Genomic DNA, 63,935 nt, shown 5'->3' with positions numbered 1-63,935 from the left:
ATTGAGTCCACAAAACTTGAACTGAAGAAGTAATCAATGAAGTGGTAGAAGGAATGAGGCAAGCCAAATGATGTAGAGCCTTGGAATGGCTTGATGAACTCTGAGGACTGCAAAAGTTCATTCATCAGTCCAAAATGCCAGGATAAGACCTAGTCACCAGAGCTCAGATCGAGACACTTACATCCTGATCAACTCATGCAGTAACTATACTGATCAACAGCAGCTGCACTGGAAGCTTGATCAACCAAGCTTTCATTGACAAGCACTGACTTTCCACTCAGGCAACCATAGCCCCAATACCCATCTATAATGCCAATGGAACCAAAAACCAGGCTGGCTCAATTACTGAATTTATTGAGCTTAGACTCATGATTGGTAATCATTCCAAACAAATTGATCTGGCCATGACTGATTTAGACACCAAAGAAATCTTCTTTGGCCATGACTAGTTAATACATCATAACCCATTAATCAACTGGAAGACCAAAAAGATCACCTTTGCAAGATGCTGATGCCAGAAAATCCCCTTTGAGCTACCAGATGAAGATTCCAAAGACCACTGGAACAAGAAGATGGAGGACAGGGAAACCATTCTCACCATCGATCTACAGCAGGAGATACATATCCAAGCCATACATCACACCAATAATCTTGCAGCTAAAGCCAATGAAGGGAAAGGAGAGAGGACATTTGAGGAAATAGTCTCTAAATGGGCCAGAGACTACAAAGATCTCTTTGAGAAGGAGAGTTTTGACAAGTTGCCACAACCAAAACTCTGAGACCATGCAATTGAGTTGATTCCCAATGCTAATGCCAATCTTGACTGTAAAACCTATCTCCTCAGAAATAATGAACAACAGAAACTTGACAAATTCCTTGATGAAAACCTGTCCAGCAGAAGAATTTGCCTGTCCAAGTCTCTGATGACATCACTATTCTTCTTTGTTAAAAAGAAAGATGGCAAACTCCAACCAGTCCAAGATTACCAGAAGCTGAATGAGATGACCATCAAGAATTGATACCTCCTACTGCTGATCTCAGAGTTAATAGACAAGCTCTGGGGTGCAAAATGTTACATGAAGCTTGATGTCCACTGGAGGTATAACAACATCCATATCAAAGAAGAGGATGAATGGAAAGTAGCATTCAGGATGAATCAGAGGTTGTTCAAGCTCACAGTTATGTTCTTCAGACTCACCAACTCCCCAGCAACTTTCCAGTGGATGATGAATGACATATTCAAGGACCTCATCTCTATTGGAAAGGTCACCATCTATCTTGACAACATCTTGATCATGTCTAAGATGAAGGAAGAGCATCAGTGAAGAGGATCTGAGCATATGCAAGGTGAAAATGGATACAGCAGAGCATTATCCACTGACCACACTCACACCAACACACACACAAAACTCTTAGTTTGTGAGGGGATTATAATGCAATAAAAGTAGCAATCAACAAATATAATTGTCTTCTTCAATGAGATCACAGTGTGCGAATAGCAATAGCACACTTACAACAGTCCAAGGTCTCTCTAAGTCTCAAAGCTTTTTGTTTTATCAAAACAAGAGGTGGCAACTGGTGTTGCTGTGCCTCAAGGCAAAGGGTACTGCAGCTCAATACAATACATTGAAACACTCTCACAAAACTCTCCAAATTGTCATAAGCACAGCTCAGATCAACTCAAAATCCTTAACACACACAATACATGACTCAAAGCTTCATGCTCTAAGCAAAAACCAAGCACAAACATGTCCACAAGTGCCAAAGAGCATAGATATCTGTTCACAAGCTTCCAAACCAATCATAGATCCACAGGATTCAAACCTATGCGATTCAGAAACACAAAACACAATAAAACCCCATCTGACAGACCAAAGGGTTTGAACCTCTGCCACCTGTAGTGCTGTGCATCATGAATACCTCAAAAACTCAAGATGATGCCCTTCAGACACTGCTCTCTTATTCTCAGGTTAGAGTGCAATCCAAAACCTCTTATCAAACTGGGCTTAAGTCCTTTGTGAGCTTCAATGCCTTGCTTAGTTCTCACAGCTCTCTCAAGGATATTCAATAATAAATTTATTCTCTTGCCCAAAGTTACTAACACAAACCCAGAGCTAGAGTGCAAGGCTTTCTGTGCCCAATACACTACAACTGTGGGGGTTGAAAACTTGTCCTCTACTCATACAATACCATATTTAAATACTCTACTAGGATACTTACTAATACAATCCTACTATGGTATCTTCAAAGTGCAGGACTCCATGCTGGATCCTGTAGTTATTATGCATGCACATATTGCAGTCACCATGCTTATTCTCTTCCAGATGAGGACTGTGCTCACTGTTTCTTTGCTAGCTGACATTGGCTAACTGGCCTCACCAGGTCTGCTCACTTTCTTATTTTCCTGGTGACATCTTTGACAGCAGTAAACTGTTCCAGACCCCTGGAGTTATCTCTTGGGCCAGGAGTCAGCCACAATGGCTATGTTCTGCTTCTCTGTATCCAGCCAGTCATTCTATCTGACTCACTAAAGGTGCCATTTCTCAGTATAATGCAGAGTCCCTCACTGTGTTATGCATGCTAAGGCACTGTAAGTATGTGCACAAGGCTCAGGATGGTATGTGCACTATTCATTCCTGAGGTAATATTCCTCTACTTATTACTTTGTTATCATCATTCTATTTCTCTGTTCAATACCCATTTACTCAGATACCTTTCTTTGGTTCTCAGTTCTCTGTTCTAAAGCATGTCCCATCAGTGCATCAATGGCTGTGCATCTTTGATCAATGTGATCAGAATTGCCAATCATATTTCGATTGTAATCTTTTTATTTTTAGCATGTTCTTTCATAATAGTATTGGCACATTTAGGGCCAAGTGCTGGGATCTCACATGCAGTCTAACCTCTCTGGTATTAGTCTGTTACTAGGTCATGCACTCTGCTTATTGTTACTTCAGTTTAGCATTATGATAGCTAGGTTTCTGTGTGCTCTAGTCCTATTTTCTGTTACATGCTTACTGGACTGGAATGCAGTCCATGTATTCGCAATTTTCAAAATTTTACATGCCTGAACATGGAGAGGACATGTCACTGAAGGCTAGTGTGATAAGTACTAACCCTAATAAAAAAATATAAACTTTTCCTCAAGGCTGAAAAATGTGAATGTGAGGTGCTAGTGTTACGATTTTATTTCTTTTCTTCTTCTTTAACCCCTATTTATGCTTAGTCAAGGTGTCTAGACCTGGTGCTTAAAGACCATGGGACAAGACTTAGTCAGCACAACAGGACCAAGCAACCATTTGTCTTTCATCAAACAACAACTGACAATGCACAAAAACCCTTTTATGTACAGTAACAATGCTCAAAGGTGAAAGGACAAAGAGCAGAGAAAGCTACAATAGATACACAGTAATAATAGCACCTCATGTACAGTATTTAAGAAGCTCGCTCTCACTGGCCTAAAACCCAGCTTTGAGCTAAAGTTTATAATCACCATTCTACCTTGAGTCTATATCTGACCTTAAGTCACCCAGAGCAAAAGAGCACATTCAGTGAACTTAGCTGATCCCTCAAAGTGTGAAGGGATAGCTGTTTATCATGTGGTCTTGCTCATATGATGCTTGGGCCTAACAATTAGCTCAAAGCTTCTACTTTCCTTTCTCAAGCCCAATTATGCTGAGAAACTGAATGCCCTCCACAACCTCTACTGACCTGAATTTTGACCACAAGTTCTTTGAACTCCTCTCATCCATCATCAGAACATTGATAGGATTATTGGTGATCATCCAGCTGTGCCGAGGACACCATTCAATCACTGCCTGGACCCTCAGACATTACAATGAGTTTCTACATATTCAAGAAATCTTATGCAACATAACCTCTGACCTTCTGCTTCATGACATCCCTGAATCCTGACAAATAACCTATCAGCTCTCAGAAGCTGGGCCTAGTGGCTCGCATCTGGGGAATGGTGAAGAAGAAGAGGGAGGACAGCTCTACCCTCAATCCAGAAATCCAGATGCTAGCATCCCAAGATGACAAGGGATCCTTGTTCAAGAACCCCCTCCCAACCATGAAGATGAAGACATCCCAGAGGACTTCTTCCACCAGTCCCCCTCCCCCTCTACCACCTCCCGAACCTATGGGATTGCTGACCATGCCAGAGACTCTCTTGATGCCCCTCGGATGGCTCAGTGATCCAGCAGCAGACCTCCTTGAAGCCAGTCTACTAGCCCCCACCCCCCCACCAGAGCCAGCCTGAGGGTGGGCAGGTTCCCTCTCACTGACAAAGAACAATGACAACAAGTATGGGAAGAAACCATCCACCGGTACTTCCCAACCTGAGACTTTGCCATCCCCTTTAACTATGATGACACTATTCGACAGGAGGAGTGAAGGCAGTGGAATGAGCCACAGCCAATACGTCCAGAGCCAGAGGATCAGCATGAGCAGCAGAGAAGAGAGGCCACACAGTATGATGAGTGCCACAGGGAAAGGCAGTGAGAGGTGGAAAGGGCCCGATTGGAGAGGACCAACATCAGCAACTGGTACAGACTCCACTCTGAGGTTGCCAGTGTCCTTGCACCCATACAAGCTGACCCCTCAGCCCCCACCTCTATCTTCAGAGAGCTCAGTACCCTGAGTAGTGGAATCCCAGAGCACTGGGCTGATGGAACCTGAACTCAACAAACCAGAGACCCTCCAACTCCCCAGTATTCCCCTCCCTCATGGACCCCTAGTGCAGACTCTGCTTTTGGAAGTGATGAGTCCGTCCTCAGGCATTATGGACTATGAACCCCTGGCACTGCCCACATCTCCACTCATGCTCTCTGAGGTTTTCTCAGAAGTCGAGTCATCAGGCAGCTTATCGATGATAACTACAGAAACAATGTCCACCTCTATCACAAGTGAGTGGAGGCAGCAAGAGCTACAGAGTGAAACCAATATGACCCCAGCATTGGAAGCCAATCTGCTTCCACCTACGAGAATATCTCAGTATCCTCCATCACTGGCCTGAGTACCCAGCCAGAGGAGTGAGGCAACGATACAGCAAGGGGTCACAGAGAGCATTTATGACCAGCCCACTGGTTCCCCTCTCGAGGAGGATGATAAGAATGAGGGAGAAGAAACAGAGAGTAGTGACCCTTCCCAAGGGCCACCATATGATTCACAGGAAGAAACTGACCAGAAAGAAGTTGAAAGGTTAACACAGGAAGGGAGGATGCGGGAGTATCAGGAGTACTACCTGTGTGGGATAAACTTTTTATGGTGCGATGCTGCCTGGGCAGCATCACAAATGGGACAATTATATTTGTATTCTATGCTGCCTAGCAATACAATCAATAGCATCCAGAATACCCAATCTGCTGACCCCTGGCATATCAGACAACAATGTCCATATGACCAATGCTACAGACTCCCCCTCCCCCCCCTCTGTAACTCTGAAACGAGCCATATACTGGGCCCCATCAACCTGGAGCCAGCTTTCAAGCACCGACCAACAAACTCAAGCCACAGCAACTCAGCTAGCTAGGCAATGATCATAGCCTAAATTTGGATTCCAGAACCCATGGATCAGAAAAGGGAGCTGACTCCTAGGAGGGCAACCACCCCCTGACCAAGTGGAGACCAGCAGGATGGGGAAGGAACCCATACAAGATGACCCCAAAGCCACCTGACTTGGGTTCATGATCTGAGACAGGATTATTGTTTGAATTGAGGATACCAAAGGAAGCCTGATAGTGGATGACAGCTCACTCCACTCATTTCTAGGGCCCCCAGCAGAGTGGCAGCAACTGCCCTTCACAGGATGGCCCAATCCAATGGGTCTGCTGCCCGAGAATGCCAATGTCCTCCAGTGCCACCCCAATGTCCTTCAGAAACTCTGTCTCTTCAAAGGAGCATCTGACGACATTGATAGATTCCTGATAGACTGCAAACAATATTTCAAAGTCTACATCAGATACTTAGGGACCGATATGAATAAAGTCACCTTCACCATCTCCTACTTAGAGGAAAAAGCCAAGATGTGGTGGATCTTGATTTCTCCAAACTTCTGATCAAACACATAAAACTATTACCGATACCCCTCTTGGCTGGTGTTCAAACATATGCTGAATGACAAATTCATTGATCCAGCAGTACAGGAGGTGCACAAGCAGAAGATCAAGGAGTATAAGATGGGAGATAAAGCAGCCACAGACTACTTCAATGAGCTAGAAAGGCTTGCCAAACTGGCAGAAATATGTGACAACACAGTAAACAATGGATGAATGGTCGAGGCCCTCAAGAGAGGAGTTCCCCCTTCATACCTCATGATGATATCTGCCATGGGCATTAAAATCCTAATGCCTGTCAGTTATGATGAGTGGAAGGAACGTATCATTGAGATGTACAAGGAATGACAAAGGCAGAAAGCAGAATTGTCAACCCTGCAGGAGAACACAAAGAAGCCAACCCTGCCAACTCTGAACAAAGCAGGGCAAACTGCTGGAAAATCATTGGGATCCTTGACAGCCCCAATCTATGAAAGTCAGAAGACAGGAACTGAAACCACTTACACTGGAACGGGAAAGCTGATGGACATAGATTGGATGAAGAAAGAGGGAAAATGCTTCAACTGCAGGCAGAAAGGACACATGGCCAAAGACTGCTCAAAGAAGAAACGCACCAGAGAAGACATTTGTGTGCAGATTGCTGAATTACAGAAGGAAGAAGAAGAACTTGGCACAGAAACAAAGGTTGAGGAAGTAAAAGACCAGACCAGTCAGTGAGTGATTCCACTGAACTGGCCAAAGAATTAACAGGTGTGCCTCTTGCAGCCGCTAGTCGAACTCATAGTACTTTTGTAGTTATAACTATGTCACCAATATGTATGCATTCGAATATACCCTGACCAGTTATCACACACACTGATGAATCACAAGAAAAAACTCAAATGCCTACAGGCTGAACAAGGGCAGAGAGCCCCACAACCTGGCTCAAACCATTTGACACCAAATGGATGTGGTGAGCCATCAAAGAAGCAAGAACAGAGATAGTGGCAAAAGCTGTACTCAAAAACTGGATCCATTGAACTCAAACAGAAGAAGTGATCAATGAGGTAGTAGAAGGAGTAAAAGAAGCAAAATGACATCAGGCCCTTGAATGGCTTGATGAGTTGCATGGACCCTGAAAATTCATCTGACGCTCCAAAACTCCTGGCTGAGACCTGATGGCTAAAGCCCAGATTGAGACTCTAACATTGTGAGCCTTACACTCTGTAACCACCCTGATCAACAGCAGTTGCACTGGAAGTTCCATAAATTGAGCTTTCATCAACAAGCACAAACTCCCAACCTAGGCAACTGCAGCCCCTATTCCAGTATACAATGCTGATGGGACAAAGAACCAAGCCAGATCAATCACCGAGTTCATCGAAATCTGACTTACTATCAGAGATCACTCAGAGCAAATTGACTTGGCCATAACAGATCTTGGAACAAAGAAAATCTTCTTGGGCCATGACTGGCTCATACAGCATAATCTGCTGGTAAATTGGAAGACCAGACAAATCACATTCACTTGATGTCGATGCTGAAGAGTCCCATTTGAGCTATCTGATGAAGACCCAGAAGACCAGTGGAATGAGGAGATGGAAGATGGGAAAACCATCCTTGCTATTGATTTGCAAAAGGAAATACACATCCAGACTATCCACCATGCCAATAATCTGACAGCAAAGGCTAACAAAGGGAAGGAAGAGAAGACCTTTGAAGAAATGGTGCCAGAGTGGGCATAGGACTACCAAGACCTCTTCGAAAAAGAGAGCTTTGATGAGCTCCCAGCTCCGAAACCTTGGAACCACACAATCGAACTGATCCTGAACACCAATGCCAATCTGGATTGTAAAACATATCTGCTTGGCAATCTGGAGCAACAGGAGCTCGATAAGTTCCTTGATGAGAACCTATCCAGCAGATGCATTTGACCCTCCAAGTCCCCTATGGCATCACTATTTTTCTTTGTAAAGAAAAAAGATGGCAAGCTTCAGCTGGTCCAGGACTATCAAAAATTAAATGAAATGATGATTAAAAATCGTTATCCCCTTCCTCTCATTTCAGAACTGATAGACAAACTTCAAGGTGCCAAGTACTACACAAAGCTTAATGTTCAATGGGAATATAACAATGTTTGAATCAAAGAGGGGGATGAGTGGAAGGCTGCTTTCAGGATGAACCAAGGATTGTTTGAGCCCACTGTCATGTTCTTTGGACTCACCAACTCCCCTGCAACATTTCAGTGGATGATGAATGATATATTCAAAGATCTCATTGCCACTGGGAAGGTTACCATCTACCTCGATGATATCCTGATTATGTCATGGACAAGGACAGAGCATAGAGAGCTGGTGTGATGGGTATTAGCCCTCATGAGGAAACACTGATTATTCCTCAAAGCAGAGAAGTGGAAATTTGAGGTACTCAAAACAGAATACCTTGGTGTTATCATCAGCAAAGGAAGTATTTGAATGGACCTGATTAAAGTAGCAGGGGTGATCAAATGGCCAGAACCAAGCAAGAAGAAGGAACTACAATCCTTCCTTGGGTTTACCAACTTCTACTGGCGGATTATCCAGGACTACAGCAAAGTGGTATGCCCTATGACACAGCTCACCAGTAACACCCTGTGGACTTGGGGACTCTCCCAACAATTCATGTTCAACGATCTGAAATGATGCATAGCTGAAGATATCATGCTTGCCATTCCAATCTAGGAAGGGAGGTTCTGAGTTGAAGCCGATTCCAGTGAAGGGGTGATTGGTGCAGTACTCTCTCAAGAACAAGGAGGGAGGTGGCATCCAGTGGCATTTCTCTCAAAAGCCCTCACCATCACAGAGAGAAACTATGAGATTTATGACAAGGAACTACTTGCAATAATGCTTTCTCTGGAAGAATGGCGACACTATTTAATTAGTGCCACTGAGGTCTTCAAGATCTAGACCGATCATCAAAATCTCAGGTACTTCTGACAACCCCAGAAACTGAACTGGCAGGCCCAATGGGTCATGGAACTTAGCCAGTATTAATATACCCTCCATCACAAGGCAGGGATGGCTAATAAGAAGGCCGATCTTCTGAGCTGTCATGCAGACTATAACCAGGGAGGAAGCGACAATGAAGGAATCATCCTCCTCACATCCAAACACTTCCAGGCTATGATAATGCCAACAGAGGAAGAAGTGCATGAGTGCATCAAGAGTGTGACCTGAGACAGCCACAAATAGAATCAGCACATCACACCGTTTCTGAACCATGAGTGGGGAATAACTCAGGAAAATGAACTTATTCTCTATGATGGATGAATCTACATCCCATGAGACCAACAGTTATGTGGAGACATCATTGCTACATGCCATGACTATGTGACAGCTGGTCATTTGAGGATCACCAAAACAAAGGAATTAATCCTGTGCAAATACTGATGGCCTAAAATGGGAAATGACATCACCAACTATGTCTGAGCCTGTGAAGTGTGCCAAAGAGGCAAAGTGTCAACAAGACCACATGCAGCCTCCCTTTACCCCAACAAGGTCCTCTTGTCCCCATGGACTCACCTTTCAGTAGATATGATCACAGGATTACCCAACTGCAATGAGTACGATGCCATACTGGTCATCATTGATCAGTTCTCAAAAGCAATTATCTCAATTGCCTGTTCCACAGAACTAAACTCCAAGGAGTGGGCAAAGATACTACATGATGAAGTCTATGCTAAATACAGTATGCCCCAAGTCGTCATCTCAGATCAGGGCCCACAATTCATCTCCAAATTCATCACCAACCTATATCACCTGTTGAACATCAAACAAAATGCATCAACAGCATATCACCCTCAAACCAATGGACAGATGGAATGCACCAACTAAGAGATGGAAAAGTATCTCCACCTTTTTATCAATTATCAACAGGATGACTGGGTCAAATGGCTTGCCCTTGCTGCCTTCTAACATAACAACCAGATACATTCAGCAACCAGGAAAACATCCTTCTTTGTGAACTATGGTTGGCATCCCCCTATCGCCCAGACCAGCCGCTGCCATATATCAACCCCTGCCTTGTCAGATTTTGCCACCACCATGACAAAAATCCATGCTGAGACTAAAGCAGCACTCGAAAAAGCTGCTGTCTTGATGAAAGCCCAATATAATAAACACTGTCACACCATGCATGCATACTCCATCAATGACAGAGTCTGGTTGGACACCACAAATCTATATTTACTGCACCCAAAAAGAAAACTCACTAACAAGTGAATGGGACCATTCCTGATCATTGCCAAGTTCAGACCAAGCACATACAAACTATGCCTGCCAGCATCCTGGAAAATACACAATGTATTTAATAAAACACTTCTTTCCCCATATATCGAACCAGCCTTTCCTTCCCAAGAATGCTCACCACTGCCACCACCAGACTTAGTCAATGATGAAGAACTTTACAAAATCGCCTAAATCCTAAACCATAAATTATGAAAAATCAGAGCTAAAGGTGGTGGGATGATGACAACCATCAATTATCTTGTTAGCTGGAAAGGTTATGGCCCAGAATCAAACCAATGGGTAAATGAAAAGCAGATAGATGCCGATAACATGATACATGAATATGAACTATTTCTTAATTAAGCCATCGGAACAATAGTCTTAAGGCAGGGATAATATTATGATTTCATTCCTTTTCTTCTTCTTTAACCCCTATTTACACTTAGTCAAGGCATCTAGACCTGATGCTTAAAGACCATGGGACAAGACTTAGTCAGCACAACAGGACTGAGCAACTATTTGTCTTTCATCAAACAACAACCGACAACACACAAAAACCCTTTTATGTACAGTAATGACACTCAAAGGTGAAAGGACAAAGAGCAGAGAAAGCTACAATAGATACACAGTAATAATAGCACCTCATGTACAGTATTTAAGAAGCTCACTCTTGCTGGCCTAAAACCCAGCTTCAAGCTAAAGTTTATAACCACCATTCTACCTTGAGTCTATATCTGACCTTGAGTCACCCAGAGTGAAAGAGCACATTCAGTGAACTCAGCTGATCCCTCAAAGTGTGAAGAGACAGCTGTTTATCATGTGGTCTTGCTCACATGATGCTTGGGCCTAACAGCTAGAGACCAAGTACCTCAGAGTCATCATCAGCGAGGAAAGCATCTGGATGGACCCTGTCAAAGTAGCAAGAGTAACAGAATGGCCAGTCCTAGGCAAGAAGAAGGAATTACAATCATTTCTCAGCTTCACAAATTTCTACCAAAGGTTTATATGGGACTACAGCAAAATCATCTGGCCAATGACTCAATTAACCAGCAATGCCCCCTAGACTTAGAGCCCCTCTCAACAGGTGGCTTTTGATGACCTGAAACAGTGACTTGCTGAGGATGTCATTCTTGCAATCCCTACATAGAAAGGGAAATTTCAGGTGGAAGCTAATTCCAGTGAAGGAGCCATCAGCACTGTCTTGTCTCAGGAACAAGATGGGAAATAGTGCCCCATCACATTTTTATCCAAAGCACTCACAGTAACTGAACAGAATTATGAAATCTATGACAAAGAACTGCTTGCCATCATGCTTGCTCTAGAAGAGTGGTGACATTACTTGATCAGAGCTATGGAAATTTTCAAAATCTGAACAGATCATCAAAACCTCCAATATTTCCAACAACCACAGAAACTAAACCATCAGCAGGCCAGATGGGTTACTGAACTCAGCCAATACCAATATACACTCCATCACAAAGCAGGAATGGTAAACAAGAAGACTGACCTTCTCAGTTGATGAGTGGATTATGATCAAGGGGGGCATGACAATGAAGGAGTGATATTACTATGGCCTGAGCACTTCAGGATCATGATAATGCTGACAGAAGAGGAGATCCATGAGCATATCAAAAGCACCACTCATGACAACCACAAATGGAATCAACAGATAGCCTCTTCACTGAATCATGAGCATGGAATGACAAAGGAGAAAGGATTGATCTATTATGACAGGCAGATCTATATTCCTCAGGATCAAGGGCTTCATGGCAAGATCATCACCACTTGCCATGACCATGTGACTGCAGGTCACTCCAGCATTACCAAGACCAAGGAACTGGTACTATGGGAATACTGGTGGCCCAAAATAAGCAGTGACATCACTATATATGTTAAAGCATGCAAAGTTTGCTAATGAGGCAAATTATCGACACAAGTTTGAGCAGCTCCACTCCACCTGAATGAGGTCTCATTATCACTATGGACCCATATCTCTGTAGATATGATCACTGGACTACCAGATTGCAATGGCTATAATGCTATCATTGTTATAATCAACTGCTTCTCAAAGGTGATCATTCCGATTGCCTGCTTGACAGAATTAACCTCTGAGGGGTGGGCAAAAATCTTACAAGATGAAGTCTATGCCAAGTATGGCATACCACAAGTCATCATTTCCAACAGGAGACCTCAATTTGTCTCCAAATTCCTGGACAATCTTTATCATCTTCTAGGAATCAAACAGAATACTTCCACAGTGTATCACCCACAAATGGATGGTCAAACAGAGCAGACCAATCAAGAGGTCAAGAAATACCTTCACCTCTTCATCAATTACCAACAGGATGACTAGATGAAATGACTAGCTCTTGCTGCCTTTCAACATAATAATTGTGTACACTCAGCCACCAGAAAAACATCATTCTTTATCAATTATAAACAACATCTGAATATTTTCCACACAAACCATTGCCATACCATGACATCCACCTCTACAGATTTCACCACAACTATGGTGAAACTACATGACAAAACCAAAGTGGCTCTTGAAAAGGCTGCTTTAGTGATGAAACATCAATATGACAAACATTGCTGCTCTGCACACCACTATCAAGTTAATGACAAAGTTTGGCTCAACACCTCCAATTTTCACCTCCCCAGACCAAAATGCAAACTCAGCAACAAATGTACCAGCCTCTTCACTATCAAGAAACAAATAGGGACATTAGCTTATCAGCTCTCACTTCCATCCATCTGGAAGATGCATGATGTCTTCAATGAAATATTGTTAATACCATATGTCACACCAGCATTCTCAAACCAACAATGTCCACTGCCTCCTCCTCCAGACCTGATCAATGATGAGGAACACTATGAAATTGATCAAGTTCTAAACTATAAACTGTAAAAAATTAAAGCAGGAGAGAGAGGCACAACAATGACTGTCGACTATCTGATTAGTTGGAAGAGCTATAGATCTGAGTCTAATCAGTGGATCAATGAGAAATGAATGGACATGGACAAAGCCATACATGAGTATGAATTATCCCTAAATTAACCCATCGGGATGATGGTCTTAAGGAGAGTGTAATATTATGATTTTTCCATCTTTTTATTCCTTTTCTTTGATTAACCCCTATCTATGCTTAGTCAGAGCACTAAAGACAAGTGCTTAAGACCATGAGACCAGGCTTAGTCATCACAACTAGCCAAGTCTGTTATTGTCTTTTGATGCAATAGCATCACCTGACAATGCACAATCATTCTTTTATGTACAGTATCAATGCTCAAGGACAAGGGGCATAAAAGACCCAGCAACACACAATTAGCAGTAGTATATTTAGACAGAACTTGTACAGTATTTAAAGAGGCTCACTCTCACTGGTAAAATCCAGCTTCAAGCTAAAGTTTATCTTCATACTATTCTACTCTTGAGCTGATTCACTTGGCCTTGTGACACATTGATCAGATTATGCATCAGTGGAAACAGCTGATCTCCCAAAGTGCAAGGAGACTAGGCTGTTTATCATGTGTATCTGTTCATGTGATGCTTGGGTCTAACAATTTAGCTGATGAGATTGCTTCAAGTCATATAGGAGAAAGACTAACAGTTGAAGAAGCTCATGTATTCTTTGATGGCCATTTCTGCACTGTGCCTATAGAAGTAGTGTTTGACTAAGCAAAGCCATATATTGTCCACAATCTCTCAGCTTGTGACTCTAAAGAATTCTCAATGTTTAGCAAAGTAATGCTGTATTGAAGGTTATCCACATCTTGATGTTGAGTTTCTGCCATTCTATATTTTTCCTACTTATTACTTACCTTTTATATACATACTCCTGTCCTTACAATTTTTCATATAAAAGCCTCACTGTAGTTTATATGATACCTCAGTTACTCTACTTTTGCTGCATATGACTGAGTTCTTACAAAGTATCTTTTGTCATTAGGTTATAAGGCCCTGTAGCCTATAACTGATCCAAAAGACTATGTGGCATTATTTTTGACTCAAAAACATTCATCAAAACAACATACTCTCTGGCATCTACCAATTACACAACCAGTAAACACCCTCCATGATGTTGACAACTGTATCTGGAGTTACTATACTTTTTGACATCACTAAACACTTCAATGGAAAGAACTATGCCTCATGGACACTTCAAATATCTGCATTGCTGAAAAGTAAAGGTCTGTGGGGCTACATAGACAGAATGATACTATGCTCTGCTGTCTCTGCTGCTCCCACAAGTGGACCTACACTACTACATCTTTACCACTAGATTCAACCCCCATCTACTCTTCTGCTCCATCTCATGATGAGTGGCTTTTTTGAGACCAGCTTGCACTCTCTCAGATTATCCTCAACATTCTGGACCCCATTGGATTAGAGGTACAGTTGTTTAATGGAGATTTGCTGTTTGAGTCTGAGAGTGATAATGACAAGATGCCTGCTCTTGTCAACATTGAGAGTGATGACAAAGAGGAAGAAAGTGATGACAATGCTGGAAATATAGCCTGTGACATTGAACCTACAGAGAAGGCATATGTTACCACTACTTTTGCTGGCTGAAAACCCAATGTGATGCTCACCTTTATGGACTCAGATGCAAGTGACTACTTTTTTAAAGACTAAGAGGATTTCACAGACTATAAACCTCTTGCCTATCATACAGGCTCATCTGCAATTGAGGGAAAGAGTTTATTCAACATCCTTAGAATGGAAACTGCATCAAAGGTTTTCAACATTGGTGGAAAGAAGGTCAGAATAACTTTCAAAAATACACTGCACTCACTCTCTCTTACTGTGAACCTCATCTCCATCAGCTCTCTTGATAAGGCTGGTCTGTCCATCATCTTTTTTGAAGAGCAAGCCATTGTCAGCAATAAAAACAGCAATGAAATAGTCACTGAAAGAAGGTCAGATGGCATATATGTTCTTGATGCTGCTGTGCAAAAAGCAGTGGTATTCTGCTTGTCACCCATATCTGTTGTAGATTGACACCATCATCTTGCACATATAGACCCATCTAAAATCATGGAGATGGCATCTAAACAGCTCATAGATGGTTTAACAATCATATCCAGTGAACTCACCAGCCATTATGAAGATTATATACTCACTCATCATGCATGTCATCCTTTCAATGAAACTACAGACCCCATGGTGGATATGCTTGAGCTTGTTGCAACTGATTTGTGGGGATCATCAAGGACTGCATCAGTGGGAGAAAAAACCTACTTGATGATCTTTATTGATAGTGAGACTTTATACAAAGCAAGGGAGTTTTTGGCAGATGAATCAATGCTGGCACCCTTTGATAGGTTCTAAAAGATAGCAGAGATCCAAACTGGAAAGAAGATCAAGCAGGTTTGTGCTGATAGAGCATTCATGAGGGCAAAATGAGCCAAATATTATAATGACCATGAGATTATTCTGGAGCTAACTGCTTCACACTCCTCTGCATGAAATAGATTAACAGAATGAGTGATACATATGACAATGAAAGACATATACACTCTGCCCAACAACTCAGGGCTTCCTGACCATTTCTGGGCAGAGACTGCATCTATGTCCATCTTCACTCAGAACTTAGCCCCATCATGTCATCATCTCAAAAAGATCCCTGCAAAGTCATTCACCAGTTGCTGCTAAGACCTCTCCTTTCTGCATGTATTTGGATCCATCTGTTGGGCTAAGAAGCCAATAGCAAATGGCCACCTTGTAGATGGCAGTAGCAAGCTTGCTGATTGATCAGTTAGCTATTTTACATTGCTCAGCCTGTTTAACACATATTACTACTACAGCTGTAGAATCTCAACAATCTGAGCAATGGAAGGCCAATGCTTGCACCCACAGTGATGAATGGGCAACCAATAATAGATGTCCACAAGTTTCCAAGGCTGCATCATCTTCTCCTTGAGACTCTTATATCCCTACAAGCTACAAGGACACTGTGCAAGTTGATAAGGAGCAATGGATGGCTGCTATGGATGTTGAATACAATATAAATATGATAAAGCATATATGGGGCCTTGTTGACTTACCTGAGTGTTATGATTTTTCCTCATTTCTATACCTTTTTCTTATTTTATCAGAGTGCCTATCTTATCTTAAGCACCTTCTCAAAGGGCATGGGAACATTAGGTAATCACAACAGATAGGGCACCATTGTACTTGGTTGCCTCACCTACAGACAATTCTCCATTGTATGTTATGATTTTTCCTTATTTTCTTTCTTTTTCCTCAGAAATGACCCCTATCTTTGCTTAGTCAGGGTGCTTAGGCCAGCACCTAGAACTGTGGGAAGGCTTAGTAAGCAACCCAGTCAGTCATAGTCTTATTGCACTGCTGTGTGCTGTAAAGAGAGAGACAATACTCCTTTTGTCACTAAACAGCAGTGAAGCAGTCACAGCACAACAGCAAGATAACAGCTTTTGTGGAAAGCCTGGTAACAGCAGGGGTAACAGCTCTACAACAGACAATATCTTTTGTGAACATTTATTAATAGCCAGATAACAGAACAGTATTTAAGTAGCATAGCTCTCGCTGTAATACCTCAGCTTCAAGCTAAAGTTTATTCTTCACCATTCTATCTCAAGCAACTTGCAAATGCCTTGATCACACAATACTGATAGTGCATCAGTGAATTCTAACAGTATAACCTGAAGTGCAAGGTTTTGTTAGTCTATCATGTGTTATTAGTCATGTGGAGTTTGGGCTTAACATTGTACTCCTCCCAATGACCAGGCAGGATTAGTATCAAAATGCAGAACAATAGATAGTAGTTATATTTATCACAAGCAGAACAGTATATAAGTAGGATAGCTTTCACTGTAGTAGCCCAGCTTTGAGCTATAAGTTTATCTCATACTATCTTCTCTCAAGCCTTGTTTGTCATCAGCCTTGAAAGCACTTCATCTACTAGAACACATTAAGTAGACTCTAGCATGACTGTATGAATACACAGTGCTAGTTTATCATGTGTTCAGGTCATGTGTCAGTTAGGTCTAACACTGAGAGTGTGAACATCATGGACTGCAGGTGGGTATATGGCATGAAATGGGATGATAATGGTAATTGGTTGAGGAATAAGGCATACCTGGTCAGAAAAGGTTATACCCAGCAATATAGCCTCAACTATAATGACATCTGGGCTGCAGTTACTCATTTTGACTCAGTCAGAATGTCAGCAGTGGTTGCAGCTAAGCTTGGCCTTTATCTGTGGCAGGTTGACTTTATTTTAGCTTATCTGAATAGCAAAACAAAGGAGAATATCTATATGTGCCAGCTATCAGGCTACACAATCAGTGGTCAAGAAGATAAGGTCTGCAAACTCATGCATACAATTTACAAGACAATGCAGAGAGGCCATGACTGGTACAAAACCCTCAGAAAGACTTATGATGACCTCAGATACAAGACTTCTCAAGCTGATCTATGTGTACAAACAATTGATGACTCTGATGGTGACTATACCTTGACAGACACCTATACAGATGACATGTGGGGCACATCATCTAATAAGAAAGAGGCAGAGAGGTGGAAATGGGAGTTGGAGGAGAAGTGGGAGCTCAAGGATATTGGAGAGAATCAATACTTCCTTGTTATGAAGCTCATGCAGGATCTCAATGTGGGAACTATCTCTTTTTCACAGAAGCCCTACTGAGAGAACATTCTTGAGGATTTTGGCCTTCAATATTTGACTGTTAGATCTACCTCATTATCAGTTGACATTGTTCTGGATGTATCACAGAGCCTGACCATGCAGGCAGAGCAAGACAAAATGGAGCTGTACCCTTACTGTCATCTCCTCAGGCAAGTTATGTGAGGCCAGCTTGCAACTTGCTCTGACTTATGCTACTCTGTTGGGCTTCTTGCATGTTTCCAGACTAATCCTGGACTCAACCATTGAAAAGCATTACTCTATATTGTCACATACATCAAGGGAAACATGGATTATACACTCCTCTTCTCATGTGACCAACCACTGACATCTGTTGGTTTTATCAATGCAGACTATGTGGAATGCCATGACACTATCCAGTCTATCTCAAGATATATTTTCATGATATCTGAAGGGTCTGTCACTTGGAGTTCAAAGTGCCAGGCTTCTGTCACACTATCTACTGTTGAGGCTGAGTACATTGCACTCAGCAGGATTGTGCAACAAATGATGTGGATGATGACTTGAATGGCCAAGGTCAAACTTCTCCAACCAAAGTCTGTGATCCTCTATTGTGATAACCAGAGAGCAGTGGCCTTGACAATGAACACTAGATCATATCACAAGATCAAACATATTTGTATTCATGAACACTACATCCATGAGCTTGTTAGCAATAGTTCTCTTCACATCCAGTTCATCTGAGGAAACACAAACTTGGCAGATATGTTTACTAAGCCACTCTCTTGTGACTCACACTACAGTTTCCTCATGGACCTCAATATTTCAATGGGGGTGTAGTACAGATAAGGAGAGAGGGAAGGGGGAGGAGTATTGGAGGTTATCTGCACCTTGATGTTGAGTTTCTGCCATTCCATATTTTTTCTACTTATTACTAATCTTTTATATACATACTCCTGTCCTTACAGTTTTTCATATAAAAGCCTTGCCATAGTTTATATGATACCTCAGATATTCTACTCTTGCTGCATACAACTGAGGTACAGTTGACTATCTCACAATGCATATGGTTGGGAGACACCAAAACCATATGCATTTATAGATTTATGCAGAACCAAAATAGCATGTGATGTGACATGTGACTTTATGTGACAACGTCGTCATTTCCCCAAAATGCTGTCAGTGGCTTTTGGGTCAGCTTTCCATGCATCTCCTTGAATAATGCCCCTCTTAACTTCCTCAGCTGTGGTACTAATCCACCCTGGTCACCTTGTGAAACACAAAATGCCTCCAGCTTTTGAATAAGCTCAAATCCTTCCCTTGTAGTTATCAAGGTCTGTTCTTCCTCACCCTCCTCTTCCTCTTCTTCCTCCTCATCATCATCAATGACAGTTATTTCCCCATTTTCTACTGCAATATTATGCTTGACAGCAGCAACAATCTCCTCATCTGTTGGCATCACCTCAAGATCTTCAGTATACTCTTCTGCAATAGAGTTAACCATCTCTTCAATGGTTGGAATAGGACCAAACATGCGATTTCGTTGTTTCAATTCAACAAGATGGTCCTTCAACATTATCTCTGCTGTCTGAAGCTGTTGAATGGGGGCAATTTGGGTGGGAGGTGTGTTCATTTTTGACTGTGACAAAGAAGCCAACTGATTGACTGCCTCCAGTGCTTTACCAACATCATTCTCTGCATTCATAACAGCTATAAGAGCAGGATGCCAGTCAGCATCAGCATATTGGTTTCCAAGCAGATCCTGCAATGCCTGTTTGATCCCTGGAAGCATGTATTTGTCTGTTGAGGCAAAGTCATGAACAAGGTTCCATGCAGGCTTGAGAAGTGAGGCAGCTTGGAAATCATTGGATGGTGTGGTAGACTGTGACTCAGGTGCATTGTCAGGCATTATACCAGTGTGTTTCCAGCAGTTTGCTATCATTTCACTGCTGACATTTGCCTAAGCATCACAAGTGATAGTCATAGCTTCAAGGAGATCAAGCTTGAAGATCTCAGACTCTCCAAGATCATCAAGATCAAGTGCACAGATACACATGGCATTCCAATAATGTGCCTTGAAGCAGTGGATAATACCAGCATCTAGCAGCTGAACATAGGGAGTCATATTGGGCTCAAAGAACTCCAGCTTTGTGTTATGGGGTGTATAAGTGATGGAATGCCCTTGAAAGTTGTCCAAGGTCAGCAGAACCTGCTGCATCTCCCTCTTCATCTTTAAATCAAACATCTTCACCCACTCCATAAATATTTTGCTTGTCATCCAGGCCTTCTTGTTATTCTGATAATAGAATCCCATTGCTGTTGGACTCTTTTTCTTGAAACACCATGGTTGCTTTGACTTGCCAATGAAAACAACTGGCATTCGCTCACTCCCATCTGCATTCACAGCAAAACACATGGTGATGCAGAACTTGTCCTGTTTTCATCCACTCATAGGACCAGATGCCAAGGTATGATCTGGGATGGCAAAGATGACAAGACTGGATTCATCAATATTCCATCTGTCCTGCATCACATATTTTGCCATAATGCTGTGAAGATGCACACGTTCTTTTTTCACTGCCATCATATCCACTGAGCCTGCTTCTCCATGCCGCTGAACCTCCTGAATCTTCCATGTCTTGCAGAATGACCTCAACCATCCCTCTCCTTTCAAACACTGATTCTCTGGAATATTCATCAGATTTTCAATCTGATTTCACTTCTCTATCAGCATTGCACCAGTCACAGTCTCATCTCAGAGCTGCATGTTCTGATACCAGGATGCAACAGCACACTCCACATCAGGTCAGGTGACAATACAAGACTTTTTGGATGATAGTGCATTAGGGTTCTCATTTGCACACTGTTTGATTTTTGTATGAGATGCCAGTTTCTGTGAAAGAGTTGATTGGGTAAAGAGCAGTGCACCTTCCTTTTGGTTTGCAAAATGTGCCACAATGTCAGCATGTCAATGGGAAGGATGGTTATCAACATGTTTGAATACTACAAGCCAGTCTCCTGTTGTGAGGTGTGGGTGGGAGATCTGCTTTGGAGGCTGAGCTGATGATGTGTACATTGGGACTTTCTCCTTCTGTTTTGTATGCTCATATGGATTTCCAGGTTTAGCACATGGTTTTCATATTGGTTCAGGAGGCATGTTTATAGAGATATAGGCTGCATCACTTTACAATAATTTTTTTTGTGTTTGTCATAGTCCATACAAACAAATTATGTTCTTTATTGTTCTAATATATGTATAATGTCATATCAGCTTACTATAATTTTCAATCTGACAATGCATATTCCTAACTAAAACCATATGCATTATGCGATATGCATTTCTAGCCCATTTCCCTGCTCCCCAACTGCGTTCCAGCCCAATCCATATGCAAAGTCAGAATTATGCATTTCAACATCATGCATTGTGAGATAGTCAACTGTATGTCTATTTATCCTGACCATTAACCACTTGCTTACTTTTACCCTTCATAGTTCTTACAAAGTATCTTTTGTCATTATGCTGTTTGTTCTGATAGATCTTCATAGCCTCATCATATCCATTGACCTCCTTCAGGAGCTTCATCAAAACAAGGGCTATCTGAAGGTGCACTGTCTTCTGTGCCTGTCCTTTTGGTATTGACTATAAGTTCTTGTTCAGTCTATTTTGCCAAGCCCACCAGACATGAAAAATACAGAGTAGAAGGAAGACATGGTGCCAGTTTTCTGAAACAGCTTTTCATTCATGAACATTGTTGTCTGTATTTCCAACATGTATATCAAATGTTTCATCATGGAGAATTGGTACCAAGTACAGACTTGAATCACTCAAGTAGATAAGTAAGCAGCTCTCTATTATGGTCTGCATGTACAGCTTTAGTGGCTGTGGATTCTTCAGTCAGAACCAGAGATCAATGTTCTCTGAGCATTGTTAGATGCTACATTCTCTCATGAGTGTTCATTAAAGTGAGGTAGAGTCATGTGTTGTAAGAAAGAATCTATGAGTCTTCTCACCCTGATATGAGCCTAGATGTTTGGTAGTGTATTTTTTGCACTGAGCATGAATTATGTAAAGTTGGCCACTAGACTAATGGTATACAATTTCCAATTTTCAATATCGCATTACACTCGGTCATTAAAACGATCGAAATCTCGCGGCATGAGTTTAAATTCCCCGGAAAGGCGACGTCAAGACACGCTGCCAAGCGGAGCCAAATAAAGTCAGCAAATTTCAAATTTCAGACTTTCTGTTTCACTTCTACCGCGTCTGCTTCCTGCACGGGTTTTACACTGGTTTTACACTGGTTAATCGCGTCGAAATACTTCCTTTTTCCGTGATGTGTTTTGGCGAGTTCTACAAAGCACGTTATCGTACCTGTGAATCTCCATTTTCATGACATTGCTGCAGTAGCAAAAAGCGCGTTGTCAGAATTAGCAAGCCAGCGGAGGTGCCGGTATTGGTGAGCAAACTCTTTACTATGCTTGTTTTGTTTACTCATTATGCATATATATACTTTAGGGCAGGATATATGCGCCTGTTGTCGTATTCAATTGGGGTCGTTGACAGTTGTACAGCCCTCAGGGCAACAGCTGGTGCATGTGTATGTGGACTCCTGGCGTAGGAGAGGATCACCGATGATAACGATACTCCAGTCCAGCCAATCAATGACCTTTAGTGTCTACACCGATAATCCTATCCGCGTCACCTTCCGAAAGCTAGTCTCTCAAGCCTCTTGCGACCGGGACAACTGTCACGACATCCCTGCGCATGGTGGAACGGACCTGATCCACGATGCTCCGAGATACTTGTCAAAGCGATGAAGGAATTTCGAAAGAATTCGACAGCAATTGCTCTGGCAATGGAAGCGCCTTTGATTTCGGCATATCCACCCACTCACTTTAGAGCTCGATTTTCGAGTATCGAGTAGACAAGCAGCCGAACCAAGTTTGGTCTCTGATTCAGTGCGTTGTTTTTCGTTTTCCGCGATGTACTCTATGCTGACGGCAATGAGATAGTGTAATACATAAAGCGTCGACCAAGTTCCGACGTTTCCTCTCAGGTTTCAGTTCCTGGGCCAGCTGTGCACGCGTAATATCCCCTTTGATGCCACTTAACCTCAAACGGTAATAGGAGCTCCGTGATATAAACCCTGTGATCATCCACCATCTATTCAATCTAATGGACGTCTTACCACCATATTCCACACGACCGAGCGGTGGGGACGACGGTGGTGCCCAACCACCCTCATACGAGCCACCCTACCCACTGTTCATCGGCAGTCGTGCCCTCCAGACACCCTTTGTCAGCATATCTCAGCTCAAGGGCCACCTATGTCTCTTGAGGCACTTTGCCTCCCTCAAGGAACGAGTCGAAGGGATCGACCGTTCCAGATACCCAGATGTCCCCAGCGATAAGGACCGCAAGTGGTCGTGGTTCGTTGGACTGGCCGTTGAGAGGTATGTTCCTTGGCTACTGGTAGGCTGTCGAGGCTTGACGGTGTTCGTTAGGTTCGAAAGATGGTGCAAGGCGCTGACAGCTCAAGACGAATTGGATTTCGCTGACCAGCAGCTGCCTCCTGTCGATGTTATCATGGTGAAGGATAGTACGTTTTGGTATCTAACGTGTTGCTAATTTCGAGCTGCACAGGTTTGGCACGCCTACTTGTCAAATCCTGCGTATGCTTCGCGTGGTACCTTCCGTGATGTTATGTTGATCGCATATCAGGCGGTATTCTGAAGATTCGCTACGAAACAAGCACATCAAGATACTTGCAAGCATAGGTGACTGGTTTCGGGACCTCGTATGGTTACCTTGAATTATTTTTTCAAGGTTGAGCTGACTGGATGGATTAGGAACGGACATGCTACACCATCGACTCGCCTCCGTCAAACGCCCGTGTCCAGAACTGGCTGCAGAAGACCCATCTCCCCTATGATCCTTTCGAGTCGGCAATGATATTGACTGAGCGAGAAATAGTTTGCTCCAAATGTCTCACGAAGGTCGACGTTCGTGAGTAAATACTGGTGCCGTTGGTCTTGATAACCATCTCTGAATGAGATCTAGGCCTGGCAGATTCCCTTGGTACCGGATATCTCCAACAGGAGTTCACAGCCAGGTGCAAAGGGTGCTGGCTGAAGATTACGAAGGAAAAGTTGTCTTTTCACAAACTTGTGAAGGACCTGGTGGGTTCCAGCGATGTCCTTGCGTATGTTCTGACTGTCGTCTCTTCTTTCTTTCTGCTGATTGATACCTTTGACATCTAGCGGAACTCTTCACACGCCTTTTAATATCGACAATTCGGGTCGTGCGAAGGCTATCAAGTCCCGCATTTTGGAGATGAGACCGCCAGCATTTCGGAAGGGAGATGCGAAAACCGAACAGGAATGGGCGGTCGACATACAGGAGAAAATGAACTACAGTATGCAGAAAATTCAAAGTGTTATGGGCCAGCGTATGAGGGTATACGGAGGACAATTGTACGTTTGTATTTGTTGTTTCTTTGGCAATCCTGATGTTGAATTGATAGGCTGTCTCGGATCATGAGCGCGTGCGAAGATGACAAGATATTTTCGTTGGATCTCGTCGGGGCAGTGGGTACCTTTGTGAACACTCTACAGGCGGAACACTTACGCGATGAAGGTACTCCGACAAGGATCGTTTGTGAACAAGATGGATAAACTAGGTTGGACAAACCCGGACTTTTTCTCGTCCTCCGAGGATGAAGTAGCGCTGAGGCACTGTATTGCTCGTTATCATGCGTAAGCAGGGTGTCTTCTTGGTGCCTGTTGCTCAGCGGACCTCACAAACAAACCAGATTCCTGGACCTGATGTCGTCGTCACCTGCTGGATTCTTTGTCCCAACGCTGGACATTGACCTGGTTTGGCACACTCACCAGCTCATGGCCCGGGAGTACTCGCGTGACTGTCTCGAATATGTCGGTCGGTTCGTCGACCATGACGACAAGGTGGCCGAAAACAGGCTGTCAAGAGCTTTTGATATCACTTGTCGGGCATGGAAAGTATGTGAATTCGCGCTGTCCCTTTTCGGGGCCCTTGCTAACACCTTTTGCCTTTGCAGGACCGATTCGGGATCGCATATACACACTGCGGGTGTCCGCTCCCGGGCGACACGATTGGGCAACGAATAAGCAGGCTCGTAACGATACATAAGCAGTCGGTAGCGCTCTCTCACCTCGTCCCGCCCCGGGATCGAAGCGATCTCCTCGCAGCGACACATCCGAGCGACCATAATGCGGTGTATCCGTTCCAGCACCAGGGGCAGGTCGACGCTATGAGACGGGAGAGGCTGAGTAAGCGGGAGAGGAGGATTAGGCGAGAAGAGCGGGGGGTTAGTAGGAATAGGAGTGTTGGACATGACGCGGCGTTTTTGGTGCCGGTTCCGTTGAATTATGTGTATGGGGTTGGGTGTGTGGCGATGACGGGGAATGTGGTTGGAGGGGGTGGAGGGGTCGGGGGATGTGCTGCTGTTGTGAGTCCTCCTAATCGGACTTTTTTGCTTTGAACTTAATCTGTTTGTTTTTGAAGGGTGTTGGTGGATGTGGGAGTGGTGGTGAGTTTTGAGTGTAGCTGGATGTTTGAGTGATATTCTGATTTGGTCTTTTTTTTCTAGGCGCTGGGTGTGGAGGAGGAGGTAGTGCAGGCTGTGGAGGAGGTGGTGGAGGAGGCTGTGGAGGAGGTGGTGGATGTGGTGGTAGTGGCGGAGGATGTGGTGGTGGCGGCGGAAATTAGTTGCTTCGTGATACGAGTCGCAATATTTTCTGCATTTTCTGAATATGTACCGGAGGTGCTGTCGTGCCGCATTTATGATGATTTTTCAATACATTTTGTTAGGCTGGTTTTTCTTAAGAAAAACGACTATTAATATCGACTAGTCGTATTAGTAATCACTATTTTAGGATTCGTCTTTCCGTTCCCTCACTAACACTCGTTCTTCTTTCCTACGCTGACTGCGTCGCTTCTATCTCATTCCTGTGATACACCATGAACTAGGGAATTCTGTATCTCGCAGTATATCTCACTCTGGTGGAACAGAACGCTCGGGCAAAAATGCCTCATCAGCGGGCTGGGCAATTTGCAACTTGGAACTTGATGTGGTATAAGTCTTCGGGTGCAGTAAAAGTGCGTTTTGTCTCGCTGTGGTTCTTGTACTGAGGCAGTAAAGGCGCAGAGAACACGGATAACCACGTAAAACCCAAGATATTTGGGTTGGAAAATCTCAAACTGTGTGCTCAGGAATCTATCTCTCGCGTGATTAGAATCGGCTCAGCTACCGAAGACCTTGACTTTGCCCTAATGTATTGGTCGAATGTGGTGCCTTTGCTGAGAGGATTCATGGCAGGAATATCAATAGGACTGTCGGGGTCGGTATCAAATTGCACTTTCATAACAAATATTGCGTCACCACTAACGTTCTTTCTTTCTTTCAGTTGTCCTCACGTCGAATGCTTGTAGAATATCGGACATAGTTCCAAGGGTTGGGCATAACCGAAAAAAAAGTGGAAGCTAGTGTGGCGGATCCTCTGTCGTGTACCCAAAGGCGCGTCTGTATTCCTGTGTACGGTACCCCGCGCAAATTTGACAAGGGACATTCAGAAGCCCTGCCATCATCATCTTCTCCCTTGCTCTAAATACCTTTGTTTTTCCCTTCACTCGGTAGTCGCCGAAGCTATGGGGATGGTGTCCTTTTCGAAGAACAAATCGTCGCTGTCGGGAAAGCCTTTGGGTGGTAAAGTACTGACTATGAAGCCAACGGTCAGTCTAGATTATTGCATTTTTCGTAGGCTCGGTGCCAACACTAACTTTGTTTCTGCAGCTAAACTGCCGAATATCCAGTTTATAGTCTAAAACCGGCGATAAAGCAGGGGGGCAGAAATGGGTAGCCTGACATATGGATCTCTCCCCATGGCTATTTTTCGTTAGCGCAGAGTTACAACGATGCAGCGCGGCTGGTGGAGGACTAGTACATGCTTCGTTGAAAGGCACGGACATTTCAGGACTTCTTCGGGGTCCATTTGAAAGGTAAAGTATACTTCTGTCAATAACTTCATTTTGCTCATGCGATTCATGCAAGATTGGAACGAGCGAGGGTATAATATCAGATCGAGTTCTGTTCGCAGTTTAGAGCTTCCCATTTTGGTATGCCGGAACATGCCGCAATTCATTCGCAGTCGTCAGTTGGCGGTAACCATCATTGAGCCCCCACCTCCATCTGCTCATTATTCTTCAGTCTCAGCATTTCATTCGACGTTGACCATCACCAACACTGCTTCTATGCCTCACCGTGTCCCCAAAACTGATAATGACCCTCCTCTTCTTCGGAAGAGCACTGGCATGCAGCCGACCTCCAACCTACCGTTCAAGATATTCATCGGTGGTCATCTCGTCCCCGAGCCATTTGTGACAGTCCCTCAGCTGAAAGGACATCTGGCTCTTTTGCACCGCTTTGCTGAGCTGAAGGACAAAGTCGAGAATATGACGGAAGCGGAGCGAGCAAGTTACCTCCAGATCCCCGCTGACAAGGTCCATCGTTGGAATTGGTTTGTTGCGCTAGCTGTTGAGAGGTGAGCGAACTACTTTACAGGAACCGTAAGGGCAAAGCTGATGGTTATGTTGCTCAGATTCGAGAAATGGTGCCTGACGAAATCCTGTATAGAGCGGGGTGTAGACCGTGAAGACTTTGTTGTGAAATATCTTCCTCCGCTGGACGTCATCATGGTACGCCGCTCTTTCGTAGACCACCTTCGACCTCTCAGCTGATTAATAATGCAGGTCTGGCACGCCTATCAGTTAAACCCTGCGTACGAGAATGGGTGCTTTCAGCTGTCCGTCATTCACTGACTATTATTCTAGCCGTTATCTTGATGACAGTTTCCGAATCAAAGGTCTTGGGGACCATGGCCATTGGTTCGAGATCATGGTACGCTTTTGGGTAAATATCATGCTGCTCCCATCGATTAAAAGTCTTGATAAAGGACCGAGTCTTCCTTGCCTACACCGGCGACTGTGTGATAGCTGAGAGGTCCCACAATTGGACTCAACTAACTGGGCTTCCTTTTAACCCTTTCGAATGCGCCAGAAAGATGACCAGCCGAGGTGTTGGATGTCCCAAGTGTTTCGATAGACTTTCCGTTCGTGAGTGTCCCGCCGGGTGTTATCGTTCTTGACCTTTAATCGACAACCTCCCATCTGTAGCACTGCTTGATGCGAACGATAGCGGATACCTGCAACAGAACTTCAAGTTTACGTGCCCAAAGTGTAGCCATATTGTTACCAAAGAGACTTTGGCTGTTCACAAGCTCGTGGTCGATCTTGTAGTATGCGATGCGACGTTATCGTGAGTTTTCACTGCACATCGTTGTAGCTTAAAGAGTCTAATGGTGCGTAGACAGACGCTCCATTATTCAGGTGCCGCAGCTCTTTGTGACCCCATACGTGCGAGGCAGATCAAGGCGGCGGTGTTGCGGTCGGATGTCTTCAAGCCTAAAAGAACCCAGGTATCTCCGCGTGAATGGGCTATGGATATTCAGGAAGCTGTGGGTTACGATATGGCGAAGCTCAAGGAGCACATGGGCATCTATATGAAGGACAGAGGAGCCAAACTGTAAGCGAGTTTTGGGTCCTTTCGAATGCCAGCACTGAAATGGAATAGGCTGGACAAGGTCTTGAGCGCCTACAAAAATGACAAGATATTCTCATTGGATCTCGCTGACGCAGTGAGCACCCGTTTTGAAAGGGTTTTTCTCTCTCTCGCTCTCTCTTCTAAGCCGGCACATTAGGTTTTACGCCAAGGTTCTTTCACCGCCAAGATGCGCAAATTCGGATGGAGCGAATCGGACTTTTTCGCCTCACCGGGAGACGAGGTCGCGCTGAAGCACTGCATCGCGAGATATCATGCGTGCGTTTTTCTCTTTATTCATTTATGACGCTAATATATAAGTGGAATTGCAGATTCCTCAACCTCATGTCAAGCAACCCCAAGGACTTTTTCGTACCCACGCTAGATATCGATCTTGCGTGGCACACGCACCAACTCCTGCCGAGTTACAATGGCGACTGTATCAGCTACCTGCAGCGCTCTGTTGACCACGATGACAACGTCGAGGAGAACGCGCTCTCGGACGCGTTTGATAAGACCTGTCTGGCATGGGAGGTAAGTACAAGTTTTTTTTTTTCAGTGCAGTACGAACGCGAGTTGAACACACCCTCTTTCTACCTCTTCCCCCCCTCCCCACAGAGATGCTACAACATCCGATACGCATCTGCCATCAAGATAGGAGAACGACTGGGCGGACAGCCGTTGCCTTATTACAGCATCCCGCCTTCGGACGATCTCGTTGGGGGTGATCAGATTCATAGGGCGGTTTCCGGACGAGATGATCTGGCGTTCTTGGCTCCTGTCTCGTTGCGCAGTGGTGGATGTGGCGGTAAGGGTCACTTTTTTCCTGTTTCGAGAGCCAAAAGTTCCTGACAAGAAACGATTCTTTTAGGTGGTTGCGGTGGTGGAGGATGTGGGGGTGGTTGTGGGGGTGGTTGTGGTAGTCGTGTTGGCTCCCGTGGTGGTGGTTGTGGAGGCGAGTGCGGAGGCGGTGGAGGTTGCGGAGGCGGGTGCGGTGGTGGAGGTTGCGGAGGCGGCGGCGGCGGCGATTAGGCTTGCGCCGATCTCAACGAGCATTTGACTTTGCTTTTCTTCTCCTGTGGTTGTTATGAAACTGCTAATACCATCATTGCCCTCTTATGCTTCCAGTCGATGCGAAGATAATAAGCGACATTTATCACCCAGACTCAGACACCGTTCGAATGGGCAACGGATGCCCCATATCTTTCAACCTTATCATCCATTGTCGACTTTATGAGCTGTAGCGGCCACTCCTCTCTGTCATGTTCACGTGGTTACCTTTTTTTTTTCTAGGGATTTTCGTCTCTACCGCAGGCGAACCTTTACACTAGAAATGCTATTCATTCCTTCCAAGGTACTCGAACGGTATTGATCCGTTATAGGACCGAAACGCGACAACTCAAGTGCGTGTGCGGAGCTGATGACGTTGGTACCTATAACAGCAGACACCCCGCCGTTATTCCGGATCCCTATTTGTTCTGACCCTTTTCACCTCAAATTGGCCTCTTATCAATTCAATGGTGACTTTTTATTTATTCCGCCGCGTAGATCGTCACGTCACTCCCTCCTTTCGTTAGATCTTCCTTTTACATGCGGAGACACCTGAGACGGTTCGCGAATATCTTCACAACACCTCGCGCGTTTCTCTAGTCCCCTCATTCACCGCTTCCCTCCCCCCCACAAAGATGAAGAATGCTGCAGAGGTCGCGTGGGTGGTGTACCCCTCTGCTCTTTTTTCTCGCATTTCTCATTCCTGGGCAGTCGCGGTCCCATGTTTATTGGTCTCTACATCAATGTCATCCTTCTGGGCATCATCGGCACCCAGATGTATATGTATCTGAATACGTACAGGAAGTCAGTCGGTTCTTGATTTTATTTTTCTTTTTACCAGCCGTCTTTGATGATCGGGACCGCTTACGCTAGGGATCGATTATGGATGAAGGTCTTCCTGAGTTGTTCGTCTTCCTTCCATTCTTCATTAAACCCACGCCAATAGATCGTCGTTCTCTGCGTCGCAAACGTCGCAAGCACGCTTTTCTTCTGCATATACCTATATGCGTCTCTCATCCTCCATTTCGGTGAGTCTATGGATCCCGCTAGTAGACAGTGCACTCACACTGGCCGCGCTTCAGACGACGATGCGTATCTCGCTAGAGCAGACTGGGGTATGTTTTTTGTTTTTTTCTTCATTTCAACCTGCCTGGTACTGAAAAAAAAAACCACAGTCTTCGCTACAGGTACGGGATCAATGTCTCTGATGATTGTAATTATTCCATAGCTTTTTCGAATTGATATATCCAGACCCTGCGCTTACGGTGGGCTGGGCTCCTTTGATCCGCCTTTTCTGATCCTCCTGAACTCATTGAATCCCTAAGGGCATCATCGGGGGAATGGTCCAACTCTTCTTCGCGTGGAGAGTCAAGGTCCTCACCGACAACCCCTGGCTCGTGACAATCGTGGGGGCCTTCGCACTGACTGGAACTGGTATATATGCCCCTAACCATCATCCTATTTTTCGTGTAACCCAATCTCCGTTTTTTTTTTTCTCTCTTCCTAGGCGCCGCTATCGCAACCTCCTTCGAAGTAGGGAAAACCCCCGAATTCATCCAATTCCAAAACTTCAAGGCCGTCGTCATCATCTGGCTGGGGGCTGCGTGTCTATCAGACATTCTCATCTCTGGAATCCTCGTCTGGCATTTGTGAGTAGTACACATTCTTCTAAGTATCTCCCGTTCGGAATACTTGGATTCACGAGCCTTTTTTTAGGGCAAGTTCATGATATAGTCCAGGCAGGGTCCGCGTCACTCACCGTCTGAGTCTGAACAGAAAAGGCGCAAGACTGGATTTCAAGGCACCGATGAACTCGTCGATCGAATCATCCGATGTGAGCGACAACACCGTAGCCGTGGCTAGGGTCACTCAAATAGTGATTTTTTTGAACTAAAAAAAACCTGGGTTAAATTTTTACAGTGACCGTCCAAACCGGTCTCACCACCTCCATCTGTGCGATTATAGACCTAGCTGTCTACCTTTCAGACGTCAGTGGCTGGATCTGACACTTACCGCGTGTTTTCTGACATACTCTCATCAACTTTCCGTAGTCCACCGGAATGTGAGTGCCTTCAAACTCCAAAAAAAAAAAGTTTTGCATTCCAACTTGAATGGGACACGCGTACGCAGGCACCTCATGTTCAATTTTCCGCTGTCTAAGCTCTACACAAACGCGATGATGAGCACGTTGAACTCGCGCCGGGGATGGAACTTCAGTGATCCAGAATCCAGCTCGCATACACACTCCACCAGCGGCATTCTTCGAGAGCCAAACAAAAAGGTTTGTTTCAGGACCATCAAAGAACAGCTAGCTAGACTCATCCACATCGCTTCTAGAAACACATCTTTCGCGTAGAAACGACCCGTCCGCAGGTCTTCGTTGACGTTGAACAGCATGTCGAACAGCATGAGATGCACACGGCCAATCTCGCTGAAAGACGCCCCCATGCCAATAATGACGACTACGATGTGAAGTCTTCTTCGCCCAGCGACTCACTGACGGCCGCAGAATTGCCCGCGGCGCCCTGGGAGAGCAAAGGCGGTAACATCGCATGAGAATGCCAAATTCTTTTTTCCTTTACACTTGGGATTTCCAGCACGCCCGACGGGCTTTTCGTAGAGTGAATCAGCGATATATAATATAACCCTAGAATAAACTACTCCAACAAAATTGGACATGTAAGTTACGTCAAGAACAAACGAAGGTGTAAAAAAAATTAATATGAATATAGTATAGCGTATCGGATTCCCAGCGTCAGGGGGCACGCACTTCCATTAAGGACGACATAGAATAGTGGTCGATAGCAATAGTGGGTCTGCCAATGTTGGCAGTGGACATGAGTAAAGAGAAACGGCTGAAGCCAAATCAAGACAGCGGTGAAAGCCTGGGGGATCGCGAAACAGTGTCGATAGCAATAACAATGAAAGCAAGAGTGACGAAAACCAAACAACCAAGAAAGTGAATTCGAAATTGCAATGATGGGGGCGGAGGGTGTCGGCAGCCCGATCAGGGTGTTCTCGGGTTGAATATGAGTTTGCACTCATTTGCTGAAGGAAATATAACCTGTAATCAGAAGTGTGAGCATATATGTACGCGCGAAGGTAACAGAGACAATTCACGAAACTGTCTTTGATCTCCATGCTTCTCTCGTTTGTTTCCGGTGGAGCGACGATGTTGAAGTTCCTCACGATGGCCGCTATGACTACTCTCATCATTGCATGAGCCAGGTTCTGACCTCCACACATCCTAGTTCCAGTCCCAAACGGCATCATGTGCTGCCTCATCAACGCCAAAGAATCAGGCGAGGCATCCAACCAACGATCAGGGAGGAACGTTTCAGGCGAAAGAAAGACGGCTGGATTACGGTGCATCGACCAAGCTTGTGTAGCAACTACCGTTCCTGAGGGAAGGGCGAAACCCATAAGATCAAATGCCTCGTGTCCGAACTTGTAAGACGTAGACGCTGGGACCACACGCTCAAGAAGACTCGGAGCAGCAGAGTACACTCTCAATCCTGCAGTCACCGCGTCAGCAAAGGAGCAAGGAATATTTGTGTACACTTGCCTTCATTGATGAAGGCGTTCAAGTAAGGTAGACCGTGGAGAATAGCCATATCCGGAATGGTCCGCGCATTAGGCATAACCTCGTCGAGCTCGTCCTGAAGCCTCCTCACGACATCCGAGCGACGACTAAGCTCCCAGAGGAAATAGGACAGCGTCGTCGATGTTGTGTCGGATCCTGCAATCCTAACCAGAGAATTAGATACGCTCCGCATGAGCAGAAGAAATAAGCATACATGTGACCCATGCACTCCGAGATGATGTCGGTATCAGGCATCGCATTATTGCTCGAACTGTAGCGGTAGTTCAGGAGCCTGTGCAGCATGGGAACCTTCTCCGATTCTTCCAACGTTCTTGCGTTCATCTGCGCATGCATCTGGTACACGCGCTCCCTGACAAACTGGAACAACGAGAATGAGATCATTAATTCGATGGAGGAATGCTCTTCGCACCTCGGCCATAATCTTATCAGAGTCAACGAGTTGACGCCATCGGGCGTTCGGAATCTTGCAGACAATATTCCAGGTCCAGGTAGGAACGACGCTTCGCTGTGGCTGGAAGTTAGGGACGCACGGAAGGAGCAGGAGGATACACATACTAAAATACCACGCTTCGGAAAATCATTAATGGCAGTGGAAAGAGGATCTTCGGAATTCATGGACCACTTATGTACTGCCCCAAGACGGTAGCCATACGACGTTGATACAATAACGTCGACCATGAGATTGCGGAACAATGAAAGACACTCCAGTGACGTTTTTCTGCTCATGCCATCTAAGGCCTGCGCAGAATCAGCATACATAGCATCCACGACCAGCAGAAAACGTACATTGACTAGCTCCAAAGTGAGATCGTGCATCTCGGCTTGAAATTTTGATAGGTTAGACGTGATATAGTGTGGGGCGTATCCCTTTCGTCGAACGGAATGAGAAGCGTGGTCGAGGGTGGTCATCCTGCCCTGAAATCAGTATTTAGAAGCCGATATATGCGCCCAAATACGTACGCGTGGTCATTTTCGTTCCTGAAAAGCAAGGAACTATCAACAGTCGCACGTAACGTGATGAAATGGAGACATACGTGAGGAGACTCTTGTAGTATATGCTCTTGTCGAACTTGTGGACAGAGTAGACGCTTCGCATAGTAGAAAGATCGTTGAAGACAACTTTGTTGGGTCCAACGCGAACCACAGGGCCGTACTTTTCGAAAAGGGACTGGATTGTCTGGCATTGCTCGAGACGCACGACGTGGGTGGTGAGCCAGATGTCGGAAATCGCGGCGTACCACGGACCAGGAATAGCGCTCAGAGGAGAGAGAATTGCGTTGTAAATGGCGTAAAATGCGACGTACGCGATGAATATGGAGGCGGCGGCAAGCGCGAAGCTGGAAACAAGGTCAATGGCGGTAATCTGGGGGAAGGAAAACATCGCAAAGGATTTGCGGGTAGGGGTGAGGGGAAGATGGGAGAACGGAAGAAAGAAAGGTGGGCATCGGAAAACATGCCATTCGCCCTTTTATACACCGGCTCGTGATGACAAACAACTAATCTCATGTCGCAGACGAGAGGGAGGTCAAAACGATTGACTACTCCGCACTATAAACTCTTTCTCCTTTTTTGACTATCAGAATTCCTTTTCGGGACACCATCCGGCGATTAAAGCTGCCAACGCCACAATGATCGCTGATTATTGACCGGCTGCCGACGCTTGCAGCGTCCCAAGAAGCGTCTATCCTTTATGACGAGCGAAACTACTCGGGAAAAATGTATCGGATCTGCTATCCAGTCGTAGTAACAGCCGCTGGAGAGCGCATTTTTCTAGATGCTCTACATGCGTTGATGCGAACCAAAAGCCCGAGCTGCCTTGCCTCACCTTCTCCCCCGAATGACCGACCCACCAAAACGGGGATGCCATTTTCGTCCACAGCATCGCGAATACATAATATTGGATACGCTGTTCGTTGGGGCGCTCAACACAGGAGCTCTAATCAAGAATCAGGATCAGCCATTGGTAAATGACCAGATTGAACAACCTCATGCATTGCGAATGCCAGCAGTGATCGTCGCAGGATTTACCCAATTTTCCCTGTAGTGCGACGTCTGTAGGCCATTTCCACGACAGACCACCAGTTCCATTCGGGTGCGATGATTAGGTCGCGAACAGTCAGCAATCACCGACATTCGACACTCCCCGGATTCATCTAAGATGGCTTATCCATTTTCATGATCTACATGTCCGAGATTTTCGGTTTCATTATCACGGTAAAAAGGTGAAGCATCGGGGAAAGGTTCGAGATCAAGAACTAATCCCCAAGCCAACAAGATCCCGACCGCTTGAATCTGCATACAGTGGGCATCGACATTAAAGTTAAAGGTTAATCGTAGGACGGTCCTACGAGGAGTCGGAGTATGTAGTCGATTGTTCGATCTCGATCCAACACGCAAAACAGGCAAAACCGGCATGCATCTCCCGAGCCGGTCCCGATGCCGATGCCACCAAGGTCCCACTAGCAAAGACTGACATTAATGAGCATCTTAGAATCAGTACTGAGCTTGTGAAAAGTTTTAAATATGAATATTTGTGCTTCATAGTTATTTATCTTTCAACCTTGAATAAAGAACCAGCATGTTTCCTTCTATCGATCTTCTATGAAAGATTGAGGCGGCCTTATGCACGGCATCAAATCAAGCCGTCGCGGCATTACAGCGGCATCATCAAGATTCGTAGATTCGGAATAATTACTTATTGCCTGCATTGCACCTGCATTTTTTCACCTCGTCAATTTAACACGAGTCGATGCATTTATACTTAACAAAAAGCAGGTAGGCGATAGCATGCGAGAGTGGAAGTTTCATCAGCACAAACCTCTCCGTAGTACTAAGAGCTGGAAAGGTACCATATCAAGGTATTCGGGAGGCCGTACCTCTTACATCTGAGATCGAGACTAAAAAATCGACTCAACACTAACCGCGTCTTGTCTCTTTACAGTTACTCTGGCTAACTATATGCTGACGGCGGGAGGCTACTTAGTATAACTTATCCGCTGAGGCGATGCGTATTGTCCGAAACTCTGCCAACGCTTCGGATCTTCTTCTTGTCCAGGCAGAGTTATAACTTATATAGACTACGAAATATGCAAGCGCCACAGTCAAACTGAACGTTTACTGCTAGAATTTTTTTGGCAAGTGGCCGAGAAAACCGAGATCATGATAGTCCCAAGACCAACCGAACATGATATAGCACACCCGCGCGATCCTCCCGATGACTGCAAAGAGAAAAATCGCTTACACAGATATCTGCAACGACCCGTCAGTGAGAAACCGTGAGGCCAGACGCAAGGACAGTACTATCTAAATCAGCCATGAAAAAGACAAAACGGATAGATATTCTTCACGAGGAAGTGCATCATCTTCTGAGTCATTGCATAATGGGGCACGATCACAATACCCGGCCAACATTCCCCTTGACATAAATAAACCTCTAAATTCTGGTTGTGAACATATTATTACTAGCTTAAATGAGTAATCTACAGATCCGAGAGGGGCAGAGCGTTGAGCGGAGAAGATATTCAAGCCATCGCCACACAGGGACCGGCGATCCATGATTGAGGGATAGATCGCTGTCAATGTGTCATGTATCCTGAAAGCGTGTTAAATACCTCGATGAGAGCCCGTATAAAGCACTACATCACAACGGAAAGAATTGAGTAAGCGACCGAGAATCGGAACCGGGCGGTGCCCTATGATCTTCGCTGTGGGAGCAAAAACGGGATGGAGAAAATGAATACCAGCATACGATTTAGCCTGTCAGCAATGACGGCGTATTTCACTGACAGAGTTTTCCCAGAGATGAGCCCGTCGCAGATCGTAATGGGTGTGGTGTCCAAGTTCAAATAATTGACCGGTTCCTGCACAGCCATCGCTTACAAACCTGAGTTAAGTAACCGGAGCGCAACAGCCTGAGTGACTCATTTCTGATACTTATCGGGCCGTTCCGTGGCCCATCATCGCACTTTTCGTCTTGGCGGCAAAAGGTCTTGTGCACCCCCCTCCTCTGCAAAAAAGGGATATAAAACCGTCCGAGGATTCCGCGTCGGATTCACTCAGCATTGAGTGCCCTTGGGGTGGGCTTTTCACGCCGCCATAGGGTTTTCCAAGATAGACGCTGTGAAAATGCTTGGTAGCCATCAGCGTCCTCGAGGCTCAGAATCTTCCCGATACCCTATATATGTCTGTAGATCCCACGGCGTGGGTTCAAAGACATTTTATTTCTCGAGCTACCTTGATACCCTCGAGGCACCACCGAAGAGGAGTGCCTATTAAACATACCGGAACAAGTCTGAGACCTGCGTGGAAACGAGTGAAATATCTCACTTTCATGCCCGCAATCGATGCCGATAATATAAAAGTGTGCCAAGACAATGTCCAGCGGCTTCAACGACAGAATGAACATCCTTACACTCGTTCTTTTGTTTGCCCCTATTCTCTTCTCCCATGCCCTCTATGCCCCGTTACGCGAATATGCAGGGCAGAGCTTCTTTTCTGGGTGGGACTTTCCAGGAAATTACGATAATACCACTTCGGGTATGTGCCGTGCCCTCTTATCTTTCCCGTGCGCACCCCCCTAACGTATTGGGTCTAGGGAACGTCGCGTTTGTTGACGGGACTACTGCGTCCACGGCCAAACTAGCATACGTCAATGATGCTGGTAACGCTATCATAAGAGTGGATAATTTTACCGATGTCACTGGTACTGGAATCATTTATCGCGACTCGGTAGATCCATAAGCCAGGGGTATAATATGTTGCTGAGGCGTTTGCGTAGGTCAAGTTGATATCTACGGATCTCTATCCGTTGGGAAGCCTCATCATAATAGACATTATTCACATGCCGTATGGATGTTCGGCACGTTTGATACAAATTCTTGTCCCCTATGGCGTCGGTCTAACATCTACGAGCAGGTTTGGCCGTCGTTCTGGACCTTCGGAGGCACCGACAAGGACTGGCCTATGTATGGGGAGATCGACATCGTCGAAGGTATTAACCTCAATACGAACAACCAAGTGGCACTTCACCACAATGATCCGTCCTGCGTGCAGCCCCCAGACCCTGGACAGAGCGGACAAACTCTCACTGCAGATTGCAGCGACCAAGGAGGTTCCATTGGGTGCCGTGTCAGTGAAACTAAGCCAAACAGTTATGGGGAGGGATTTAACCAGAACGGTGGAGGAGTCTTCACGTTGCAATTCGATGCGTCGGGAGCGTATATTTGGTTCTGGCCGGTAAGAATGTCCTTTATACGAATGAAATGTTGTCTGATTTTTATGCAAAGAGACAAGATATACCTGCGTCCATCACCTCTGCTACGTCGACGTCGAACATGGATATGACAGACTGGGGCTTACCATCGGCTTCTTTTCCATCTAGTGGATGTGATCTTCAAACACTATTCAAACCGCAGAAGCTGATTCTAGATATCACACTTTGTGGCAATTGGTAAGAGCGAGCGACTGTTATCGCTGGAAGATCTTTCTCATGGGCACACAAATAGGGCTGGGGTGCCTTCCATATTCAGTACCCAGTGCTCCGGACAGTGCGTAAGTGGCGAGGTCATTCCTCTCGGTTCCTCCGAATAAACTCCTTGTCAGGTGGAAAATTATGTCATAGGTCCGGGCAGCCCAACATATGACGATGCGTGGTTCGAGATACCCTATCTTAGGACGTATACTACTGTCGCCGGCAATGTCACTTCGTCGAGTATTACCGGAACAACCACTCATGTGACGACGAGTACTTCCAGTTTAGCATCTGCATCTGCCACGTTTTCAGGACGCTCTTGTTCCGCCATTCCTTGGGTTTTCGCAGGGTCTTTGCTTGGTCTCGTCTTTCTGGGCATCGTGTAGCGATAGAGTTCCTTAGGCTTGACTTTAATATGATGATACCCCTCATACTCACGTTGATAGAAAACGGTGACTGCCAATAAACACTTTCAAATCCATGTTCGTTTTTGAGTCGAGTGCCCCTGTTTCAAAGGTGTGTGTCGTAGTCTCCTACACCATGAGTGCGAGATTACCCGAAATCAAAGGGTAGGCCGACATTGTAATCGTCATCCTATTAAGTGTCAAGCGGCCTAGTGTTGTATATGATTCTCCAATGACCCGCACAGTCGCAAGACTTAAGCGGTTTGGTACGGTTTTTTTTAAACAGTATACCGTAACGGAAAATTTAAAACCGCCTATAAGCACATATCTGATGCCGGTGCTGCGCTCGGGTTGCATGTATGATGGCGGCAATCGGCGTAGGTTATATTGTTGGCGCACGATCCGGTCCCGCTGCAAGACCGGCACTTTGTATGTTGCATACATCTGTCACGTTATTATTCTGACGAGCTGCTTTCAATTCAGTTTCAGTGACCTTGACATGGGGGGTCCTTAGCCTTATGCAACTTCAAGGGGAAAGTGTTACTTTGCTGTTTAGTGGGATCAATCATGTACTGATCAGCGGTTTGTCGTACTCTTCCCTTGTCGGGTAGTGTGGAGTTTATGTTTGGATATATGCTTTCCTCGCTACATCGCGCCGGCGTCGATGCGGCTACAACTGGTTATTGCTTGGTGGTACAATATCTAGCGTACTTGTCAGAACGAACTGAATGCGTTATCGACATCCTGTCCGCTGGTCAAAGTAGAATCTTGCAGCTGGCAAATCCGCTATGAAGGTACGCCGAAAGTCCCGTGAATGGCATTGATAGCCTGGATCCCACAGCCTGCTCATCTATCAACGCCAGCTTACGGAGAGCAACGATGGGCACGGAATCCCCACCCAGGAGTTACTGATCAGATGCATTTAGTCAACATTTAGTAGTATTACTTGCAACGAAAGTTCGTCTTATTTCCCTGTCGCCATCATACAGAAACGTCGGCGTCGCCTGTCGTCGCTCGAAAAGTATTCACGTTGTCAGGAAGTTCGGGCCGGTCATTCGGAAGAAGGCCATGGAAACTGACTAAGCAACATGATCGGGAGATGACTAAGCTCGTGAACATGCAGGATGCACGCCTGTCCACCCTACCACCAGCACATCTTTCCGTCGACGCCGCCATGCCCAACATTTATCGGACACGAACCCTGTCATCCCCTTCATATCCTCCAGAACCTGATGCCAATGACCCCGGGCCCACTCCTATCGACGCCGACGACTCCATCGTGCTTTCGGATCTAGTGCGGACCGGTGAAGCCTCTCGCCTTCGACGACGGGGTGCAATGAGAATCGACCATGGCCACGCAGCAGGAACCTCCAATGTAATTGCACCGAGTGCGGGTGCAGTCGCGGTCGATGCACCCCCATGGGATTCAGATCCAGAAGACCCAGACCCTATCCTCGAGCCAGCGCTGAGCAGAAACGACCGCAGTTTGAGGTACTTGCGCGACCAGCGGGACGCTTCACGGCATGTGAAAGATGAGTACGATTGGATGTTGTTTTGTGGAGGCGACGAGGAGGAGGTGGTATCAGAGGAAACCCTGTTCCATGAAGAGTCGAGAGGTCCTTTTGTGCCCTCTATCATGCCTCTGCATCCGCCGCCGACTGCTCAGGCGTCGTCGTCGTCGTCATTGAAGCGAACAATCCGTAGGAGTAACGGCTGTGGGGCCCTCGTTCATATGCGAGCTACGCCCCGGCCGCGTTTGGGAGTATGGACCGCCAAAAGCGAAGCATCAGATGCCGTCGTGGCCATGAGCTCTTCGTATTTCGATCGTTCCGCCGTCGCCAAGATCCTTAGGAGCGCTTGTGGATGTGTACGCGAAGGTGTTGGCTGTGCCGTATGGTAAGGGTTCTACTTCCATGTCCACGTTCATGTTCATTAAATTTTTTTTTTAGTGGGAACCCTTTGGGTACCCGGTACAGGCCGTGCAAAACTGCCGGTGATAGTATCTTCACCACTCCGTCGAATGTTTCGGCGCCACGTTTTCCCCAAGGTCATCGATATTGGCACGCCTCCAACCTGCCCCAATCTCCACCCGGAACGTATAATTCCGAATTCTACATCTACACTTTCTTTTCAACATCTGTTTCCTCAGCTCCAGATTACGCATTTTCGCTGTGTCATCCTCATCATTCATCACCCAACGTCTCTTCTTCGTCACAACGGCAGCAGTCATCTTCATATGCGTTTCTACCGCCACCGCCACCCCTGGTTGAGGTCGATGATACCGAAGAGGCGACGCCTACCTTTGGTAACATCATGTTCTCCCGCGTAATGACATCGTCGCCGACACAGCTCTCCGATGTCGGAGAAGATGATCGTGAGTCAGACCGAGGTGATGACTATACCCTGCCTTTACCTGCTGACTGGGCAGATTTTGCCAACCAAGCGCCGCTCGATCCTGATTTCGATGCGCCGAGCTCCCCAGACAAGAATGAGGTCACGCTCATTCCGGAGCGGTAGCAGCCGCCCCCCCTTCGTATAGTTGGGCGTTCCTCACCTGTGTTTTAGTTTATTCTAATGCTTTTTTTTTTTCGATGTTTTGCATTTTTTTCACTGTCATCACGTATCTGGAAATTTTCACCGTGACTTTTTTTTTTTGTTTTCGTATGAACTCATCTTTGTTTTGTATATAATTCGTACATCATCTATTGCCTTTACTGGATTGTATATTACGTTGGCCTGCATCTTATACCCTCGCATATTTGTTGCCCCTGTATTGTCCGTCTCTGAACGAGATACGAGGATCCTGGGCCCGGGAGGCGCCTTGCGCGTTTCCTAGGAATTGATATCAGAACTTGACTATGATGACGAAAGCGTAACCTCTTCTTCGTGACATATCTCAACGGCCGAGGAGCGAGAGAGACGTGTTTTGTTTCTGAAAAACGAAAGAGTGGAGAGGCAACACATATATAACCAGACCGGTCGTTACTACAGCATCATATTGACTGAGAGGTAAACATGTGCTTCAACAACAAGTGCTCATTCTGATTCGAATGAAAGGACAGTAGTTAGTGGCTTTACTCACGGTTTTTATTTAAACAAGGGTGCCACAACCCTGATTTCGGGTTCTGGAAAGCAGCAGCAGCAGCAGCAAGGTGTTCCTCTTCCGCTCAAACTCACCCGGCAATCCGCCTGCAGTCTAGTTCATGCCCAAAAGAAAAAAGAGAGGCGCGCGCATCCCGATGCGAAGCTTTCCCTTTGTATTATTAGTCTCGCGCCCTCCCGCCGGTATTGTCCAGCTAAACGTTTCAAACACGCCTCGACCTAACCTAGTACGGGATCAAAGCCACGCCTAAAGCTCGCGTCAGCCACTTTCGACTCGCTGCGTGATCCGTTACGTTGGAGTGCCAGCATAATTTTCACGTAGCCAAAAAAAAAAAAAAATTGAGTCCCAGAGAAAAAAGAATTAATTAACAGAAGCAAATGATACAGGAGCAGCAGCGCACAACACCCAGGGGCTCACGGCGTCGTATCTACCAAAACAGCATTATGATTTCCTGCAGATTTCAGCAAATGACTAGTCGGGGGGAAAAAAAAATTACATGCTGCTTACCTGACTCCTTCGTCAAAGCATCCTCCCATCCCTCCTCGAACAAATCTGCATTCTCCTCGGGATGCGCTACAGACGCGGCGATCTTGGGTCGATTCTTGGTCTTGAGATCTGCTTGCCACGCGTTAACAGCTTTTGGCACCTGGCTGCACAGAAGGGCCGCGTCAGCGTGTAACAAATAATGCCCCCGCCCCCGCCCTCGCGGTCGAGTTATTATCCTCACCTTGGTGCATACGTCCTAGCAAACAACGCCGCCTCCGGTGCTCGCTGCGTCTTCATCAAGAGGTCCACGCACGAGCTCGCATCCCCAAGCTGGAACAACGTGGCAAAAGCCAAGTTGTTCAAGCCCTTCTCAGCTGTTATTACGGTGTGTTCAGTGAATGGTTTGATAACTGGTGAGAAAAAAGCGTGGCCTCACAAGCTTTTGACGAGAGGGCCTTCAGGCCGTCGCGATCACCAGTTGCGAGCAGGAGAAGCATGAGAGCGCTCAGGTCTCCAGCTTTCTCGAAGCTTTCCCGCGCGAGGTCGAAGCGCCAGACGGTGAGCGCACGGTCGCCCAATGCCTTCCACTTGGCTTCAGCTTCCAACTCCGGGATTGAGCGGGTGATCTCGACGGCTGTATCCAAGTCATCGAGCTGGAGGCACAGATCGAATTTGTGATCTGGATCGGTGGTTACTTTCAATGCGAGTTCCTTGAGGTCTATATGTGTATGTCTGAGTTATAATGTATTAGGCGAAAGGACGGTTTACCTCGGCCTTCCAAGAACCGAGCGACTTTGTTTAGCTGTTCCCTGGGGAGCATAGGTAGAATTTCGTCCGCCGCCGTCATGTCGCCGCGGAGAACAGCCGTCTGATATTCGACGACACTGAGCGATAGAGAGTATCCGTAGATATTGACATCTTTGTCGGCGAGATAGACGCGGTTGTGGGCAGGTATGTAACCGAGGAGATATAGAGGCCTGGACTCGCAAGTTCAGAGTGGGCGGAGAAAACGTTATCGTACTTACGTGTCAAATGGACTGATAGTATACGACTCGCTGCCAACAAAGTAGCACAGTCGCTTGGAAGTAGTTGTGTATATGAAACAGTCGCCAACCCATTTTGCTGTTCGAACTCTGCGTGCACGGTATTAGCGAAGCGAAGATATATGAGCTTGAACACCTCAAAAACCGACCCTTCTTGTACATCCGCCACAACCTCAAAGGCCTCTTCAACGCCCTCATCTGAGATCTCCGCACCTTCCTCAATTTTGGCATTATAAGCGTCGCGGTCGAATCGCAGGATGTAGAACGAGTCGGCAGCAACGATGGCCACCAACGAGCCCGTTCCTGACCAGTAAATATTCTGCGCCTCAACGTCTATTCTCCGCACAATCTCTCCAGATTCCCAATCCCAAAACATGACGAAACCAGATCCTCGCGCGCCCAAGAGGGTTCCGCCATGTATGCCATCCATCGACCAGCTACCAACGCCTTTCATGCCAGCCCCGCCACGTTCTCGGAAATTCTTGTAAACCCGTAGTTTCACTTTGTTTTCGAGAACGGCATACGTGTTGGAATCAGGAGCCCAGGCGAATGAAATGCCGTTTCCGAAGGATTTGTTTCGCCATGCGAGGGCAGTGTAGGTGATATACTCTCCGTCTCCAACTACCGTGACGAACCGGCCATTTGGAGAGTGGATGAGCGATGTGGCAAATATTTCGGACGAGCCTATTTCTTTGAGGGAAATGGGAAGGCGTGCGCCATCGGACGCAGGAGAGGAGTCGTCATGTTGGATCATCTGGACGTTCCCAGAGAGAACTTGCTGGTTACGCGTAAAAATCAGCTTCCCAGAAGGATCCATGCTGAAGGTTGGTTCGTCACGACCAAGCTAGTTCAGAGTGAGTATCTGATGGGTGAGAAGCCTAGTCGAACAAAGCATACCTTGATCACAACAGCGCCCTCATCGAACCCGACACCAATTTCATTCGCGTCTTTCCTCAAGGCTATACACCATGCGCGCTCCATGGCGTAGCTGAGGGTATTCTCGAGACGGTATGTGCCGCTATTCCACATCTTGATCGTTCCATCCTCACTTCCGCTGATGATAATAGGTAGATTGGGGTGGAATATAGCAAAGGAGACGTTGTTCGTGTGGCCTTCCATGGTCTGCACACAGCTTTTGCTGAGGTAGTCCCAGACCTTGACTGTCTTGTCGTCGCCGGTGGTGACGAGGTAGGGCCTGTCCGCGCCCGGATAGAAGTCAACATAGTTGACACCCTTGTCATGGGCGTCCATGGTGAAGTTGGCGGTGGGAGAACCTATCGACCACATCTTGACGGTACGGTCGAGACAGGCTGAGGCAAAAGTGTTGGAATCTTTGGGGTTAAAGGCAAGATTCATAATGTAATGTGTGTGGCCTTCGTATATCTGGCGATCAAGTCAAAAAAACAACAGGTGTACGCCCTCTGGACCTCCACGTACCTGGATATTCTTCCAGCTCTTATCCCAGTCCCAAGCCTTGATAGTCATGTCATCGCTGCCCGTCAAGACGATGCTGGCCGTCGGGTGCACTGTCAAACACCGAATATAATCCGGGTGTGCCTCGAAAGCGGCGACCTTTTCATGGGTGTTATAGTTGTAGACACGTAGCTGGAAGTCGTCAGATCCGGCAACGAACCAGTTCTTGCGCGCAATGAACTTGACGCATCGCACTGGGACCTCTGCGACTTCAAATGTCTTGATTAGGGCGCCGGTTTCGTGGTTGTAGATATTCACGGTGCCATTGTAGAGTCCAGTGAGCAGCCAAGGCTCGGTAGGGTGAAAATCGATGCCCTTGACCCGTTCCGACCGGTGGAGTTGTTTTTTCTGCAGGATATATGGTCAAAAAAGAAAAAAAAAAAGAAAAACGCCTTCTGAGACACGTACGGTTACTTCAAACAGCATGGCAGCCCGGGTCGAGGTAAGATGAGACAAAATGGAAGTATATTATTTCTGTTGTCTCAGTTCACGTGGCACCAGCCATCACGGTGTGACCTTCCCACCGTTTGTTATGCACCTGCCGTTTGCCTCTTCTTTGGGTTCGTCATCGTCTTGAACAGAGCCGAGAGCGTCTTTTCACCGTTCCTTCTAGGCTATGGCCTCAAATTCTACCCAGGCTACCGCCTCTGGCGACCTGGTCGACCTTGTGTCGTCTTCAGGTTCGGCCACCATCTATCCTTCTGACGACGCTATTCTCGCTGTTCTTCAGGCCCGCTTTCGAGCAGATCTACCCTACACTAGAGTCGGCGCATCCAATTTGGTCGTCGTTAATCCCTACAAGACGCTCGCCAATGTCAACGATATCAGCGCAAAAGAGTATGAAGAGCGGTGCTACAAGGACACCACCCTTCCCATGGTGGACACTCCGAAGCCTCTTCAGCCGCATTTATACGACCTTGCAGCAAGGGTATACCTCGTAATGAGGCGTAGGAATGAGTCGCAGGCTCTTTTGTCGAGGTGTGTAGTCCCTGAACTGAACTGCCACTTTTTACCGCTAACGCGACATTCCCAGAGGTATCACTGGCGCGGGGAAATCGTCGAGTATACGTCTCTTCATCAGCCAGATACTTCGTCTCTCTAGCCATTCCAACAAAGAGGCGAAGCTTGCCGACCAGATCAAAGCCCTCGGAACCATCCTTGATTCATTCGGCAATGCGAAAACGCTCATGAGCCCCAATGCGTCCCGCCACACCCGATATCTTGAGCTGCATTTCAATGAACGGGGTCGGATATCTTCAGCAAAGGTCCTTGCATTTGGGCTGGACAAGTCGCGCCTCAACCGGCTAACGCAGGAGGAGCGGACATACCATATCTTTTATCAATTCCTTGCCGGTGCGACTACCACGGAGAGAGACAATCTCAACATAGAAGACCCCTCCGATTATGCCCTTCTTGCGTCGTCGGGAACATATCGTCTGCCAGCCGGCCCGTTCAGTGATGATTCCATAGCGATGGGCGAGTTGCGACAAGCCATGCGGGCTCTTGGTTTCAAGCCCAAGGCGATGTCCTCCATTTTCTCCACTCTAATCGCCATCCTCCTCCTTGGCAACCTCCAGTTTCATGATGGAGATACCCATGACTTTGCCGCTTACGTCGCCAACACCCCCGCACTTGATCAGATAGCACGTCTCCTCGGTGTCATGTCTGAAGACCTTAGCCAGACACTTACGACTAAGACAAGTTATGTTCGTAAGGAGCTTTACACAAGCCTTCTCAATGCCGAGCAGGCCGCAGTTCAACGGGACCAGTTTGTTCGCGATCTCTACGCCATATTGTTTTCCTTCGTCGTGGAGACCGTCAATCATAAACTTGCGCCATCACAGAAAGATCCTCTTCCCCATACCCAGGTTGTTATCCTCGACCAGCCTGGCTTCCAGACACGTGGTCCCACGGGTACTGGATCCATGGCGCTTTCGGGGGTTACGCCACTGATTTCCGCGTATGGCCAGAACGGGTTTGATGAGTTCTGTATAAATTTCTCCGACGAGTTGCTCCACTCGTACGTTCAGCGCTATATCTTCGAGGACACTGTCGGGTACAATGGTCAGATTTCGGGCGATGGTCTCTCACTACCGTCAATTTCCACGATGGACAATCTGGCCTGCGTGGAGCTCATGCGGGGACCTCAAACCGGTGAACGGCCCCAGCGAAAGCCGGGTGGCGTGTTGGGCTCTCTGAATAAGGCGTGTTCCTCGTTCAAGTCGGGCAAGGGTGGGAACCTTCGTAACGAGGATTTGCTGCAGGACCTTGTAACCAAGTTTGGTGTCCATGCATCTTTTGTTGCGAGTCCTGCTGGTGCGACTAGCAAAACTATGTTCGGCATTAACCACTATGCCGGTTCTTGTTCGTATGATGTCATGGACTTCGTTGAGAAAGACACGGACCTTTTGGATTCCGCTTTTGTTCCTCTAATGCGCAACTCCGCGGATGCTTTTGTGGTGAAACTTTTCTCGGGTCCTTCACTGGCCGCCGAGAGGCACAGCAGGGATGAAAGTATTGTCGTGCAAGCCCAGGTTTCGTCACTACCCCTTCGGTCTCCCACCCCCATTATATCCTCTAGCTCTCCGACGCAGGAGGAATTCCCGGAATTGGACCGCCAGAAGACGTACCCCGTGACGACCCAAATCAACTTTACCCTCGCCAACCTTTTCGCTACCATCAGTCATGCTCGTCTTTGGACAGTCTCTTGCATACGTCCCAACGACTCTGGCTCTTCGAACTCATTTGACAAGCGGCGAGTGAAAGCGCAGGTCCGGGCGCTACTTCTACCTGACCTGGCGTCTAGGCGCAGCGTGGAGTACATCTCGGACTACGAAGTGTCAGAGTTCTGCGAGCGTTATGTGCCAACGATGCGGGGGTCGGAGATGGAGAGGATAACGCAGTGCGCCCGCGCCAATGGATGGAAAGAGGGTGTGGACTATGCGCTTGGACATCGCATGATCTGGCTTTCGTACTCTGCATGGAAGATGGTAGAGGATCCTCTCCGTGCGTCAGAGAAGGAAACCCGAAAACTTATGAAAGAAGGAGGCATGTTAGATGACGAGGATGAGAGTGTTGAGCGAGACGATACCACCGAGTATACCCACCAGGAAGGGCTGGCCCCTGACGTCGGACAGGAGAGCGCGGAAGATCTGTTGCTGGCGCGTACCGGTTCCCACGGGACGCAGTATCGCGATCCGAACGTTGGGGTGTACGGTCAAGGAGGTTTGCTTACGCCCAATCTGTCGAACACGCAGAGAGGGTTCGGGCCAGATCGTGACAACGAGGATGAGTACTGGGACAAGTCAGGTGGAGCTTCGTCGAATGGGGCACAGCCTTACAACAATCCTTCGAAAGAGGCAGACGGGCTTGTGGTTAAGGAAGTGGGGAATGCCGTCGAAGAAGTGCCTTCGTCTCGCTCACGGCGCGTCTGGCTTGGGATGGTTTGGACCTGCACCTTCTGGTTGCCAGACTTCCTTTTAAGCTGGATGGGCCGGATGAAGCGTCCTGATATCCGGCTTGCCTGGCGAGAGAAAGTCACCATCTTTTTGCTCATTTTCCTTTTTAACGCCATCGTCATCTTCTACATCGTCGAATTCGGTCGATTGCTGTGTCCTAACTATGACAAGGCATGGAACACGGTCGAGGTTTCTGAGCACCAGGGCGACAGTGACTGGTGGGTTTCCGTGCAGGGCAAGGTGTACGATATGACGAACTTTGTGCAAGGAGATCATAGTGATGTGACTGGCACAGCTAGTAATGGTGCTGACAGCCTAGAGACCCTGGCCGGTTCCGATATGACTTACTACTTCCCGGTTCCTCTCGTCCTTGGTTGTGCGGTTCTCGTTACTGATGATACCCTGGCATTGACCAACAAGAACTTCTCCGATTCCGTCCCTACTGCCGTTCATACGTCGGGTGCTTTGACCTCTTACACCTCGAGTAAACTGGCCAACTCTGATTGGTACAGCGCGACTTTCCTTCCCAAGATGGAAAAGTACTACAAAGGGCCACTTGTGTATTCTTGGAGCACGATAAAAGCGGATGCAAGCGACACTGATATAGCGAAGTAAGCACCAGCTCGTCTTTACTCATGCATGTTTACTGATCATTCAAGAATTTGGGCTGTATGGGACGATGGTCTGTACGATCTGACAGATTATTTCTATACGCAGGACACGTATTCGACGGATACGTCCTATGAATTTTTGGACAGTAGTATTGAAGACGTCTTCAAACAGCAAGCGGGCCAAGACGTTACGAGTGAACTCGTTTCAGCCCTGGAAGCTTTGAACGAGACTTATCGCGATCAGAACATCAATTGTCTCAAGAACAACTTTTACGTCGGGGAAACAGATTTCCGCAAAACGGCTCGATGCCAAGTGCAAAACTACCTGCTGATCGTCTTTACTATTATTATCATGTCTTCTGTGGTGCTGAAATGTGCGTTCGTTGTTTCCTGCCTTGACCGATGAACGTGTTCTGACTTTCTTCCCTAGTCCTTTCTGCATTGCAGTTCGGCAGTAAACGCAGTCCAGAACTTCAGGATAAATTCATCTTGTGTCAGGTGCCGTGTTACACAGAGGGAGAGGACTCGTTGCGCCGCACGATTGATTCCCTTGCTGCTCTTAACTATGATGACAAACGCAAGTTGATCTTCATCATTTGTGATGGTAACATCTTCGGTAGTGGTAACGATCGTTCGACACCTCGAATTGTTCTGGACATTCTTGGCGTTGACCCAAAGCTCGATCCTGAGCCTCTATTGTTCAAATCCGTTGGTGAAGGTTCCAAGGCGTTGAATTATGGGAAAGTCTATTCTGGTCTGTACGAGTTCGAAGGACACGTCGTTCCGTATGTCGTTTCTGTCGCTTCTGCTCTGCGTCGTGCTGATTCATCTGTAGTTACATGGTCGTCGTTAAAGTTGGCAAACCTACGGAGCGCTCGAAGCCTGGTAATCGTGGTAAACGAGATAGTCAGATTCTTCTCATGCACTATTTGAACCGCGTCCACTTCGATGCTGCTATGTCGCCTTTGGAGCTCGAGATATATCATCAGATGCGGAACGTTATCGGTATAGACCCGGCATTTTACGAGTATATTTTCACGGTGGATGCTGATACGGTGATTTTACACACCTTTCGATTTCATGAGCGTTACTGACAGATCATCTCTTACAGACTGTTACGCCTGAATCTCTCAACCGGCTAGTGTCGTCGGCCGCTGATGACTCCAGTATCATTGGCATATGCGGTGAAACCAAGCTCGAGAACGAAGATATGTCTTGGTGGACAATGATCCAGGTCTACGAATACTACCTTTCTCACCATCTCTCGAAAGCCTTTGAGAGTCTGTTCGGTTCAGTGACCTGTTTGCCGGGTTGTTTCTCATTATATCGGATTCGGACTGCCGACAAGGGGCGACCCATCATCATCTCTAACCGGATCATTGACGAGTACGCAGAGCCCAACGTCGATACTCTACACAAGAAGAATCTATTCTCGCTCGGAGAAGATCGTTTCTTGACGACGCTGTTGATGAAACATTTCCCCACGTTCAAGACCAAGTTTTGTGCAGACGCGATCGCTCGTACCATGGCCCCTGAGTCTTGGCGCGTGCTGTTCTCTCAGCGTCGTCGATGGATTAACTCCACTGTTCATAATTTGTGCGAGTTGATTCTACTGCCTGAGCTTATTGGTTTTTGCTGTTTCTCGATGCGATTCTTCGTATTCCTTGATCTACTGGGAACTTTGGTGCGTATATGATTTCTTGCATCGGGCTTGTACTTGTCTAACGGGGTCCCGCGCCAGATCTTACCTGCCACTATGGTTTATGTACGTCTTTTTTTTTTAGCTTCTTTTGGGATTCTTTCGTTGACGTGTCTGGCATAGCTGCTGTATCTGATTATCGTTGTATCGACTGGCTCCTCGGCGTTCCCTGAAATCGCCATCATCATGTTGGCAGTTACGTATGGCTTGCAGGTAAGTACTCAGCATGCTTTGTGTGTTCCTGTCGTCTGTGTTTGCTGACAAATACCCAGGCTTTGGTCTTCATCCTCAAACGGGAGTTCATGCTCGTCGGCTGGATGGTTGTTTACATTCTTTCGTAGGTCCAGCGTGTCCGACTTTTTGCATGCAGTCTAATTGTTTTCAGGTATCCGGTTTATAGTTTCTTCTTGCCGGTGTATTCCTTCTGGTGCATGGACGAATTCGGTTGGGGTAACACTCGTCTCGTCATTGGTGAAGGCAAGGAAAAGAAGGTCATCATCAACGAGGATGAGAAATTCGACGAGTCTATGATACCCTTGAAGAAGTTCAGCGGTAAGCGGCACTCCTGATATGGTCACTGACAAAGCCCTGATCTTTCAAAATGCAGAATATGAAGCTGAGGCTTGGGAAACTGGTTCACGTCATTCCGACGCTACGGGACACAGTAGTAAGCCCCGCTCTCGTCCCAATGGCTCAAGGGAAGAATCGCCGCACACGTACCACCAGGCTTCTCAAGCTGGTGATTACTACCGTGATACGAATTTGACGCTCAACAACTCGTCCAATCCCAACCTACGACTTGGCAGTCAACCCTCCATTAGCAACTTGTCGCATCGTGCAGCTCAGCAGGCGCCATACGGCTCATCCATGGGACCTTTCGCTGGTGGACCCGGATCTGTGCATGGCTCTGAGTATGGAATGAACATGCCGCAAATGGCCCAGATGGGGTATGTGAATACGGCTGGTAGCATGCCTTATCAGCATACTGCAGGCAGTATGGGCATGGGCATGCCTCAGATGGGATATCAGAACACCGGAAGCATGTACGGTATGATGCCGCCCGGTATGGCTCAACCAAACCCGATGATGCCTATGAACACACTTGGTGGCAGTTTAGGAGGCGGATCGCAGTCAGGACATTCGGGCGGATTTGGGCCACCAACGCTGCCTTTCGGAGGCGGCGACCAGCGGCCGATATCGACGTACTCATTGGCCACGACCGTTAATCCTTTCGCAGGTCCTAACAACAACCCTAACCCTTCGGATGAAGAGTTGGCTGCGGCTCTGCGGAACTATCTTAGTACACAAGATCTGATGACCGTATCCAAGAAGTACGTGTTTTCGTGTTCTATTCTACTGTGATATTTTTATTTATCGGACTTTTGCAGAACTGCCCGTGAAGCCATGGCCGCGCGCTTCCCTATGGCGGACCTCGGATCCCGTAAGGATTTCCTCAACAAATCCATCGACGAAATTTTGTCGGATTCGTAAACGCTCATTTACATTATGACCCTTTTATTCCGCATATAACCGGACTTCCTGGCAACGTCTCTCACGACTTTTTCTTTCTTTCGAATTGCTTTGCATTGCAGTGGTTGAACATGTTTTGGCTCGTGTAATACTTAATGGACCTTCACATGGACTTCTATATATATCTTTACCCTAGTCGTCATTTTTTGATTTCAATCACATAATGGGACGAAACATCATGATTTCTGTGTCAAATTTGAGTGCCGGAATGATGGTGGACGTGATTTGGAAATGAACGTCGAAAATATTTACTCTGCTCTGTCGTCCTTCAACGTTCCCCCCTCCTCCCCCTCTCCTTCACAAATGCAAATTTTGTGAAGGTGCACGTTCGGAAAATTTCCAAGCTCCTTTTCGCTTCCTTTTCCTCAGCACGTTTAACCGTTAATAGTGACACTAAGATAAGGAACTTTGTAAAAAACAATACTGGGTGAGTCCGAGAGTGCTCGAGATCTCCGGAAGAATTCGGCTTCGATGGCAATTTGAGCTGCATCGATTCTTCCCGAACAGGCATCCCGGTCCGGTGCAATTATTTTTGGTCATTTCCGATCTTGGCTTTCTTATCGAGTTCTTATTATTTGGACCGTGGCGAGCCCTTATAGGCTCTTGCCTTTCTACCACCATGACCATCAGCGCGTCCTCACAATCCCACATGTCCGCCAACTTCAGTGAAATCGTCAAGGGACAACTATTTCTTGGAAAGTACGTCCAGGTGGCGCGCCTTTGTCTCAGTCTGACGTTGATGTTGTTTTTTTTTGTTTTTTTTTTGTTTTTTGTCTCTTAGTTTGACTTCTGCGATGTCTGCTGGGCAACGTAGTATGCTTGGGATCACGCATATTGTTTCCGTGTGTCCTGAATATTCCTCCACGGGCCCCCATCATTTGGCCATTGCTGTGGACGATTCAGAGTACGATGATCTCTTGATACATCTTCCCAGAGCATGCGCGTTCATTGAGTCTGCCCTTGCCCAGGGCGGCTGCGTCCTTGTGCACTGTGTGATGGGAATCTCAAGAAGTACCACCGTTGTCGCCGCGTACCGTAAGTAAATCTATTCGCACTATCTATTTCTTATCTTATTACCCTTGTCGTCAGTGATGAAAACAAGGGGAATAAATACCTCCACAGCCTTGAAGTTAATTAAGAAAGGTGCTGTAGCATCACCTGATGATTTTACCCTCTCACGGCGCACGTCTTCTCATTATTTATTTGCATTTCGGCACCCTTTCCCCCCTCACCAGAGCGACCATGTGCCCATCCAAATTATGGATTTATCAAACAGCTGGACGTCTTCGCTGACTGCGCTTATGCGCCGAGCCCCTCCCACCCCACCTACATCTCCTGGAAACGGCGTCAGCACCAGAACGTGACCGCCTTCCTCAACCGCATGATCGACACAACGCCCATAATCCCCGATCAAGTATTTCTGAGCAGGTTAAAAAATATTTCTTTTTTCCCCTAAAATCCCTTTCTGATGACGTCGCTGATATATATATTTTTTTCTGGCCCATTCGCAGTGAGTTTCCGACGGACGCGAAGCAAGCAGAGTGGTTGATTTTAGAGCTTGGTGTCACGCATGTTTTGTCGCTGGCCCCTGCGACGATGCCAGACTTGCCGTCGACTGTGGGGCACCGACATTTCAGTGTCCATGGCGAGAACCGGGCCGACCTGCTCGTTACCCTTCCTGATTGTTGTCGCTTCATTCGCGATGCTGTCGCTGATAACGGCGTGGTTCTTGTTCATTCCATCATGGAATCAAGAGCCTGTATCGTTGTTGGAGCTTACCGTACGTCTATGACACATACATAACCTATTGACTCTCTGATCGTTGATCGCTAGTAATGTATTTGCGAAACCTAACGCCTAAGCAGGTGTCTTCCTGTATCCAAGAAGGTACGTCTCGCATATCTCTTCCTCTAGATTTTTGTGGCTTATGAGTGCTTTCTTCCAAGCTCTTCCCCTCTTTTCGCCGTCTCCCAATTTTACCCGACACTTGGAGCTATTCGAGTCCTGTAGGTATGCGCCGTCGCTAGAGCATCCTCTCGTAGAGGAATGGACTAGGGGCGAAGTCTCTCGCCCCGGATTAAAAACTGCTGGCATCATGAACAGTCTCAGCGCGTCGGTCCTCAGCGAGACAGCCGTAGATGTGGACGCTTTCGGAGAAACTCTGACGAACATTGCGAGCAAGCAGAGATTGAAGAGCGGTCTTGTGCATGCGTAATTTTCCTGTTCGTTTAATTTGCATCCCTTAGATATCATCGCCAACACTGCATCCATCCCTAGATTTTTTCTCCCGTTTTTGCTATGATACCATGTCTGTTGTATAATAAATAGTCTTCTCGTCGCATTGATTGCGGTAACTTCAGTCTTGTAATTGTGCATGGTTATGGAGTGAATCAGGCACGTGCGTTCTCTGGCGAAAGAGCCTTGAAAGTATATGGAGACCAGGCGGGGTGATGGAAGAATTATAAGTGCAGTACTGAACCGTACGTTAAACGAGCAAAACCTGAGCTCAGACAAGGTCACCGGTTTTTTTGCTCTGCTCATGTAGATACAGCTGGCTTCGATATTATGCTCTCGTGACATAAACGATGAAAATAAAATAAAAACAATAATAACTTGGTTTGAGGACCATCCTGTCGCATAAATACGATTGACGATCCGACTTCCTATTACGGAGATAGGTCGATCCTCGGGATTCAGCGGCCGTGACGCAACTAGTGACATATCCCAGAATAGACTTGTCGTACAACTTGCCACGCACGTTTGAGAGACTCGGTTGCCTTTCCCATGTTTGCCCCGCACTTCTGGCCTCCATGAGCACCGGCTGCTCCTCCCGGCCCCGTCATGCGTTCTTCGAATTTCTTGACTAGTAACACCCTGGCAACGACTTCGCCCACACGTTTGAAGAAGAATTTGAGCTTTTCGCGGAGATCCATGATGATGATGTGGGTCTCAGTTGCAGCTTGGATTGGGCTGGCACTGTATTTTCCCATTTACTCGTTTGGATCCTACGAGGCGAATCTCTCTGTTGCTCCATTCTCGCCGAATTGGGCCCAGTATTCTCCATTTGTTTCTCAGGCGGAATACCATGTGCCTAGCAACTGTATAGTGACCCAGGTTAGGAGGTTATTAACCATGCTCTGTTGTGCTGGTATTGATGAGAATGCTAGGTAAACCTTGTGAGTGTTTTGGGGTATCGTTATATCCGAAGGTGTGGTACTGAAGAACTGCACCAGCTTGAAAGACATGGCGCGCGCTATCCCACTAGCGGTTCTGCTGCTCAGATTGTCTCCGCCATCGATAAGTTAACTGCCGTTGGCTCGTACACGAATGAACGCATGCAGTTTTTGGTCAATTATACATACGATCTGGGAGTTGCCGATCTTCTCCCGTTTGGTGCAGCACAGCAAGTCACTATTTGATTAGCGTTCGTGATCTAACTTATGCTGCAGGGCATATCAATCCGGAGAGACCTTCTTCCAAAGGTATTCGTATATTGTCGATCAAGACCATATCCCCTTTGTTCGAGCTTCAGGCTCGGACAGGGTTATCAAGTCAGCAATGAACTGGACTGCAGGATTTTCAGCTGCCAGTTATCATGTCTACAACCCATCTTTATCCGTGATTCTGTCTGAAGACGTGAGTGGGAACTACTTTGTTTTTTTTTTTTGCCGATACTCATGAAACCTTTCCCAGTCGAACGATACTCTCGACGACAATATGTGTGAAAACGCTGGAAACTCCGATGAAGAAACCAACGCCTGGTTGGCCGTCTACGCTCCTACCATAACAGCTCGTATCAATGACGGTGCTCCTGGTGCAAACATCTCCAACGCTGACACATACAGTCTTCTCTCGATGTGTCCCTTCGATTCCGTGGCTAAGGAAAAGCGTAGTCCTTTCTGCGACATGTTCGAGCCTGCGGACTTTGAGGGTTTCGAATACTCGGGAGATTTAGACAAGTACTATGGCACGGGGTTTGTTATTCATTCATTCATTCAGTTCTTCCTTTCCGATTGCTGACAGTTCGCAATCTTTCGCAGATATGGACAAGAACTGGGGCCAGTCCAGGGTGTTGGATACGTCAACGAGCTCTTAGCGCGGCTGACTTCCTCCCCAGTTCAGGACAGCACCCAGACAAACCACACCCTTGACTCCAACCCGGAAACCTTCCCCCTCAATCGCACCATCTACGCAGACTTCTCGCATGACAATCAGATGATAGCTATATACGCCGCCATGGGGCTCTTCCCCCAGAGTGCCGATCTTGACCCGACGAGCCCAGATCCGAACCGCAGCTGGCTTGCCTCGAGGCTCGTGTCGTTCTCGGCGACCATGATGACTGAGAAATTGGAATGCGCGGGTGAGGAGCATGTGAGGGTTTTGGTGAACGATGCGGTGCAGCCGTTGGCGTTCTGTGGGAGTGGGGATGGGTTATGTTCGTTGGACGCGTTCGTCGAGAGCCAGGCATATGCGAGGAACGATGGGGACGGGGACTGGGAGAAATGTTTTTAGGGTTTAGTTAGGTGGGGTGCTCTCTTCTCTTGTAGTGCTTGTGGATTGTTTTCTCACTCACTGTTCTCGGCTTCAGGTAGCTTGTTCATGGCTTTTTGCCACCATCTTGTAACATCGTTCGCAGCTGGATAAAGGGTGGTTCGCCATATGAGAGTGCAGTTCGTTAGTTGCAACTGCGGGAACCCACTATGAGAAGATGCGTTTTTCCTTTCAGCCAGAACAGGACATATTGGATGTGTTAAGTGGGTCACAGAGTCTTCTTTGCACCCTGAGAAGCTGGTAATCGTTGAACAACCACCCCAAGAGCACAAGTACATTCCTGATTCTGTAGGTGGTAAGTAAATCATACTAACACCTCATGTTGATATTTCATATATTGCTATTCTCTACTACTAATGTGGCTACCTGGCGCAATGGTAGCGCGTTTGGCTTCGATTGCTGAATGGTTACCAAAAGGTTGCAGGTTCGAGTCCTGCGGTGGTCATTTGTACTGTGTACTTGTTCTTTTTTGGTCCTCGCTAGGATTGTGCATGAAACCTTCAGAGGGTGGAGGGTGGAGGGTGAAGGAAGGGTGAAGGGAGGGTGAAGAGAGGGTGGAGGGGTTAAGTTATGGTTTTATGCTGGTCTGTCAGAGAGGGAGGATTGTTGATACAGCAATTAAGAATCTCCAGTGATCTCTATAGAGATAGATATTTGAAATTTTTGTCCAAGTTTGTCAGAAATTTTGCTAAAAGGGTTCATCTGAAAAAATTCATCTGAACTTTTATTTTGACCACTGAAAAATTGCCAAAATCACTCAAGAATTGCCAGAAAATGCAGTGCAAGTCTGAAGTGTAAAGTATTCTAATATCCAAAGCAGATGTTGGTGGTTTAGACTATTGCAGTCATCCATCACTGACTTGGTTCTATCAAACTATGCCTGTCTGAATTCCTTCTTAATCCAGTGAAGAGTGTCTGCTGATGGAATTAGAACATTACAGAGTTTTAGGATCATTATCACTGAAGCTCTGCTATAATGTTATACTTGTTTTTTTTAGCAGAATTTCAGTAAGAACAGTCACAAGAATTGAGTATCATAGTAAGATTATTTAGAGATAGAACTGAGTAGTAAACTGCAGAAATTTGAAGCAGTCACTTACACTTATATACAACAGTCTCAGGAATATTGATATACTTCTTGATCTATTCATTCTTGATCCAAAATAGATTGGTGATAAGTTTATCATAACAGTAGATTTTCAGCTTTTCAGTGTCTATGAGAGAATACCAGAGTAGAGGTTGGTCTGGACAGATGATGTGAGATGTAAGAAACTGTCTTGATTGGAGGATCTGAATAAAAATGATTTATCAAAGTAATTTTGCAGATACTTACAATAAAAGAGTCTCACCATTGACAAAAGAACAAAGAAGTTTGATTCCTGGAGATATGAAGCAACATCTTCTCTTTTTCTTACTCTTGTGTAAATCAGATAACTCCAATGACTCTATGCAAACTGTGACAGTCATATCTCTCTCTATGCTGAAAACCAATCTTTTGGATATCAATAGTTGAGTTGAGTGGGAAAAGCAGCTAAATGAAAATAAATAGAAGGATAATGAAGAACTGGCAGATATAGATGAAATAGATGAAAGAGTGTTATTCTAAGCAGGAATATATATCATACATTATTTATTGAACAATTCTGAGTAAACTTTAAACAAGTTAGACTACTGCAAGCTCTTCACTTGAGCAAAAAAAAGATACATAAATATCTCCAGAGAAACACTGTCACTCATTGCAGGACATATTCTTATTGTATCAGACCATCTCAGTTTGTGGGCAGGCAGAGTGCTGGCTGATAGCAGAGCTCACCTGTATGACTGTGTCTATTGAGTTGCCTAATTAGAACTTGAGCTTCTATCTCACTCTCTGACCTCTCTCATTTCCATCTGCTTTGCAATGAAAGTAGAATTATTAGAGGAGATTGCTGAGTGGTCTAAGCTACAGCAGATCTGAAAATCTAGACAGTGTTTATAGATTTTGAGAGGATTATGATATAATTATTATACTATAATCAAGTGATATTCAAGCCAGTGATGACTGATATAAATTCTAAGGCTTTGCACTGTACTGTATATGATGTATAGCTATATAGAGAATGACTGTCAACTATCAGAAAATTTGGCCTTGATAGTACAGTGATAGTGATAGCCATCATTACTGTATATATACTGATGATTATCCATAAGAGTGGAAATCAGAGCCCAGTGTAGCAGAAATAGTCAGCTTTTATCATTTATATTCATATTAGTTGAAAAAACTAACTAATTTATCCATTTTTAGATACTCATATAGGATCTGTACAGTCTAAAATAGACTAAACCCACTGATAATACAGATACAGTATCTGTATGTGTTATGATTTTTGCTCTTTTTTTGCCTTTAACTCCTATTTATACTTAGTCAGAGCACTAAGCCCAGTGCTTAAGACTATGAGATAAGCTTAGTCATTACAACAGGCCTAGTTTGTCATTGTCTTCTGACACAATGACAATGCTTGACAATGCACAATGGACTTTTTGTAGGTAGTAATGACATCTAAGAACAAAGGGCATAATGACTGGCATAAACACAATAGATAGTATTATTTATAGTTGAACAGTCTGTAGTATATAAGTAGGATGGCTCTTGCTGGTATAACCCCAGCTTTAAGCTAAAGTTTATTTATCTCATTTCATTCTCAAGCTATCTTGCAAAGGCCTTGAGGTATTTGGTCAACAAAGCATAATAGTGAACTCTAGTGGATGGTTTGAATGTGAAACAACACTAGTTTATTATATGTTTTGATCACATGCAACCTGAGTCTAACAATTAGCTTGAAGCTGCCTGCTTTCCTTTCTTTATGCACAATAAGCATGAAGGAAACTGAATGCCATCCATACCTACTACAACTCCTGATCTAATCAACAACTTTTTTAAACTACTAGCAGCTATCATAGGCATGCTTTTAGGTTTATTGGCAATCATACAATTGTACTGAAGATGACAATCAGTCACTGCTTGGATAGTCAGACACTATCAGGCTTTTCAGCACATTCAATAAGTTTTATGAAATGTCACATCCAACCTCCCTCTCTACAACATCTCCACCTCTGCCAGAGTCTCCTTTCAGCCTCCACCAGGAATCATACCCAAAGCTAGGTCTAGCAGCTCACATCCAGAGAATGTTCAAGAGGAGGAAGAACATTGATACCCCTTTAGACCCTGAAGAACAGATGACTGAGACAGCAACAATCATCTCACTAGATTCTGAAACCCATGGGTCTCTCCTCCCATCTCTAACTATGAAGACAAAGATCTCTCCAAAGACTTCTTTAATGACTTGCCATCCTCCAACCCTTCCACTGCTCCAAGAGGGCCTGGGGTTGGAGACTATGCTAGGGACTCCCTTGATGCCTCTCAGATGGCTTCAAGATCCTAAAGTGTATTGCCAAACTCAGGATACAACTCTCTCTATGCTATGCTGGCAGGAAGCCCTGTCTCATCAGTCTATACTGACTATAGTAGTTATGAGGCCACCAACTTCCAGTCAAATGATGAAGAGCTGTGAGAACCATAGACAGCAGGATTCACAGCTGGGATCAATGAGAGCAGAAGGCTTCACATCCAGCCCTATATGGCTGGGAGTCCCTGACATTATTCACCAGACACACTAGGAAGCTATGTATTTCCTGCTATCTGAGCCAAGTAGGCCAGGGTGGAAAGAGAAGAGTGAGAGCAAGTCCAAATGGCTGCAGAGAATGCAGCAGATCAGGCTTTTGCTCAATATGAAAATGAGCAGTACAACTGACAGTGGCAATGTGAGCAGCACCATCTGGAAGCCACCATCTGAGGATCCAGCTTCCCATTCTACTATGGCCAGGAAACCTCAGACCTCCCCTTCAGAGAGCTCAGCATCCTCACATGAAGTGAGACCAACCCTTGGGCAGGATCAGCTGAGGTAGTCACTGCTAGTGAAGCCATCTGATGCATCACATATCTCCTCCATCTCTGAACTGACAGTATCACCAATATTGATACCATCACCTCCCATGCTGAATCCATACTTGATGCCTACAGGCTTTGAGTCTCCAGAAATGCTCACATTTCTGACCACAGTCTTAGGTGATTCCTGAGTGGAAGAATTGCAGTGCTCTTCCTTAACCCCTGATATTACTGAAACTTTCACATCTATCACTGAGAATTAGAGAAACACTGAGTGTGCAGCAGTCATTGCAGAGATGTTGAGGTTGGCACTGGCTGACCTATCAACCAGTCTCCTTCTCAATCCACTCCTTGATCTGCCATCAATAAAGCTGGACCCAGCACTTGAGTCAATGACCAGTTCACCAGCTACAGTCAAAGCCTCTGCCCAGTCCATTTATAACCAGCCAGGAAGCTCCCTCACTGAGAACAGCAAGGATGAGGTGAGCAGTGAGGTCAAGGATGATGAGGAGGAGAATGAAGACCCCTATAGGCTGGAAGACTTTATGAGGTATGCAAAAGATGATACAGATGAAGAAGCATTAGAAGAAAAAATACAGAGGGCTAGGAAAGGGGAGTATCAGGACCTGTATGAAGAAGGAGTAATGTTCTTATGGTGAGATGCTAAATGGCTAGCCTCTCCCATGAGGCAGAAGTATATTCACATGGACAATTTAGAATGGTGGAATATTTTACAATATTTCACCACTAAATATGCTATTTTGACCTATAATAGAAGACATCTGGAAGATCAACTTGATGACTTGCCAGTATACAAGTCTAAGTTTAAGATTCAACCAATGCCATAGACTTCATCCACTGCTCTAAAGTGAGCCATATATATGGCTCCATCAATCCAAATCAATAGGAGCTAATACTCCTATACAATACCATCAATCCAATCTTCAGCAAACCAGCTATCATGATCCTGACCACAGCCAGTCAATCAGCCTTCTGGCTTCTGAAACCCATGGACCAGCAAAAAGAGTAGGTTGCTCAGTAGACAGCCACCACCTGATGAAGCTGAAGAAAGTGGGATGGAACTAGTGAAGGATGACTTCAAGGCTATTAAGCTCAGATTCATGATCTGAAATGGAATGATAGTATGAAAAAAAGCAGCCCCTCTAAGAAGCCCTGTGACTGACAACAATTCTCTTTATTCATTCTCAGGCCCACCAACTGAGTGGCAGTGTCTGCCTTTTGATCAATGGCCCAATCCTATAGGCATCCTACTGGAGAACACTGCCATTCTCCAATGCAAGCCAGATTTACTCTGAAAACCTTGCCTATTCAAGAGTGCTTTGGATGACATTGACCATTTTATAGTAGACTACAAACAATATTTCAAGATTTATATTGCCTATCTAGGGTCTGACATGAACAAGATTGCTTTTGCCTTATCATACCTTGAGGACAAAGCTAAAACCTGATGAAACCTGATTTTTCTGAACTTCTACTCTATGATCTGATAGTACCATTGACTGCTGTTATAGCCCATCTTTAAGCAAATGCTCAATGACAAGTTCATTGATCCCACTGTTCAAGAAGTTCATAAAGTTAAGATTAAGAAATTCAGAATGGATGATAAGATGGCTACAGAATACTTTGATGAGCTGGAGCAACTTGCCAAGCTTGCTGGAATACAAGATGGTATTGCTAATGATGGAAGGATGATAGAAGCATTCAAGTGAGGTACTCTATCATCTTACATCAAGATGATTTTGGACATTGGAAAATTCATTCTGAAAGAGTATGATGAGTGGAAAGAGTAGGTTACTGAAATGTACAAGGAGTGGCCACAGCAAAAGGTGGAACAGGCAAATCTCCAAGAATATTACAAGCCAGCCCAGACTATGAGTCCAAAGCTCAGAAATTCTCCCAGCAAAACAAACATGTCAACAACTACCAGCACATCAACAGCACGCAGAAAATAAGGACCAGAACCACTTACACCAGGACTGAAAAGTCTATGGATATCAATCATCTCAAGAAGGAAGAGAAATGCTTTAACTGCAGTTAGAAGAGCCATATGTCATGAAACTGCCTGCAGAAGAAGCAAGTATGAGAAGATATTCAGACCCAGATCATCAAACTGCAGAAAGAGGAAGAAGAGCTCAGCCAGAATACTAAAGTAGAGGAGATAAAAGACAGGGCTGACCAGTGAGTGATTCCACTGGATTGGCCAAAGGACTTGGCTGTTAGACTTAAGTGTCACATGGACAGAAATATGTGATAAACAGAAGTCATCTTGCACTTTGGGTGATTGACTGAGTCCACTGATGCATATTCTGATTGATATGTCACAAGGCCTTTAGAACTGGCTTGAGTATAGAATGATGTGTGAATAAACTTTAGCTTGAAGCTGGGGTTTCCAGCAAGAGCAAGCCTCCTTAAATATTGTACAAGTCCATGCTAATTATACTACTGCCTATTGTGCATTATCATGTCCTTTGTGCTCTTTGTCCTTGAGCATTGCTACTGTATATAAAAGGTTGATTATGCATTATCAGGCAATGCTGTTGCATCAAAAGACAATGACAGACTTGGCCTAGTTGTGATGACTAAGCTTTTGTCTCACAGTCTTAGGTGCTCATCCTAGCACCCTGACTAAGCATAAATAGAGGTTAATAGAGTGAAAAAGAGAAAAATCATAATATTACCCCCTCCTTAAGACCATCATCCTGATAGCTTAATTTAGGGATAATTCATATTCATGTATGGCATTGTTGGCATTCATTTGTCATTCATTAACCTACTGGTTAGATTCAGAGCTATAACCCTTCCAACTGACCAAGTAGTCTACTGTCATTGTCATTTCTCCTCCTTTTGCTTTGATTTTATGTTGTTTGTGATTGAGGATCTATTCAACTTCATAATACTCTTCATTGTCAATGAGGTCTGGTGGAAGAGGAGGGGGGTGTTCTTGG

General features: G+C 45.8%; 10 protein-coding genes and 1 non-coding gene across 11 annotated transcripts; 9 read left to right on the top strand and 2 right to left on the bottom strand.

Annotated features, from left to right (window-relative positions):
* Positions 1–23,104: 23,104 nt before the first annotated feature.
* Positions 23,105–25,893, top strand: BT62DRAFT_1004598 (uncharacterized protein; the record flags this gene model as incomplete). Its single annotated transcript, XM_043177048.1, has 13 exons — positions 23,105–23,382; positions 23,434–23,518; positions 23,573–23,601; positions 23,651–23,726; positions 23,779–23,935; positions 23,990–24,131; positions 24,190–24,402; positions 24,453–24,516; positions 24,566–24,684; positions 24,741–24,945; positions 25,005–25,415; positions 25,557–25,772; positions 25,843–25,893. The coding sequence occupies 13 exons, from the start codon at positions 23,105–23,107 to the stop codon at positions 25,891–25,893; spliced, it is 2,046 nt and encodes a 681-aa protein (XP_043041330.1).
* An 890-nt stretch (positions 25,894–26,783) lies between these two features.
* On the top strand, positions 26,784–29,898 carry BT62DRAFT_795297 (uncharacterized protein). Its single transcript, XM_043182317.1, has 16 exons — positions 26,784–26,965; positions 27,018–27,116; positions 27,174–27,507; positions 27,565–27,661; positions 27,716–27,744; positions 27,797–27,863; positions 27,919–27,965; positions 28,023–28,078; positions 28,139–28,280; positions 28,332–28,547; positions 28,596–28,659; positions 28,723–28,841; positions 28,895–29,096; positions 29,181–29,370; positions 29,434–29,802; positions 29,856–29,898. Exons 2-15 carry the CDS (start codon positions 27,095–27,097, stop codon positions 29,592–29,594), a joined length of 1,746 nt encoding a protein of 581 aa, XP_043041329.1. The 5' UTR covers positions 26,784–26,965; positions 27,018–27,094; the 3' UTR covers positions 29,595–29,802; positions 29,856–29,898.
* Positions 29,899–30,327: 429 nt separating this feature from the next.
* Positions 30,328–32,277, top strand: BT62DRAFT_1061614 (uncharacterized protein). The gene is made up of 10 exons (XM_043178622.1): positions 30,328–30,416; positions 30,486–30,504; positions 30,559–30,640; positions 30,864–30,877; positions 30,938–31,046; positions 31,120–31,261; positions 31,394–31,446; positions 31,533–31,600; positions 31,664–31,674; positions 31,743–32,277. Exons 1-10 carry the CDS (start codon positions 30,334–30,336, stop codon positions 31,966–31,968), a joined length of 807 nt encoding a protein of 268 aa, XP_043041328.1. The 5' UTR covers positions 30,328–30,333; the 3' UTR covers positions 31,969–32,277.
* BT62DRAFT_930874 (cytochrome P450) lies at positions 32,255–34,731 on the bottom strand. The gene is made up of 9 exons (XM_043186024.1): positions 34,251–34,731; positions 34,177–34,194; positions 34,003–34,126; positions 33,772–33,954; positions 33,626–33,721; positions 33,410–33,573; positions 33,178–33,359; positions 32,733–33,127; positions 32,255–32,676 (listed from the first exon to the last, which is right to left on the bottom strand). The coding sequence occupies exons 1-9, from the start codon at positions 34,595–34,597 to the stop codon at positions 32,620–32,622; spliced, it is 1,566 nt and encodes a 521-aa protein (XP_043041327.1). The 5' UTR covers positions 34,598–34,731; the 3' UTR covers positions 32,255–32,619.
* Positions 34,732–37,176: 2,445 nt separating this feature from the next.
* Positions 37,177–39,160, top strand: BT62DRAFT_948021 (uncharacterized protein). Its single transcript, XM_043188049.1, has 7 exons — positions 37,177–37,752; positions 37,811–37,944; positions 37,994–38,095; positions 38,131–38,451; positions 38,502–38,665; positions 38,721–38,766; positions 38,818–39,160. Exons 1-7 carry the CDS (start codon positions 37,590–37,592, stop codon positions 39,070–39,072), a joined length of 1,185 nt encoding a protein of 394 aa, XP_043041326.1. The 5' UTR covers positions 37,177–37,589; the 3' UTR covers positions 39,073–39,160.
* An 893-nt stretch (positions 39,161–40,053) lies between these two features.
* On the top strand, positions 40,054–41,750 carry BT62DRAFT_930871 (uncharacterized protein). Its single transcript, XM_043186023.1, has 2 exons — positions 40,054–40,986; positions 41,040–41,750. Exons 1-2 carry the CDS (start codon positions 40,190–40,192, stop codon positions 41,605–41,607), a joined length of 1,365 nt encoding a protein of 454 aa, XP_043041325.1. The 5' UTR covers positions 40,054–40,189; the 3' UTR covers positions 41,608–41,750.
* A 564-nt stretch (positions 41,751–42,314) lies between these two features.
* BT62DRAFT_930869 (coatomer protein) lies at positions 42,315–45,692 on the bottom strand. Its single transcript, XM_043186022.1, has 11 exons — positions 45,604–45,692; positions 45,160–45,543; positions 44,620–45,105; positions 43,872–44,566; positions 43,705–43,812; positions 43,448–43,656; positions 43,116–43,397; positions 42,921–43,053; positions 42,701–42,843; positions 42,594–42,644; positions 42,315–42,469 (listed from the first exon to the last, which is right to left on the bottom strand). The coding sequence occupies exons 1-10, from the start codon at positions 45,619–45,621 to the stop codon at positions 42,607–42,609; spliced, it is 2,496 nt and encodes an 831-aa protein (XP_043041324.1). The 5' UTR covers positions 45,622–45,692; the 3' UTR covers positions 42,315–42,469; positions 42,594–42,606.
* A 40-nt stretch (positions 45,693–45,732) lies between these two features.
* Positions 45,733–52,685, top strand: BT62DRAFT_1075156 (glycosyltransferase family 2 protein). Its single transcript, XM_043179089.1, has 12 exons — positions 45,733–46,173; positions 46,229–49,264; positions 49,313–49,638; positions 49,695–50,049; positions 50,100–50,319; positions 50,376–50,948; positions 51,006–51,029; positions 51,087–51,176; positions 51,236–51,300; positions 51,349–51,515; positions 51,571–52,294; positions 52,352–52,685. The coding sequence occupies exons 1-12, from the start codon at positions 45,812–45,814 to the stop codon at positions 52,452–52,454; spliced, it is 6,045 nt and encodes a 2,014-aa protein (XP_043041323.1). The 5' UTR covers positions 45,733–45,811; the 3' UTR covers positions 52,455–52,685.
* An 84-nt stretch (positions 52,686–52,769) lies between these two features.
* Positions 52,770–54,844, top strand: BT62DRAFT_966918 (phosphatases II). Its single transcript, XM_043188842.1, has 7 exons — positions 52,770–53,192; positions 53,275–53,528; positions 53,583–53,636; positions 53,729–53,921; positions 54,005–54,273; positions 54,327–54,380; positions 54,440–54,844. Exons 1-7 carry the CDS (start codon positions 53,113–53,115, stop codon positions 54,706–54,708), a joined length of 1,173 nt encoding a protein of 390 aa, XP_043041322.1. The 5' UTR covers positions 52,770–53,112; the 3' UTR covers positions 54,709–54,844.
* Positions 54,845–55,239: 395 nt separating this feature from the next.
* BT62DRAFT_930864 (acid phosphatase) lies at positions 55,240–57,016 on the top strand. Its single transcript, XM_043186021.1, has 6 exons — positions 55,240–55,607; positions 55,661–55,669; positions 55,727–55,896; positions 55,943–56,129; positions 56,187–56,467; positions 56,534–57,016. The coding sequence occupies exons 1-6, from the start codon at positions 55,425–55,427 to the stop codon at positions 57,003–57,005; spliced, it is 1,302 nt and encodes a 433-aa protein (XP_043041321.1). The 5' UTR covers positions 55,240–55,424; the 3' UTR covers positions 57,006–57,016.
* Positions 57,017–57,404: 388 nt separating this feature from the next.
* Positions 57,405–57,489, top strand: BT62DRAFT_t64. Its single transcript has one exon. It is a non-coding gene; the product is annotated as a tRNA-Arg (tRNA).
* Positions 57,490–63,935: the final 6,446 nt, after the last annotated feature.

The sequence above is a fragment of the Guyanagaster necrorhizus genome (genome assembly GCF_019112545.1).
Source record: "Guyanagaster necrorhizus MCA 3950 unplaced genomic scaffold BT62scaffold_9, whole genome shotgun sequence".
Classification (NCBI taxonomy): Eukaryota; Fungi; Basidiomycota; class Agaricomycetes; order Agaricales; family Physalacriaceae; genus Guyanagaster; species Guyanagaster necrorhizus.
This window is presented reverse-complemented; position numbering and strand designations above follow the sequence as displayed.

Bases quoted from the DNA above. Each gene is read 5' to 3' on its own strand.
- BT62DRAFT_795297 (XM_043182317.1), top strand. From the start codon at position 27,095: ATGCCGCAATTCATTCGCAGTC. The intron at 28,281-28,331 runs GTGAGTTTTCAC...AATGGTGCGTAG, and splicing joins GTATGCGATGCGACGTTATC to ACAGACGCTCCATTATTCAG. The intron at 29,097-29,180 runs GTAAGTACAAGT...CCCTCCCCACAG, and splicing joins AGACCTGTCTGGCATGGGAG to AGATGCTACAACATCCGATA.
- BT62DRAFT_1061614 (XM_043178622.1), top strand. From the start codon at position 30,334: ATGTTTATTGGTCTCTACATCAATGTCATCCTTCTGGGCATCATCGGC. The intron at 31,047-31,119 runs GTATATATGCCC...CTCTCTTCCTAG, and splicing joins CTTCGCACTGACTGGAACTG to GCGCCGCTATCGCAACCTCC. The intron at 31,262-31,393 runs GTGAGTAGTACA...TGAACAGAAAAG, and splicing joins GGAATCCTCGTCTGGCATTT to GCGCAAGACTGGATTTCAAG.
- BT62DRAFT_930874 (XM_043186024.1), bottom strand. From the start codon at position 34,597: ATGTTTTCCTTCCCCCAGATTACCGCCATTGACCTTGTTTCCAGCTTC. The intron at 33,574-33,625 runs GTGCGAAGAGCA...TCGTTGTTCCAG, and splicing joins CTGATAAGATTATGGCCGAG to TTTGTCAGGGAGCGCGTGTA. The intron at 32,677-32,732 runs GTGAATTGTCTC...TTCTGATTACAG, and splicing joins TGGAGATCAAAGACAGTTTC to GTTATATTTCCTTCAGCAAA.
- BT62DRAFT_948021 (XM_043188049.1), top strand. From the start codon at position 37,590: ATGTCCAGCGGCTTCAACGACAGAATGAACATCCTTACACTCGTTCTT. The intron at 38,452-38,501 runs GTAAGAATGTCC...TTTTATGCAAAG, and splicing joins CGTATATTTGGTTCTGGCCG to AGACAAGATATACCTGCGTC. The intron at 38,767-38,817 runs GTAAGTGGCGAG...ACTCCTTGTCAG, and splicing joins CCCAGTGCTCCGGACAGTGC to GTGGAAAATTATGTCATAGG.
- BT62DRAFT_930871 (XM_043186023.1), top strand. From the start codon at position 40,190: ATGACTAAGCTCGTGAACATGCAGGATGCACGCCTGTCCACCCTACCA. The intron at 40,987-41,039 runs GTAAGGGTTCTA...TTTTTTTTTTAG, and splicing joins GGTGTTGGCTGTGCCGTATG to TGGGAACCCTTTGGGTACCC.
- BT62DRAFT_930869 (XM_043186022.1), bottom strand. The intron at 44,567-44,619 runs GTATGCTTTGTT...ACTCTGAACTAG, and splicing joins AGGGCGCTGTTGTGATCAAG to CTTGGTCGTGACGAACCAAC. The intron at 42,844-42,920 runs GTGAGGATAATA...CCTTCTGTGCAG, and splicing joins GCTAGGACGTATGCACCAAG to CCAGGTGCCAAAAGCTGTTA.
- BT62DRAFT_1075156 (XM_043179089.1), top strand. From the start codon at position 45,812: ATGGCCTCAAATTCTACCCAGGCTACCGCCTCTGGCGACCTGGTCGAC. The intron at 49,265-49,312 runs GTAAGCACCAGC...TGATCATTCAAG, and splicing joins AGCGACACTGATATAGCGAA to AATTTGGGCTGTATGGGACG. The intron at 51,030-51,086 runs GTACGTCTTTTT...TGTCTGGCATAG, and splicing joins TACCTGCCACTATGGTTTAT to CTGCTGTATCTGATTATCGT.
- BT62DRAFT_966918 (XM_043188842.1), top strand. From the start codon at position 53,113: ATGACCATCAGCGCGTCCTCACAATCCCACATGTCCGCCAACTTCAGT. The intron at 53,529-53,582 runs GTAAGTAAATCT...CCTTGTCGTCAG, and splicing joins CACCGTTGTCGCCGCGTACC to TGATGAAAACAAGGGGAATA. The intron at 53,922-54,004 runs GTTAAAAAATAT...GCCCATTCGCAG, and splicing joins GATCAAGTATTTCTGAGCAG to TGAGTTTCCGACGGACGCGA.
- BT62DRAFT_930864 (XM_043186021.1), top strand. From the start codon at position 55,425: ATGATGATGATGTGGGTCTCAGTTGCAGCTTGGATTGGGCTGGCACTG. The intron at 56,130-56,186 runs GTGAGTGGGAAC...AACCTTTCCCAG, and splicing joins CCGTGATTCTGTCTGAAGAC to TCGAACGATACTCTCGACGA. The intron at 56,468-56,533 runs GTTTGTTATTCA...AATCTTTCGCAG, and splicing joins GACAAGTACTATGGCACGGG to ATATGGACAAGAACTGGGGC.